Source organism: Paramisgurnus dabryanus, chromosome 18, assembly GCF_030506205.2.
Source record: "Paramisgurnus dabryanus chromosome 18, PD_genome_1.1, whole genome shotgun sequence".
Lineage (NCBI taxonomy): Eukaryota > Metazoa > Chordata > Actinopteri > Cypriniformes > Cobitidae > Paramisgurnus > Paramisgurnus dabryanus.
Window position 1 is genome coordinate 2,283,983 of NC_133354.1, and position 67,092 is coordinate 2,351,074.

The 67,092-nt window shown below is 35.5% G+C and overlaps 4 protein-coding genes across 4 annotated transcripts; 3 read left to right on the forward strand and 1 right to left on the reverse strand.

Annotated features, from left to right (window-relative positions):
* Nucleotides 1–7,779: 7,779 nt before the first annotated feature.
* Nucleotides 7,780–27,988, forward strand: LOC135721580 (olfactomedin-like protein 2A). Its single transcript, XM_065243928.2, has 8 exons — nt 7,780–7,877; nt 14,584–14,844; nt 16,067–16,174; nt 16,845–17,033; nt 17,815–18,073; nt 21,397–21,630; nt 22,238–22,423; nt 24,797–27,988. Exons 1-8 carry the CDS (start codon nt 7,809–7,811, stop codon nt 25,408–25,410), a joined length of 1,920 nt encoding a protein of 639 aa, XP_065100000.1. The 5' UTR covers nt 7,780–7,808; the 3' UTR covers nt 25,411–27,988.
* Nucleotides 27,989–49,963: 21,975 nt separating this feature from the next.
* On the forward strand, nt 49,964–56,004 carry LOC135721579 (proteinase-activated receptor 1-like). Its single transcript, XM_065243927.1, has 4 exons — nt 49,964–50,175; nt 50,733–50,801; nt 52,273–52,377; nt 53,887–56,004. Exons 1-4 carry the CDS (start codon nt 50,109–50,111, stop codon nt 55,068–55,070), a joined length of 1,425 nt encoding a protein of 474 aa, XP_065099999.1. The 5' UTR covers nt 49,964–50,108; the 3' UTR covers nt 55,071–56,004.
* Nucleotides 56,005–57,984: 1,980 nt separating this feature from the next.
* Nucleotides 57,985–59,228, reverse strand: LOC135721337 (proteinase-activated receptor 1-like; the record flags this gene model as incomplete). Its single annotated transcript, XM_065243524.2, has 1 exon — nt 57,985–59,228. A coding segment is annotated over one exon (1,098 nt), but the record flags the coding sequence as incomplete, so codon positions are not given.
* A 3,075-nt stretch (nt 59,229–62,303) lies between these two features.
* On the forward strand, nt 62,304–65,709 carry LOC135721577 (proteinase-activated receptor 1-like). The gene is made up of 4 exons (XM_065243926.2): nt 62,304–62,366; nt 62,692–62,739; nt 63,887–63,964; nt 64,418–65,709. The coding sequence occupies exons 1-4, from the start codon at nt 62,306–62,308 to the stop codon at nt 65,545–65,547; spliced, it is 1,317 nt and encodes a 438-aa protein (XP_065099998.1). The 5' UTR covers nt 62,304–62,305; the 3' UTR covers nt 65,548–65,709.
* Nucleotides 65,710–67,092: the final 1,383 nt, after the last annotated feature.

Consider the following 67,092-nt stretch of genomic DNA (forward strand, 5'->3'; position numbering starts at 1 on the left):
CGTACTTTATAAACACAGGCTCAAAAATTAACGTCCTACTACCATGAAAAACTCAAAGGAGTTTTAAAACAAAGCTTCTTCTCTTTCTTAAAACAACACTTTCTTTCTATCAATCTTTCTCTCAGATACACATGAACCCATCTGCCCAGTCATCTCACTTCTGTCCCTCAGGATACGACCCCAGCGACCTCCCCAAAATCCGCCACGTGTGTGTGTCCACGAGTGTGATCCCGTCGGCTCGCTGACAGCTGCCGATTTTTGATCTGGCACACGCAGGGCACCACACACACACACACCAGCAGTCTTTGGCATATGGCGCATCGGGAACACACACGCACTCCAGCCTCCTCAATGATAATTTAATATCTGTGATGGCTGTGGACCGTTGGTATTGAACTACAGTAGCAAATATTCACCGTCTGGCGACTGTGCCACACACACACACACAACTTCCCTAAAACGTTCTTCCATGAGCTGAATTCTGTATGTATTTCATTAAAACCCTAATAAATGTCTTGATGTTGTGAAATTGTCTTAAAATAAATAATGCAATCGTCAATGCAAATATTTTTAATGTTGAAATACTTTTGGCATCCCCTAAAAGTTTATGCAATATGCAGATTTAATAAAAATTAATCTTTAATCGGGCAAATCTATGCATGTTAATCTGAAGATTTCCTGGTCATTTGAATTTATAATGCTATTGGACTGAGTGTGTATGTGTGTTGAATGGTTATACACTCATGCACAAAAGCCCGCACACGGTAAGATATCCAATGCATGCATATGTGCAGGTACAGAGACATATGTATGCAAACACACACGCTGACTTCAACAGCCTGCCCTCCACCCGAGGATCACTGCCCAGATGTCTTGTGTTCCACTTGACTGATAGAAGAAAAGAGGTTTAGGGGGATTGGTGTACAGATGTAGTGATATGTAACCCGAATATCCTTTTTTTATTTTCCAGAACGTCATCATTCAGATCCAAGGACATCAGATCCCGAACGACCCCCCAACTACTCCCAAAACAGCCCCTCTCCTCTCATCGCAATATATCTGTGGTTTTCTACTTGCTATAAAAAGGCAAACTGAGTGATAATGGTTAATTTAATGGTCAATTATTAGGCTTACAACCAATTGTCCATGTACACACAAAAAATGTTCACGTTATTTAAACAATTAATTTTGATTTAACACAATTGCTGCAGTTTTTTTTATTTCAAACATAGTTGCATCGTTTTAAACTGAATTTAAATTGTAACTTTTTGGCTTAACTTTATGTTTTTATTTTGAAAGAACATGATTCAGTCAAGTATATTAAACATTGAAAATAAATTTTTTTGCTTCTCATCCAGTTTACTTATTTTAAACATGTTAATGGGGACATATCATGAAAATAACACCCAATAATTGGGTCCCCAGTGCTTGTATCAACCTAGAAAATATGAATAACTTAGTTTTGGTAAACCATTCTCTGCAAGCATGTGAAAAAAATAGGTAATTGAAAGTTGGCTCCCCTTGTGATGTCAGAAGGGGATTATCTGCACTATCCAACCATAGCACTGCCAATTAGTGCAGAGATCAGGTCATTTGCATTTTAACTCTTTCCCCGCCATTGACGAGATATCTCGTCAATCTGCTATACCGCTATTATCCAGCTGTATGTCCGTGTATGTTTTAAAGATCGCTCTGCATCTGATCTCAATCAAAAGTCCTTCCCAAAAATGGAATTATCTCAGCTTTTTGCTCAAGATTTGCTGTTTTTGATGAAACCTACACATATTTGAGAGGTGATAAAAACAGAACACATGAAGGTAGGATAAAACTGATTCTTTTGTTTGAAAGGAGAGGTTCTGTTCTTTTATTTTATATATTATATGTTTATATATTTAAAAAGGAGCATTTTCTGGAGGGCATTAAACTTTTGTGAAAATCATGAAAAATGCTAGCGGTGAAAGAGTTAAAGGACACACACAAAACGGCACATTTTTGCTCACACCTACAAAGTGGCAATTTTAACATGACATAATAAATGATCTATATGGTATTTTGAGCTAGAATTCGCATACGTACTCTGGGGAAACCAAAGTTTTATTTGACATGTTAAAAAAGTCCCTGTTAATTCAACATGATTTTTTCAAATTTTGGCAGAAGATTTCCTGTTCGTAGCATGCTTTGCATTTGAAATTAAATACTATGCATTTTTGATCAAAATCAAATAAGGAGAAGACATTAATGTTTAGTATTCTGTTGTGTTGGTATGTAAAAGAATTTGTCATGCTGGTGTTTTTTAGGAGGTAACCATTGTGCTGAAGAGTAGAGCATTTGCAAACGGACTTAAAACAGTTATAAAACAGACATATTAAAACAGTAAAATCGTGAATCGGATAATTGGTGCTCTTAAAATAAAGTGAACAGCATCAAAAAAAAAAAAAAACTATTTCGATTGATTCAAGAAACACTGATTGATAAAAGTTCAATTTGTGCCACCGTGTATGACTTATGACTTAAAGTCACCATGAAAAGAAAAAACTGTCATTTGTTTTGAAATATTGTGGTATTTTTTACAAATTACTTTTTTTTTAAAACGGGGAAAAATAAGGCAACCGCTACTTACATTTCCTAGCGACTTTAAGCATGGTGGATTATAGGTTTCATCGAAAAAAGTGCGCAGCCGCGGTTTTGCGCCTGGCCTGAAGTTAGCTTCCAGTATGTGCTTGTTTATCGGTCTGGGGTGCGTTTCACAAAAACATTGTTAGCCAACTACTGTCGTAAGTTACGTCGTTACTGACGAAGGTCAAGCATTTGGTGTTTCACGAAACCATAGTTCAAACGAACATTTGCAAGCTGCAACGCAAACTTGTGTGGTTTGAAGACTGGCAATATTTTTTGGCGACAATATGGAGACAAGATTAAATTAATAACTTATGCATTTTAAATTAATAATGTATTACTTAACAGTAATCAATGTTTTTTTTTTATAAAGGATTCAAGTGGTAAAGTTAAACAAAAAGGATTAAATCATTGTCACCCCACACAGTGTTTTGAGTGGAATACAATGAAATACATCACTTCCGGTGAGCGTAAAGTCATTTTTAACAGATCCAACAGTCAAAACGATCCGAAAATTAAGTATCCGATTGACTTCCGGTTTATCGGCTGTCATTGGTCGTGTGCAGTGGAAAGGCGGCTTTACACTTTTATTGAAGAGAAACTCAAGCTGCTGTATAGACTGGATTCAGATCATTACCATACTAACATGTTGCAAGCTAAACCTGGTATTTATATTAAAAGTATATTACATCACTTTTTTGTGTTTTTGCATTTATGCATTTGGCAGACACTTTTATCCAAAAGCGACTTACAGTGCTGTGGCTTAGTTGGTAGAGCAGTGTAAAAAGCCATGGGTTTAAGCACACATACTGATAAAAAATGTATACCCTGTAATGCACATTCAGTCACTTTGGATAAAAGCGTCTGCAAAATGCAGTCAGCCTATATTTTTTCATCAGTATTTGTCTTCCTTGGGATGAAACCAAAGGGCTTTTCGTAGCCAACAATCTCCTCTACAAGTTGCGCTATAGAAACACCAATATTCATTCAAAGGTTTTTCATATTTATACACACGCTTAGCATTGAATTTTTTTTTTTAAGACAACAACATTTATGGGATAGCCAAAATCTACCTGTTTGTCAGTCAAGATTTCTATGGCAACAACAGGGTCAAATCATGAGGTCACTGAACGGCCAGAGGCAGGGGGGGTTTATGATCCTTGTGTAGGTGGGTGGACAGGAAGTTTATCATCTGTGTGTTTATGACATGTGTTTGTGTGTTTGTTTATTTGTGGGGGATAGGCTTACAACCTGAAATACGCACACAAACAGACTTCATCAAATATCCACTTGATAATGCTGCATATGGAAATTCATATGACACAAACACATACACAGTGTAGTGTTGTGTCTCAGTTGGTAGAGCATTGTGTATGCATCGCAAAAGGTTATGGGTTTGAACCCAGGGAACACACATAATGCTAAAAATGTTTATATGTATCTTGGATAAAGATCTGCCAAAAGCATAATGTAAATGTCTGCTCCCCTGTGTGTTTGTTTGTTTGTTTCCACACTGACAATTAAAACTTTCAAGGTCTTAAACAAATCAGCACAAATTAAATTTCCACAAATAACAATGTTAAAATTTCTGTATATTAAAAAACGCACATGTTGGCATCTCCTTTCCGCTCTCTCTTTCCGCCCAGTAAGGTCAGTAAAAGGAGAAAGGTTACACAGAAGTGAAAGGTCAAGGCTGTTGACTACAGTTGTATTCTGGTATGCGCAGTGACCAATCCAGAGATAGGAAGCGTTACTATAGCAATGTATATCAGTCATTGTAAATGTAACTTTTGCATTGATGATCTCATCAAGGAAATGAAATTACATCATGTTCAGTTTACTGTACTTTACAGTATGAGATATCTGCAGTTGTGGTGTGTGCGCGTTTCAGCCAAACAGATGCTGTGTGCTGTAAAATCTGGGAAGTGCTGATAACCTTTGTGTGGTTAATGCTGGTTGTGTTTCCATCTAAAATGAGAATAAGTGTTTTATCCTTTATACACTCATCACAGTGATCCCATACCATTTTTGTTTCCCCAAAAAACTTTTTACTTAAAGATTTTTTTTAAGAAAACATTTCTTTCTTGCGAGGGAGAGAGACAACTTGATCCTTTTCACTACCACAAAGCACGTGTATTCTGACAGATTTTTTTAATTTTATTGAATTACAATATTAAAAAAACAAGTTAATTCAACTAAATACTAGTGTTGAGTTATGTATTATCTCCATTTCTGTCTGGAGGGCAACTGGACCAGCCATAGGCCATTTCCACTCTTCACACTTTGAATAAGCCATACATTGCAACAAAAGAAATGTGCTGCCAATAATTTTGCAAGCACATCCCAAATAACAAAAAATTTGCTGTGATGAGCATGTAAGACATGCAAGAATGCATAAATAATGTATTTTTCAGTACATGTCACACTACACTAAAAAAAAAACACTGTTTGCACATGATTGAATTAAGTTTTTTTTAAATAATAAAATAATTGATCTACGCAAATCAATTATTTAGTGCACACCAATTTAACATGATTGAATCAAGTTTTCTTAAAATGAAATTAATGTTAATTAATGTTCATTTAATTTTAAGAAAACTTAAATCATGTGCAACCATTGTCCACAATTTATTTTCACTTTATAGCTTAAATACATCAAGATAAATTTAGTATTATACAGATACAATAAAAAGGAAATTAATGACTAACATCACAACTGCAAATTCTTTCAAAGATAATCTGTTAAGTTTTAGTGTGGTTAACTTTTTCCTGATTAAAAATGTGTTTGATGTCATTGGCGTGTTTTTGTGGCGCTCGAGGCTGATTCGCTCAAGTTCAAAAGTTCATGTTTTACGATTCCTCGCGGACGCGCATATAAAAACATTCCTCAGTAGAGCTTTAAAAGCCTCACTGTCCCCAAACTCCAGCTCTGGACCCCCATTCATCACATGACACTAACATTTCACCCCATACGGGAGACAAACAAGCAAAAACACAGTATTAAGGCATTCATGCTCATTAACACTTGCGTTGTGAGCTCTAAAATATACTGTGCTCGTATAAACCTAGCAAGGTTATTAATAAACAAAAATGACAACACGCGACGTAAACATTTAGTTTGAATTGCGACGTATAATATTTAACTGTAAATTAAAATTCAGCAACTTGCCCCGTTTGGAGAATTCAAACCCGTTCGGTCGGTTCTCCACCTCCATCCTCCAGCAAGATGAGTTCAAGAGTGTCTCTCTCTGGTCCGCCTGTACTGACCTCTGCGAACCCTCTGCTCTCTCCGCGCGCTCGTGTCAAGAGATCCGCGTGAAAACACCTTGCCGAGGTCACGTGACGACACGCCTCCGAGTCGCCTTCTGGGAAATGTAGTTCAAAAAGTTGAACTACAGACATACAGACCGACAGATAGGTTGCGCTGCGGTTAAATACAATTTAATAACATTTATATAAAGTTATGACCGTGGTTTGTTTACTTACGCATGGCGACCAACCAGCAGTGAACGGCGTTCGCGTTCATCAGCTAGCTCAGATGTGCACGAATTTAATTTCACGTCGCTGATGAATACTGACAAACACTCGATATCTAACGTTACTATCGCAATGGAGATTCCAAACAGCCAGAGAGCTCCGATTTTTAAACGGTACTGCTGCAGTAGAGGTACACATATGGAGGTAACTTTTTTTTTTTACTTTTTTTTATTGCAATCAAAAAGAAAGATACAGCTTTAAGATAATTCTTTATTGAGGTAACTTACATTTGAGAGATTTTCAAACTGCTCCATACCCTACGGAAGCCGAGTACGTTCCACCAATACTCTTTGGTACCACCCACCCTCATAAAATTATTACCTGTGTACGGTAACAGTACACATCTCGTGCACACACAGAGCGTTCCCCTAACGTTAGTTTTTGGTTATCGTTTGGTTGTTTTTTGGGAACCAAATAATAACGTTCGCGGAACGTCCTTTTTAGGTTTTATTTTTGCAACCAAATAACTGTCCCATAATGTTGCAGGGTAGTTATTTTTAAAATAACCTTAAAAATAACTTATACAAAACGTTCTCTAATGGTAATTTTTTTTGGGTTTTTTGGAACCATAAAATAACTTTCCCACAACGTTGCAGGGTGGTCATTTTTAAAATAACTGGAAAATAACTTATACATAACGTTCTAATTGTTATTTTTTTGGAACATAAAAAATAACGTTCCCATAAAGTTGCAGGGTGGTTATTATTTAAAATAACCTAAAAATAACTTATACAAAACGTTCTCTAATGGTAATTTTTTTTGGGTTTTTTGGAACCATAAAATAACTTTCCCACAACGTTGCAGGGTGGTTATTATTTAAAATAACCTAAAAATAACTTATACATAACGTTCTCCAATGGTTATTTTTAGGAACCACAAAATAACGTCCCTTAACGTTTCAAGGTGGTTATTTTAAACTAACCAAAAAATAAAGTTATATTTCTGTAAAGAAAACTTTCCTGGCTAACCAAAAACATTTTGAGAACAAAAAAGACTAACGTTAGGGGAACGTTTTGGGAACCAATAATATTCATTAATATTGGTTTGTTTTAAGACTGCCTGCCCTTAAATTAGACAAACACACATTTTGATATCTCAGTTTTGATCTATTGATAATGGTTTTTATTACATACAATTGATTACCGAAAGGAGACTTGAAGCATCCCTTCGACCACTAATGAAGTTCGGAGCTTCTCATGCATTTATGGCCTTCTGTTGCCCCCATGTGTTTATTTATAGTACTGTATATACAGTACATATTCTGTATTGCCATGTAATATTTTAAAAGAGGCTCAGATTTTTAACTTAAGTCTATTGCAGATCACGGACAAGTTTTACATTAAAATCATGCATTTACGCCAAGCCTAAATCGTATTATTTTTTTCAATATACGAATATTAAATCTATGTTGTAGCTTTATATTAGGCTACATTTAATTTCATGGTTTTTCGGATTTACATCTACATTTAACCTAATTATATATGTCTATATCAAACAGCATAAGTGATTATTTATCATATTTGTATTGCTAATCCAGTGGATAGGGGCGGAGAGAGAGAGAGAGAGAGAGAGAGAGAGAGAGAGAGAGAGAGAGAGAGAGAGAGAGAGAGAGAGAGATGGATCAGTCACACCGAGGATCGTCATAAAGCGGCGAGATGTGGAGGATAGTGGAGCTCGTGGCTTGTTTGCTGATGATGTCCAGTCATGTATCATCTCAAAGCAAGGTAAGAAATGATACAAGTTTATGTTTTATTCATGCATATGAATAATATGGTGCACGTGTTAAAAAGCGCGCTATAACTTAATTTTTGTGCAGAACCATGAACTAATGTTATCTCATTTCAAGATGTTCAAGCTTATTTAGTCATTGAATTATCAAGCAACAATACTGTCATATTTATTCTAAATCAAGTTATTTTATTCAAAATTACATACTAGACACAGACTTTCATGTACTATGTATTTTCTAAATATAAGTTGTATTCAAAAGAAACGACATGCATGCAAAAGTAGGCTATATTTGTTATCAGTTATAAAGTTGTATCTCTGGATCGGGTTGGTTTTCAGGAATTTTTCACTCCAGATGAAAGCGGATATATTTGGTATTTGTCTTTCTTTGTTAGTTGAAATTATTATTCGCGCATTGAAAGCACTAGAGGAAAGTACGCACGAAACGCGCCACTGGCACGCATTCAAAGCGCTTCTGTTCGCACATGGAAACGTCAGTCTAAAAATCACAGGTGCACAGTCCTGTTTCTACCTTCAGGAAAGGGATGAACCGATGTAGAAATGTTAGGCCGAGTGATTTAACGAACTCTTTACTGTTAGGAGTGTATTAAATATAAATTATTAGATATAATATGCTACAATAAAAAATATTACTGCATTATTATACGCTTGGAATTTAAATAGTAAATAAAGTTGTATTTTTAAAAATGTGTTAATGCATAGCATCTAACAATGAACAAAATGTCTAATGCTATTCATAATCTCAGTTCATTTCAGCATTTACTAATACATTGTTAAAATCAAAAGTGGTAACTGTTAAAATTAATTATTGCACAATGAACTAACATAAACAATCATATATAAAAAAAAATGCTGAAAAACTAAATTTACCTACTTTTAAGTGTTTGAAGTTTCTCCTAAAGCTCAACAAATTACACCTTTTTTCTTCACACAAAAGCTCTTATAAAGTGAATATCTATAGTATAGTAGGCCTATAGATCATTTTGTTTTAGAAAAATGTGATAAGAAAGGTTTTGATATTTTTTGATTGCAGACAGACCTACCTGAGCATAGTTTGGCATTACTGAGAAATTTTCTTAAACTTGAGGGTAATTCTTAAGAGAAAATCTTAGTATCAGGTTGTTGTCTAGAACAAGACAAGACATTTTTCTTTCCTGAACATGCCTGTTATTTTCAGATATACAGTACCAAAATATTTTGAGTAGCTCACATGACAGGTGTTATTGATTAGAGTTGGAACTGAACTCTAAAGTAAGATTGATATCTACATCATAAATTTAAGTAAGAGATCACTGCTGTCCCAAATATTTCCAGTATGCTAGGCTTGACATTGGCTTTTTAATCCATCATTTAGATTTGTAGCATCCACCCATGATCACATCTAGTCCAAACTTAAAACAGACAAACACAGAATTTCAACATCATTTTTCACACTGCCTCCTATGAGAGTTGTTTCCCCTTCATAGCACGCTTTCACTGAGGCCTGCTGTGACGGACAGATAAAAGCTCCTTCGGGATGATGTGTGCACGGTCAAAGTCACTTCAGATAAAACGGTTGATTTGGCGAGAATAAAACCAGATGAGAAACCGACACCAAGCCCATCAGGACCTATCAGGACCCGCACTAATCACAGGTCACGGCTCATAGATGAAGCACATGGGGAGGAACGGGTCCCCAATCTGGGCCCCACTGTTCAATTCTCTTTTTGATAAATACGCAGAATAAAAGGTATAAAAGGTTTGTGGGGTCTAAATTCCACAAGTCTTGAGTTTAGTGTGACACTGATAAAATGATTTGCATGAGCTAACATTAATAAGTAGGCCAGTCCAAATAAAGAGCTCCACTCTAAGAAAATAGAGAGTAAGAGTAGGAAAGGGATGAGAAGGATTTGGAAAAAGATGGAGTTCATAGAAAACTTTACGTGCTTCTAGTTTTTAACAAGCTCTTGGAAGGAGATCAAACATTGATATGCAGCTATAGTGCTAATTATTTCAGATGAAAGTGAATGGACAAACAGCCAGTTCAATTCCTCACCAGGGATTACAGAGGATTTAACCTTTAAAAAATAGGATTACTTTCTCCTTCCCACTCTTCTTTGTATTGTTCTTTTCTGCTTTCCTTTCCACTCCTTTCAATTCCATTACTTTCCATTCCATATCATACCATTCCATACTTTTCCATTCCATACCTTTCCATTCCTTTCCATTTCATACATTTACATTCCATACCTTTCTATTCATTTCCATTCCATACCTTTGCATTCCATACCTTTCCATTCCATACCATACCTTTCCATTCCATACCTTTCCATTCAAAACCTTTCCATTTAATACCTTTCCATTCCATACCTTTCCATTCTTTTCAATTCCATATCTTTACATTCCTTTCCATACCATACCATTCCATACCTTTCCATTCCATTGCTTTCCACTCCTTTCAATTCCATTCTTTTTCATTTCATATCTTTCCATTTTATACCTTTCCATTTCATACTTTTCCATACCTTTCCATTCCTCTTCTCCTCTCTTCCATACCTTTCCTTTCCTTTCCATTCAATACCTTTCCATTTAATACCATACCATTCCATACCTTTCCATTCCATTGCTTTCCACTCCTTTCAATTCCATTCCTTTCCATTCCATACCTTTCCATTCAGTTCCATTTCATACCTTTACATTCCATACTTTTCCATTCCTTTCCATTCCATTCCATACCTTTCCATTCCTTTTCTTTCCATTCCATACCTTTTCATTCTTTTCCATTTCATACCTTTCCATTTCATACTTTTCCATACCTTTCCATTCTTCCTTCCTCTCGTCTCCTTTCCTCTCCTCTCCTCTCCTCTCCTCTCCTCTCCTCTCCTCTCCTCTCCTCTCCTCTCCTCTCTTGAAGAGTTAAAGTTCAGTAACACACATTTTGTCAGCTGCTCGGTGGGTTTATCTGTGCAAGTATGTGAGCCACAAAGGGTTTGAGATGCAGAACGCTTGACTCTGGCCAGTGTTGATTTTGATAATCCTGCACCTGTGCCTGGTGGTTAGTTGCTATGAAAACAGTAAGGGCGTATGTTCATGAGAGAAAATACCATGATGTTTAAGCCTTTACAGTAATGTCAGCAACAAAAGATATGGGAAGCATTTATTTTGCGGATCTATGCACATTTTAATAGATGCTGTCCATAAATAAAATGCTGTAATAAAACTTCAGCAATATTTAAATTTTTGCCTTTGGCAGATGCTTCTTTACAAGCGACCTTGTATGTATTTAAGCTATGGTGATTTATCAGTATGTTTGCTCCTTTGAATTCAAACCTTGACCTTTGAATGCACTGCTTTACTAGTTGAACTATAGGAACATTATAATATGCCTGTAATATTATCTGTAATGTAATTACTTGTGTTTATTAAGTAATGTATAAACATGTGCCTGCAGTGGAAATATCAGAATAGATATGCTTATTTTAGCACAACACAGCTGACACTTGCTCCCTGTTTGTTTGGCTTGGAGACCGAAGTTGCTATATTAAACATTCCAAATAAAATCTGGGAATTGGGAAAAGAAATGACTGGAGAGAGCACATCCTTGTGCCAGGCTGATTTATTTGGGCCACTTATGTGTCAGTGAACCTCAGAAAGATGGAAATGCACATAACCAAAAGTAATATGGGCAGTAGTGAAAGATAAAAGCATGCATGGATGTTGAGTTCACACTATGAAACTATATTGCTGCAATGTATCATTCCTTTATAATAAATGCACATAATTCACACCAACATAACACACACACACACACACACACACACACACACACACACACACACACACACACACACACACACACACACACACACACACACACACACACACACACAATCAGACATGCGGATCAAGATAAGAGATTGTTCTCACGATTTAAGTTAGGGTTGGCAGGGTGTGAAGTTCTGGGTGTGTTTCACTGGTCTTTTGAGAAGGATTACTGAAAAGGATGTAAGAAATCTAAGCTGTTGAACTTTCATGTACACATATTTTACACCTGCAAGATTTTTAAAGCATTCATAACACAAGCTGTTTCTGCGTATCTGATGTTAATCTGGAGTACCTATAATATTACATCCTTCATATCTCCGAAGAGTCTTTAGTTTTATCAGATTTACAAAAGACAGATAAGCTTTACCGATTCTTTCCGATAACTTAAGAAGGAGTTACGAACTGCGGGAGGAGCGAGTCATGCAACACTTTATACAACACTGACTGGATATCTAAAAATTCTTAAATTAAGATGCTTTTTCTTGGTGAGCAAAACGACCCAAGAAAATAAGTCTAGCTTTTAGACCAAAAATATCAAATGTGAGTGATTTTGTGCATAAAACAAACAAAAAAATCTGCCAATGGGAAAAGCTCGTATGGCGGTATGACGAGCATAAAGTGGTCCATGGAGGGAAGCTTACGGAGAACTTCGAAGTGAGAACCGGGGTTCGTCAGGGATGCCTGCTCTCGCCCTTTCTCTTCTTGCTAGCCATTGATTGGATAATGAAGACTACAACGGAACATACAAAAACAGGAATCCAGTGGACACCATTTACACAACTCGACGACCTGGATTTTGCGGATGATTTGGCCTTGCTATCCCACACCCGACAGCAGATGCAAGACAAGATAAATAGCATAGCTGCCACCTCCGCTCAAGTAGGTCTGAACATCAATAAACATAAGACAAAGATCCTCAAGGTAAATAACATCAAAAACGACCCAGTCCTGTTGGACGGAGAAGCGCTAGAAGAAGTAGAGGCCTTCACCTACCTGGGCAGTGTCATCGATAAGCAGGGTGGAACAGACGCCGACGTCAAGGCACGAATACGTAAAGCAAGAGCAGCCTTCCTACAGCTGAGGAACATCTGGAGCTCGAAGGAACTGGGCCTAAGGACAAAGGTCAGGCTGTTCAATACCAATGTCAAGACCGTCCTTCTCTATGGTGCAGAGACATGGAGGAAAACAGTGGCGACGACGAAGAAAGTTCAGACCTTTATCAATTCCTGTATGCGAAAAATCCTCCTGATCCGCTGGCCAAATACCATCAGCAACCATGACCTTTGGCAAAAAAACAATCAGCTTCCTGCAGAAGATGAGATCCTAAAACGACGCTGGAGATGGATTGGCCATACGCTCCGCAAGCCAGCTTCCAGTATCACCAGGCAAGCACTCAACTGGAACCCCCCAGGAAAGAGAAAAAGAGGAAGGCCGAGAAATACATGGCGCCAAGATTTGGTAGCTGATACCAAAGAATTTGGATATACCTGGAGTCAGCTGGAGAGAAAAGCCCAATGCCTGGAGAGCTCTTGTCGGCGGCCTATGCCCCAGGAGGGGTAGCAGGCATAAGTAAGTAAGTAATGGGGAAATTTGTCTTGAATTTATTTTGAATTTAGTGTTTAAGAAAAATGTTCATGAGTTTTTTGCTTACTCCATTGGCAGATTTTTTTGCTGGTTTTATGCACAAAAGCACTTAAATTTGATATTTTTGGTCTAAAAACTAAACTTATTTTCTTGGGTCGTTTTGCTCATCAAGAAAAAGGAAAAATAATTTTTTTGCAGTGTACTAGGACCTTTTTAAAGGGTACAGCCCCAGTGACAGCTTCGGACCATTATATGTAAATAAATTTGACAGTGTATATTGAATACACTTTAGGTTGCTTTGTCTTACAAATGTATATTATGTAATAGTAGTTGTCAAAATAAACTTTCTAAAGTTGTATTCGTTGTGGAAACTGGCAAATGTGTTTTATTCAGTCTGTGATGTGAATCAAAGTCTATTCGTTACACACGTCAATATAAGACAACTGGATTTTATGGACACGCCCTGTATGATGTATTTTCTCTTCTCAGGGGTCAAAGTTAACTGCATTTAAACCATCTGCTTGCTTTTCATTCAGTCCATTGAGAATAACAGCGTAGGGATTGATGAACTGTAACTCATAGCAGAAGCTCAACTGTGCAAGAAACAGATTTTTTTGTGACAGATTTACGCATGTGTACTTTATTTTGTTAGGTGTTTATTTAAACAGATTTGTTAGATTAGTTAAAATGTCAATTACACTTGATCTTATTTACAGTCTTAATAAACGTTCTTGGCACCAAATGTTTTCCTTTCTTTAAATCAAAATGTAATAACTACCAAATCTCACTTTTTTGGCTGCCTTTATCACAAATCTTGTTTTCAACATCCATTCTAACTCTTTACCCATAAATATGTCACATACTGAATTAAAATGTTTTGCGAAATTAAAGTTAAGAGGTACTATTTGTAATAAAGGTTTGCCTTTACATTATTACCATCAGAAGTAAATTGGCCACATGACATGACACTAATGAAATTATATTAATTGTGTAATGATGGACATGTGGTGTTGTGTGGGGGTAAAGGTCACAGGTCACTGGTCTTTAGTAGTAAGTAGTTTGTAGTCACTGCCCTCGTGACCTCTCGACCTTTAACTTTAATTTCATGGAATGTGAGGGCGACAACTCGGGTAAATAACGCTGATCAATAAACAGGTCGGAGGTTAACCCGAGACTATCCTTCATTAGAATAAAAGCATTTTGATATATGCATCCACAAAGCAATAGACAAAATTGTAATTAAATTAGGTTATACGGTCACAGAGTCATGACATCATGAAATTTCTTTTCCAGATCTTTGGGGAGGAGCAGGTCCGAATGACATCGGAGGGGTCCGACTGCCGCTGTAAGTGTATCATGCGACCTCTGACCCGGGATGCGTGTGCACGCTTGAAAACGGGAAGCGTGCGCGTGGAGGATTTCTACACGGTTGAAACAGTGAGTTCTGGAGCCGACTGTAAATGTTCCTGCACGGCTCCGCCCTCTTCGCTCAACCCCTGCGAGAACGAATGGAAGATGGAAAAACTCAAGAAACAGGCACCGCAACTGCTCAAGGTAAATCAAATTAACTGTTTACATGTTTACATTAACTATTTGATTTCATGCTGTAGTTGTTGCATAGCAACCATAGTTTAACGCTAGTGTATGTACACTGTAAGAAAATCGTCCCTAGCCATCACTGATATAGCACACATTTGCACACGAGGGAACATGAATAAAAAAAGCCTTACACGGATGAATTCTTATACACAGTGCAATATTCCATTAAAAAATAAGAATTGTCAGTTTTGATTTCATGGGGACTTTAACTTATCTGATGCATGCATGTGTGCACGTGCTCACAATTGCATTTCTTAGCATCCGTCCTGTTTTCTTTCCACCTTCTTCCTGTCTGCTTCAACTGCAGAGTGAAAGTATTATTATTGGCCAGAAGCCCTTTTAACAGTAGTTTAAAAGGATGTTTTAATATTAATACTGCAAACATTTGCCGACCTTCTGCTTAGCTCCAAACATGTGGCTTTGTTTTGAACCCGCTGCAGTCCTTCATCTCTGCTGACGGTACACGAGGTTGTAAATCAAGATGCTGTTCAGGCTGTTACACGATTGAAAAAACAACATGTGTCAACAATAAGTGTATGAGCAATTTATTCACAAACAGTCAAGGTGGAAATCTTATGCAATTTGACTTATTAATCTGAGCTGGTTTATGTCAAACACTTGAAAACCACCCCATTGCACCTTAGCATGGGCAACATTTTTAAAAGACAATTTTATATTTTATTTATATTAAAGGTGCATTTCGTAAATTTTAGCGGCATCTAGTGGTGAGGTTGCGAATTGCAACCAACGGCTTAGTCCACTGCTCACCCCTTGCTTTTGAAACGCATAGAGAAGCTACGGTAGCCGCCATCGGACAAACTTTTCATTGTTGGAGACAACAGAAAAAATTTGTCAGTTAAGGGCTTCTGTAGAAAAATGGTGGCACAAAATGGCTACTTCAATGTAAGGGGACCCCCGGTGTATGTAGATAAAAAGGTCTCGTTCTAAGGTAATAAACACATAACGGTTCATTATGAAAGGTCTTTATACACCCCTGATAATATAGTTATATATATTATTTAGCATTTCTGTCAAGAGATCCTTCTAAAAAGTACACACTGCACCTTTAAGTCAATTTCGTTGCTGTCAATCATCATTTCAGATTGAAAATGAAAGAAACACGTCTAGTTGCGTTAGGAAATTATGTATAAATGTGACTCTTTGTGTGTGTTCACAGCTGCAGTCCATGGTGGACCTTCTGGAGGGAACTCTCTTCAGTATGGACCTTCTAAAAGTTCACTCATATATCAACAAGGTGGTGTCTCAGATGAACAACCTGGAGGATGTAAGTGTGTGTGTGTGAGAAAGAGATTTACATTTACATGAAGGCAGACACTTTTATCCAAAGCCACTTACAGTGCATTCAAACCATGCATTTTATAGCAATTGTGTTCCCTGGGGATCGAACCCAAAACCTTTGCGCTGCAAACGTACAGTAATGCTGCCTAAGCGACAGGATTATAGTGTGATATGAGACGGAAATGCTGAGTGCGTGTGAGCGGGCTCATATGAGCAGTGGCTGGATTTAACTGGACTCATGACATTCTGTGGTTACCCACAATGGTTTGGCTCCAAGTATTGTCCATTATAGCTTAGCTTTGGCTTGTGGGATGGGAAAAATAATAAATGTTTGAGCATCTGTATGTGAATCGATGGAAATAGCCAACAGAAGAAAACCACAATCTTGTTATCGTCAAACTTATATCCACTTTGTTTTTATTTCCAATTAAGTTTTGTTGGTTATTGGGTAAAATTGGGCTGAAATTACTTTTTACTGCATGTGTTAACTGGGTCATTATGAAACGTAATATCTCATTAAAATGCTCTTATTTTTTATCAAATGTATTATGGTTTTAGTTTTATACTAAATAATAGTTTTCGCAATAACAATTTGAGTGATTTAGAAATTAAAATTAATTTGTTTAAAATGTTTAAAAGCTGCATATCTCATCCAGATGATCAAGACGAACCTCTCACGGGAAAATGACTTCGTAAGAGACAGCGTTGCAACTCTGACCAATCAGCTTCGCCAGTATGAGAACCACTCTGACATCATGATGAGCATAAAGAAGGAACTGTCCAATCTGGGCCATCAGCTTTCGCATAAAGACTCCGCCCCCTCAGGCCCAAAGAGCAAAGCACAGGTGAAGCATAAAACCTTTAGGTTTTGATCCAATGTTGCAATGAAACATTTTCACAACAGAGGAAGTTGTTTGTGCATTATATTAACTCATTCCCTGCCACCTTTTTTTTTTTTAAAGTTGCCCGCCAGCATTTTTTTTTCACAAAATGCCTTCCATGAAAATGGAAGAAGGGGGGGACGTTTCATCCTATCTATATTTTTTTCTTTGCTTATAAACTTTTATCACGCTGATGTAAATTTAAATGTTTGTTTTTAAAACAAGTTTGTTTTTAGTTCGTTATTTAATGATATAAAAACGGTGGTGTCATGTCATGATTGACAGCTGTGATATCGTGTGGCATTCTGCGAGAGCGAGGGCGGGGTCTTGATTTCGCGGCTTTACTTCCTGCTCACTACTCCGCATGACTGGTCCCGAAATTGCTACTGCGCAGACTCAAGACCCAAGATGTCAGCACCATTTCGGGACACTGGCGGCTTCACTTTTCACCAATGGAAGAGAGCGAACAGGCGTCGTCCATATTTTTTTACAGTCTATGATTAAAACATACACAGAGTTTAAAATTAGTAAATTTTTTTGCTTCAGTTTTTTATAAATTGGGTAAGTGCGCCATCTAGTAGTTAATTGCGGTATTACAGAAAACCTTAAAAACTCATCAGCAACATGTGTTTATGCAAATATTTTTCTTAATTAACTTGTTAATGGCGGGGAATGAGTTAATTATGGAGTGCGTACTTAGGACCTGCAATGTTAGTTGAGTTTGCTATGTGTTGTGTGTTTCCAGGACACAGTAGGGTTAAATATTAAAGATGTTTCAAAGTTTCCTGCCAAAAAGCCTGAGAAAGTGAAACCACCACCTAAACAAGCGAAGGAACAACCAGTTAGGCCAAAGAAAGAGACGAGTAAACCCATCAAATCCAGTAAAGGAGAGCAAACAGAACTGAGCAGTAAAGGCAAACCCTCACAAAACCAGCCGGGCGTCATCCGAGGCATCACATACTACAAAGCCAAAACCGATGAGGAGAGCAGCCAAAATGATAGAGGTAAGACACACACACACCTTAAAAATTAAGAGATTTAAAGTGGAAGTCATACTTGTGGAGACAATCTTTAATCTCTCATGAATGATATTAGGGTGACCATACGCCCCATTCTTTCCAGACACGTCCTGGCCAGGATTTCGGGTGTGTCTTCTGTATTTGTTGACTGCATACGTCATCGAAGTTTATTATTTTAGGTTCTATTACATTTTAATGGAAGAATGAAACTACGATTGTATGTCGTATGTCGTTTTAAACTGAAATGTGAGAACCTTGAAGATGTCTTCCAAAAGATGCACCCTGAAATCCTGGCCAGGACTTGTCTGGGAATAATGGCACAGATGGTTACCCTAATGATATGGACTAATAAATGTGTAATCCTCATGTGGAGGTGCTTTTCGTGACATTTACAAGTAATTTCCACGTTAAAATGGGAAATCTGTAGATTTTAAAAAGCAACCAGAACATCTGGAGACCAGAATGTTGTATCAAACCACTTCAGCAATGTACACATCTTAATAATAAAAAATAACCTTCCTCTTCTTATCCAAAAGTATGGACATTTTTATAAGTGAATAAAGACATCTTGTGTCGTTAAGAGACATTTTTCTTTGGAAAATAATTTTAAAACATTTGTCCACAACACACACAAACATTTTCCAAAGAAAAGCTGTTTCCCTTTCGTTTCCTTTAGAAGCACAGCTGCTTGCATTCATGCCAATTCAGACTCAAATATATTCGTACTCTTAGATTTGATTAGATTTGACAAGCACACATACACACTATCACGAGCAAGGTCACACGTGTTGTGTACACAAATATACACACATAAAGTCAAACTATTCCCTTTGTGTCTCAAAGAAAGTGAGAGTTGGTATGATACAGACTTCTTTAATTGGATACAGTAATACACCTGCTCTTTTATAATGAAGTGTGAGTAAAATGTTAAAATGTTTAAGAGCAAAATATAATGCATGAGTGAGAGTGAGTCACCTGTCTTACATTATTATTCACACTAACACACATATGTGATTCAGAATTTTTCTGCACATAAATCTGACAGCAGAAACAAACATATTACATGCAGATGTTTTTTCTGTCTTGGTGTGGACTTCTGTTTATTCTGTTGGTTGTATATTGAACATTTATTATTATTATCACGCAAACCTTAATGCCTTTTCACGTTTATTTGACATTTAGTATATTTACAAAGACACTTCCCTCATGGGACTCTACTTGCGATGTAATGTAAGCAACACGCAAACGTTTACTTGCCGTTGCTATTTGCTTTATTTATGACTCATTTTTCCAACTAAGGATGTTCCCAAATGTTCGCGAAGGGAGGTTTTGTTCAGATGTAGCTCACTTTTGGGGATCATTCTGTACAATAGCCAAGTATGTAAGACACACGCACAGACCAGTACAGACCCGGCATCTTACTTTAGCCAACACACATGCAGAAGTTCACAAACATTTATTTATAAGTATTTTTACACAGAAGTCTAAAGTTTAATCATATTGGCATTTTTTTGTGATGAGTATATCATTTAAAATTGTTTAACTTAAAGGAATAGTTCACCCGAAAATAAGTCCGTCATCATTTACTGTACTAACCTGCAAGTTGTTTCAAACCTGTATACACACTGAAAAAAAAGAAAAAAAAATCGGTTGCACATGATTAAATTAGGTTTTTAAAATGAAATTAACATGGTTAATAATTAAATGATTTTCATTTTACGAAAACTTAATTCAATCATGTTGCACTGGTGTACATAATTAAATTAATTAGATCCAACAATTTTTTTAAGAAAAATCATTTAAAGAAAACTTAATTCAATCATGTGCAACCAGAGATTTATTTCAGTGCATTTTTTTTTTGCTGAACACAAAGGAAAGTATTTGTTACCAAACCCGGAAACATGAGCACCATTAACTTCCATAGAAAGAAAAATACTATGGAAGTCAATATTCAATAACAATTGAATTACAAACATTGCTAAAATATCTTCCTTTGTGTCCCACAGAACAAAGAATTTCATGTGAGTAAATGATGACAAAATATTTATTTTTGGGCAAATTATCTCTTTAATTTGCTAAGTTTAAGCAATGTAAAAACGTATTGATATGACTTGCTTGGTTACCTTTTTTTCAGCAAAAATAAACACACAAACACATTTTTTTATGCACACAATGAGTGTCTTTGTCATAGAGATTTGATCTGGATCTTGGCTCTCTTATCCAGCACTCAGTCTAACAGGATACAAGTGTAAGACGCCAGCATACCGTCCAAACACCTTCAGCCAACACACACTCATTAGTTTTACTTTTTGAAAAATGTGACACTCATATCAGCCTGAGAGGATACACAAAATCCAGCCAAATGTCTAGATTCAACAGTGTTTCCTTTCATTTGGGTATTCGCACTCATTTCCTGATGAAGACAGTGTTTGATGTTTGTTAATGTCCCTCCGTTGACAGTCTGTGTAATAATTGCTTTATATCCCTACTGAAAAATCCAGCTAACACCAGCATAAGTTGGTAGCTGGTTTTAGCTGGTTTAAGGTCGCAGTTCCTCCCACTTAGCAGTGGCGGCTGGTGACGCCTCATCCGAGGGGCGCAAATTCAAAATATGTTTGGGGTGTCGTGTCACGTGTGTTGCTTGTGTTTTCAAAATATGTGTTTGTTGCGTCATGTGAACCATGTGCATGACGTGTTTTGTCAAAATAAGTGCCTGCTGCACACGCGTCAAAACCGTTTATGATAAAAGAGACGTTCACTTTCACAAAATACACGCAAGACATTCCCTTAACTTTAAACTCTGATTACGCATGAGATTATGCGAGTATCTGGCAAACGCGAGTGTCTCTTTTATTATAAACCCTTTTAGACGTGTCTGCAATAGGCACTTATTTTGACAAGACACGTGATGCACATAGGATCACTCGATGCGCAGAACACATATTTTGAAATTACGAACCACACACATGACGGTCTACTTACATGTTGTGACGAACTTTGCATCCTGACAACTCTTTCATTGAATAAAGTACACAATACTGTTTATTTGCTAAATGTTTAGTAAAAGAGACACTTAACCATAAAAAAATCTGCTGATTTGGAGTTGTTTGGGTTATGACATTTGATATTCATTTTTAAGAGGTTTGCAATTTACATATATTCAGACTTTATAGCAACCGTTCATCATCTAGGAACTCGCAAGCTAATGCACAGCAAAAAAGTATTCTGTATTTAATTATTTTGACATTTATTTCTAGGTTTGATTAAAATCCCAGATGCTCTATTTGTTTTCCCTGTATTTCTGTCAGGTAAAGAAAATCCTGATGAAACAGAAACTCTGCTAGAGGTAGATGAGAGCATCACACCACAAGTCAACTTAGCATCAGACATTATCATGACTTTACCCACGACAACGACCACCGTTTCCACGACAGCATCAACCCAGAGCACAACGACCAGCCGAACATTATACAGAGAGGAAAGACCGGCCCCAACCATTTCGCTTGTGCTGGACAACACCGGCAACAACACATACATTACAGGTACATGAAAACATCTACACGTAGACTTGCATTTATACAAGAAAATACTGCAGCAGTACCACAAAAAATCACTGTATTCACTGCAAATAGTAATATATAAAATAGTAATAGTTATACTTAATGTTTTAAGTTTGTGAAATATATTCAGTCTCTCAACCATCTGCATTGACCTAAAACTTTGACTATACTTTTTAAACTTATTGAATCCTTTATGCATATTGTAATGTGCACATTTACTGTATTTTGATATATCTTGAACTGCAGTAAGACAATGTTTAGACACAGTTTAAATCTTTTTAACTCTTTAAAACAGCAAAATGCAACACATCATGTGTATTCTTGAAACTGATAGAGCATAGCATTAGCAACACAAAGGTCAAAGGTTTGATTTCCCGGGAATACACATACTGATAAAAAGTAAAGCCTACCATAGAAGCACTATAAGATGCTTTAAATTAAGACATCTGAATTTAGTAATCCAATGCAGAAACGTATTATGCATGTCACAATATACCACATACAGTTTAAGACAAATCTACACATTATATTATCAGCTGTACTAGATGCATCATGGGGCATGTGGGCTAAAAATTGTTTTTATTGGCAGTTAAAGAGCCATATTGTGAAGGGACCCTGGCATCCATTGATCAGCCTGTCAAGCAGCACAGCTACGGAAGGAATGAAGGAGCTTGGATGAAGGATCCAGTCGCCAAGGACTCCAAAATCTACGTCACCAACTATTACTATGGCAACAACCTTGTGGAATTCCGGAACTTGGACAACTTTAAACAGGGTATGTGAGATAAATCTGCTCTGTAGAGACAAACAACCATATGAGCCCATAAACTCACATGACTTCCAGTTCAAAGCAAATGAATGTGCATTTATTGACTACAGCTGTTATACAGATGGACAGATAGACAGACAGATAGATAAACATATAGAAAGACAGACAGAGATATAGAACGATAGACATATAGAAAGACAGACAGACATATAGATATACAGACAGACAGATATACAGAAAGATAGACAGACATATAGACTGACATATAGATAGACATATAGACTGACAGACAGACAGACAAACTGACAGACAGACAGATAGACAGACATATAGACTGACATATAGACTGACATATACACTGACAGACAGACAGACAGAGAGACAGACAGACAGGCAGACAGACATATAGACTGACATATAGACGACATATAGACTGACATAGACAGACAGACAGACAGACAGATAGATAGATGAACTGGCAGACAGACATATAGACAGACAGATAGATGGATGGATGGATAGATAGACAGAGAGACAGACAGACAGATAGATGGATGGATGGATAGATATGCAGGCAGGTAGACAGACAGACAGATGGACAGGCAGACAGATGGACAGGCAGACAGACAGATAGATAGACAGACAGACATATAGACTGACATATAGACAGACATATAGACTGACAGACAGACAGAGAGAAAGACAGACAGATAGACAGACATATAGACAGACAAACAGATAGATAGATAGATAGATAGATAGATAGATAGATAGATAGATAGATAGATAGATAGATAGATAGATAGATAGATAGATGAACAGGCAGACAGACATATAGACAGACAGAGAGACAGACAGACAGATAGATGGATGGATGGATAGATGGATGGATAGAGAGACAGGCAGGTAGGCAGACAGATAGATAGACAGACATATAGACTGACATATAGACAGACATATAGACTGACTGACAGACAGACAGACAGACAGAGAGATAGACAGACAGATAGACAGACAGACAGGCAGACAGACATATAGACAGGCAGACAGACAGACAGACAGATAGATAAATGAACAGGCAGTCAGACATATAGACAGACAGACAGACAGATAGATGGATGGATGGATGGATGGATAGATAGATAGACAGGCAGGCAGGCAGACAGACAGACAGATAGATACATAGACAGACAGATAGATGGACAGGCAGACAAATAGACATACAGACAGACATATAGACAGACTGACAGATAGATATACAGACAGACATATAGACAGACAGACAGATAGATAGACAGAAAGATAGATGGACAGGCAGACAGACAGGAAGACATATAGACAGATATATAGATAGCTAGATAGACAGACAGACAGACAGACAGACAGATAGATAGATGGGTAGATAGACAGATATAGATTAACTGACACACAGACAGGTAGATGGGTAGATAGATAGACATGAATTGACAGATGGGTAGACAGACGGACGGGTAGGTCAATTTGTAGATAGACAGACATAGATTGGCTGACAGACAGACAGACAGATAGATAAATAGATAGATTCGACAGACATAAATTGATTGATAGACAGCTAGACAAATAGATAGACAGACAGACAAACAGATTGACGGGTACATAAACAAACATAAAGCATATGGGTAGATAGACAGACATGGATTGGTAAATGGGTAGATAGACGTAGATTGGCTGACAGACAGACATATAAATAGATAGACAGATAGACAGAAAGATAGATAGATAGATAAATTGATAGATAGATAGACAGAAAGACAGACAGACAGACAGACAGACAGACAGACAGATAGATAGATAGATAGATAGATAGATGGACAGACAGACAGACAGACAGACAGACGGACGGACAGATAGATAGAGACAGACATATAGACTGACATATAGACAGACATATAGAAAGACAGACAGACGGACGGACAGACAGACAGATAGATAGATAGATAGATGGGCAGACATATAGAAAGACAGACAGACAGATAGATAGTAGAGACAGACAGATAGATAGATAGATAGATAGATAGATAGATAGATAGATAGATAGATAGATAGATAGATAGATAGATAGATAGATAGATAGATAGATAGATAGATAGATAGATGGACAGACATATAGACAGACGGACAGACAGACAGATAGATAGATGGGCAGACATATAGAAAGACATATAGACAGACAGATAGATAGGAGAGACAGACAGATATATAAACAGACAGATAGATGGGCAGACAGATAGATGGGCAGGAAGATAGACAGACAGACATATAGACAGACAAATATTTGTGTTAATGTAGTAAAGAACAGTGCTGTGAAAATGTAATATTTTTGTCAAACTTTTCTTCTAGGTCGATGGAGTAATCTCTACAAGCTCCCTTATAACTGGATAGGAACGGGTCATGTTGTGTACAGAGGAGGTTTCTACTACAACCGCGCCTTCACGAAGAACATTATAAAATACGATCTCAAACAGCGCTACGTCGCAGCATGGTCTCAACTGCACGACGTCGTCTATGAAGACGCCACGCCGTGGAAGTGGAAAGGTCACTCCGATATTGACTTTGCGGTAGATGAGAGCGGACTCTGGGTCATCTACCCATCTGCCGACTACGATTACGCACAGGTGGAGGTCATCATCATCAGTAAGCTAGATCCCAACGACCTGTCGGTCAAAAAAGAGACCACGTGGAGGACGAGATTGAGGCGAAATTCTTTCGGCAACTGCTTTATAATATGTGGCGTCCTGTACGCCGTGGACATTTATAACCAGCGGGAAGGACAGGTTTCATATGCGTACGACACGCTTACCGGCGCTGATGCGTATCCACGGTTACCTTTTATAAATGAGTACGGGTTCACTACGCAGGTTGATTACAACCCTAAGGAGAAGGTTCTGTACGCTTGGGACAACGGGCATCAACTCACCTACAATGTCAACTTTGTTGAGCAAGAAAAGAAATGAACTCTGAAACGGCTCTGAAAGTGTTCTTCGCAGTTAAAGGTTCCATTTATTTTTTATCTTTATCCACTACGAAGAACCCTTGTGCGGATGTTAAAGAAACCATACAACAAAAAATGGTTATTCTATGGGGTGGGCATTCCTGGTCCTGGAGGGTCACTGTCCTGCAAAGTTTAGCTCCAACCCTTATCAAACACACCTAAATATTCTAATCTAAGGCTGCAGGATGATTTGGAAATTGCATTCAGGTGTTTGATTAGGGTTGGAGCTAAACTTTGCAGGACAGTGGGCCTCCAGGACCAGGAATGCCCACCCGTTTTATGCCAATGTGACGCACCTAAAAAGATTGGAATTAGGATCCAAATCTGCTAGCAATAATTCACATCCGTCTGTGTGTTTGATTATGATCGCCAGATTGGTTCTGGATAAAGATAGTTTTAGCATCTTATGTCCTCATGAACTTTAACTTATTCCGCGCAAGCCTTTTTTTTTTTAAAGTTGCCTGCCAGCATTTTTTGTGATTTTCACAAATGTTTCACAAAATGCCTTCTAGAAAAAATTTCTTGTAAAAACATATAAACATACAAATATATCAAATGAAAAAACAGACGCTCTGCTTTTAAACAAACAATAAACAACCAGACAAAACGGAAAAAAAAATTCATCCAATATTTCTATGCTTATAAACTCTTAAATATGGGTATCTTTCTTTAAAAAATAATTTTTTTTAACAAAAAGTTGAAATAATTTATATTATTATTATTTATGAAAAAATAATATTTTTTTTGAAGGAATTTTGTTAAAGATCAGATTAGGAATGATTATCAAAACATACACAGAGTGTACAATTAATAAATAATTTTGTTGCTTCAGTTTTTTATAAATTGGGTTAGTGGATCGCCATCTATTGGATAAGCGCGGTATTACAGATTAACATAAAAACTCATCAGGATAACTTTTTCCATGCAAATGTTTTCTCTTAATTGACGAGATAACTGGTCAATGGCGGAGAAAGAGTTAATAGACCTTTTGTGGAGATCATACAAGGACAAAGTTGATTACATAACATCACAGTAATTTGTTAAATGTGCAAGATTTGAGTGATTATGTGTTGTTAAGTGTTGTTTAACATTTCAACAGTTTTAAAGTTAATTCAGACTTGAAGCTAGGTGTAAAACACTATAAATGATGTGATCAATAAATCATGACAACATTGTTTTTACACTCCAATAAAATAAAATAAATAAATAAATAAAATAATGCTGGGTTTGGTTAAAAATGGATGAATTGAATCCATGCTAGGTTGTTTAAACTAGGGCTGTCAAAAGATTAATCGCGATTAATCACATCCAAAATAAAAGTTTGTGTTTACATAACATGTGTGTGTACTGTGTGTAAATATTATGTATATATAAATACACACACATTCATGTATATATTTAAGAAATATTTGCATTTATATACTGTATATACATTTATATTATATAAAAAATAAAAATATTTTATATATACATATAACCAATTTCTATATATACATGATTGTGTGTGTTTTTATATATAAATAATAATTATACACAGCACACACACACATGTTACGTAAACACCAACTTTTATTCTGGATGCAATTAATCACGATGAATCTTTTGATAGTCCTAGTTTTAACCCAAAATGCTTGGTTGTTTTAACCAATTTTTGGGGTAAAGACAAACATTTTCAGGGTTAATTTAACCCAACAACTGGGTTCGTTCATTTTTGACAACCTAGCATTTTCAGAGTGTATAATATTTTAACTTTTTTATAACGTATAGCATCTCATCATTTAAGTTTGTAAGCTGAAATACTTGTACAGCCTGTTTTATTACTTAATTTAAGGCAGCAATTTTTTTTGCAGTGTAGAAATTCGGTTGAGTTTGTTTTTAAAAAGTTTCCCTTACAACATTTTGACTTAAGAGCGAATCCCTCAATTTCTGTATAGTCACATTTTAAGTTAACAGTTTAAGAGCGTTGTGACGGTTTTCAGCTCATTTTTATTCAATCCTTCGCAATAACAAGTTCTGATGTTTTTATTTTATAAACATCACAAGCAATCAAGACACACCTGTAGGAATGTTTATGTCTATTCTCATCTTAAAAGCAGTCCAGAGAATGATTTACACGAGTTTTAAGCATGATATCATGAGAAAGGCGGTTGTGTGGTTATAAGGGAGCTGTGATGATGTTTGTCTCTAAATTATTATGTATGAAATGTTTATAACAAACAGGGTCATGCAGGGAAAGCCTCTGTAGTGCATGGATAGGGGTATGTATAAGTAATGCATTAACATTTTAACATTTTTATTGTTTCACATCCTTGTTCTTATTGTAAATAGCAGAATATTTTTTATTTGAAGTCGATTGAGTTTCAGAAACATCATCTTCTTAAAAGGAAGAGATTTTTGTACTCCGCTAATTCAGCATGTCTGATTTTAATAAAGTTTTAATTTGATTGTGTTAAATGTGCAATATTTCTAAATCCTCCGCTCCAAACATCCAGTGAGCTCCCTTTAGGCAGCTTTTTTAATAAATTCTCATTTGATTTTGATATATGTGCATTTCATATTGCATTATTTCTATAATATCATATGCATGAATAGTAAGCGTCCTCCGTAGGAAGCTTTTGAAACTCTCTGGTGTTTATGGCAGCTGTCACCTTCTGTAAATCATGCAGAATAATGCCTGTGGAGTACTGTTATTGAGATTAATTTGCAAAATCTGTAATCGGCAATTAATCAAACTTCAAATAAAGAGAATTAGGCATAGGATCAAACGTGCTTGAATGCATGGTTACAACTTCAGACTTTTTCAGATGTTACTCAGAACATAAATGAATAAACAGAGTTTGTTCTCATACTGTACACAGTTAACTTGGACACTCATTTGCATGCAGCTATACAAGCAAAATAACATCTACATTTATTTAAATATAACTTTAAATCTCAACACTTGTAACCCTAACCATTGGGATTATCCACTTTTTTGTTTACCTCGTGTTTAAAAGACACTTTGGATAAATGCAATAAATATATTTCTACTTGATCTATTCCTTACAGATAAATTGTGTTGGTGTAACATAATGGAAAAAGTTTCTATTCTTATATTTTTGTTTTGCTTAGAAACAACAATATTGTGTGTATTTGATAATACAATGTGCTCGCGTGGTTTATGGTTAAAAAACACATTATTTTCCACATACCGTACATTTTTGTAGCTCCAGATTTCACTCTCTTCTTGAAACGCATGGAACTGAAAAGCACTGTGTCCTGATTGGCCAGCTTATCTGTGCATTGTGATTGGCCTGAATACCTCTGACGTCAGCCGGAAATGTGACGCTTCTTACCATGTTTGAAAGATTTGATCACAATACAATGGTAACAGGAGTTAACTTACAGACGTCAGAAGCGTGAGGAATTATGATAATGTCGGTCTTGTCTACATCACCAATCCCAGGAAGTAAACTGTTGCCTACAATCCGTGTGTTTGTTGTAGTCCAAGAAAAGAGATTTACGTTGGAGACGATAACTCGCGTCATCATTTACTTTGGGTTTTGTACCTTTTGCATATCGTTAACATGTACTAATACACACTTACACGCCAAAGGAAATGTAAAAACATGAAACGGACAATAGGTGCTCTTTAAGATAATACCATGAAGCATGCAGTATATTCCTGAGATGCAAGATACATTGTCATGTGTTATTATTATTTAATGACCATCTCTTGTTTATCTTTTTCGTTCAACAGTGACAGTCCCTTCGGGTCCCCCATACGCAGTGGCGGCCAGTGACTTCTTTTTTCGAGGGTGCACGATGTGAAGTTCATCACAACATGTATGTAGCCCGTCATGTGTGTGGTTCGTAATTTCAAAATATGTGTTTGGCGCGTCAAGTGAACCTATGTTCGTCAAGTGAACCTATGTGCATCACGTGTCTTGTCTTGCGTGTATTTTGTGAACGTCTTTTTTATCATAAACGGTTTTGACGCGTGTGCAACAGGCACTTATTTTGATAAAACAAGTAATGCACATGGTTAACATGACGCAACAAGCACATATTTTGAAAACACGAGAAACACAAATTAAACTCCGACATATTTTGAATTTGCGCCCCTCGGAACAGCAGTCACTGCCCATACCCAAAATATACAAAAAAATTCAAATAATAAATGTATTGAAATATACTAGTTAACGTTTGAAGTGGATCAAACCTTTCATAAAATTTGAATAATACGCGTTCTTGTCTTGGGACAACTTTGATTAACTTTTTTGATCCACTTCAAATGTTGACTACTATTTTTAAATATGTTTAGAAAATTATATATATATATATATATATATATATATATATATATATATATATATATATATATATATATTAAAGCATTTATTTTCACTTGCATTGGAAGAATAACTTTGTATATTACAAACCTGTTAACATAACAGGTTAGAAAAGATTAAAAAAATTATAACATTTTCAACTGCAAAAATATATTTTTTGTACAATTTATACAAAATTAATATATATGAAGGTTAAAACTAAATATATTTTCAAATTCAAAAATATATCTACTATATAATATTTTTAAAAATGTATTTAGCATATTTTTAAAACATGTTTTTGGAGAAATATTTTTTTCCGTTCTTTGCCGTAAGGGCATCCAAGGGTGAAGGACGAGCTGGTGATAAAACAGGTGTTCTGCTTCAAGATCTTCAAGCTACAACCATAATATAAATTTTAACCCTGTTGTGAGGAAAAAACTTTGATTAAATGTGCACAATCCAAGCAAAACACACAGAAATGAGCAGACTCAAGGCCGGGATCACACTGATTCCTCAAATTTATTTCCTTAAATGGGAGAATCATCTAAATAAGTAAACATTAACAGAACATCTCTCTGTCCTTGGGGGAACTTAAAACTCTCCGTCTGTTTCTCTCTCAGTTTGTCTTTTGTCTCTGGAGCAGATTATAACTTTTACTTCTAAATTAAGAAACATAAGGAGACCATGCTTTTTGAATTGTGTGCAGGTTTGGCTTTACTTGTGAGCAGATAGTTACCCTATTCCCAGTGTTATTCCTATGCATATCCTGTGAATGTGGAGAGTCTTGTAAATGTCCTCAAATCCTCACAAAAGTATTAAAGTTTTGTTGACTTACACTTCACTATCAAAGCTGTTTGCCTGCTAGTAAAAGTTCTGTGATCTCTTTGTGTCGCACAAACACGTGTGTCATTACACTTATATATGTGGATTTGTTAAGAGCAAGTTCTTATTCGGTTTATTTTTCCTTTACCACAGAAAGCACCTGAACACATTCCAGCTCTTTTCCTCCCTTAAAGACTGAATCACTTTGCAAAATAAATAAAGATGCTTTCGCCTGCTTCCACCCAGATTCACAAAATTCTTGCTGATGTTTCACACATTATTGATTCATGCACAGCTGAGCTTAAAACTCAAGAGATCTCTGGATCAGTTGGTTGAATATTGCAAAAACGTAAGTTTAGTTGGGAGAAAAGGTCTAGCCCAGCATGATCTCACAGTTACGTATTTAATCAGTATGAAGAAAATCAAATAATAATGAAACCCCACCCCTAACCCCAATGTAAGGGGCGAATCAAAAACAAAAACATATGAATGTGGTTGTACGAATTAGCCACTTTATGATTTGCCATGAGACTTTGTTGTTTGTTGTGACATCATTCTGTCACCATTTTTAAAGTGTCCAAATAGTTTTTGCCCCCACGTGCTCAAAAAGAGAGCCTTTAACTCTTGTAATAGCCCATCCTCTTGGTCAATAAGAGGTAACCTTTTAGACCGCTATCTGGGATCTATTTAATATATGAATCTCTCACCCAATACTGACTGAGCCATAAAAACATTCAATTACGCTGTTATATTTAGACACCAATCAGTACAGTAGATGCATTATCTATATTACTTATCATTGAGCCACATACACCTTCAACCTGGACGTCCATTAGCTGATGAAAGAATCACTACAGTATGACAAATGTTATCTATTAAACCAGTGCCAGTATGTTATAGGTAGGTAGGTAGCTCATATTATGAAACACATCAGTTTGTTTATATTTAACAGCACTTGATGCAGTGCGGGATTCTGGACTTTATTGTAAAACATGTGTATTGAAGAATTAAATTTAAACCAAACTCTGTGGTAACCACAGGATGAGAAACAGACCGATGTTAAATCCGGCGGTCTAGCTCTAATTTAAACCAGCAATTTACAGTCAAACCTTAAATTGCATTGAAATGTAAGCATTTAATGTTATTTTTTTATATTATTTTGTGATAAAAAGCCTACTTTTACCATTCTTGATGTCATGAATACTTCATATACACACTGTAACTCTGTATTGCTATCAAAATTCAAGTCTCTTCTCTGTTTGGTGATCTGATATTCAGTGGCAGCTCGCGACTGCTCACCCGAAGGACGCCAATTCAAAATAAGTGTTTGGAGTGTCATGTGTGTTGCTTGCGTTTTCAAAATATGTGTTTGTTGTGTCATGTGAACCATGTGCATCATGTGTTTTGTCAAAATAAGTGCCTGCTGCACACGCGTCAAAACCGTTTGTGATAAAAGAGACGCCCAAATACACGCAAGACACTCCCTTAACACTAAACTCTGATTATGCATGAGATTATGCGAGTATCTGGCAAATGCGAGCGTCACATTTAACATAAACCCTTTAGACGCATCTGCAGCAGGCACTTACAGTATTTTGACAAGACACGTGATGCACATAGGTTAACTCGACGCGCAGAACACATATTTTGAAAAAAGGAACTACACACATGACAGGCTACATAGATGTTGGGATGAACTTCGCATCGAGTGCCCTCGAAAAAAGAAGTCACCAGATGCCACTGCTGATATTTCAATTTATGACTTATACTGAATGGTGTGATTTTGGGGCAGGGTTACCTGTTTGTTTAACAGGCAAGCACTTTACTTTTTCCCAAAAAAATGTTTGCAATTCAAATTCTTATAGATACAAAAGTATTTTATGAGATGCAAATTCCTATTAATTTATAAAATTACATTTGTACATTTCAGTACGATTGTGCTTTTGTCCCAGTGACGCTGGATTTAGGGGTGAGTGTTCATTCCTGCTTTTATGCAAACCTGTATGTGTACCAGTGACTTCTCTTCCAAGGGGTGCAAATTCAAAATATGTGTTCGGAGTGTTATGTGAACATGTGCATCATGCATCATGTAAAAATATGTGCCTGCTGCTACATGCATTGAAAAGATTTATTATAAAACCTGTGCCTTGGTGTAAGCAGATTTAATGGATTATGCTAATCTATGCTAAAAGTGGTAGCGCCAGATCGGCTGAATGGATTCCAAAATGGTAAAAATCAAACATTTAACTCTAGGGGAGCTGGAAAATGAGCATATTTTCAAAAAAAGTGGAGTGTCCCTTTCAAGAACATTTTAATGATCCACTTGAAACTACAAGCCAGACACAAATATTTTTAAGTCCTGACCTTGCCTTGAAGTCAATTTGAAGACAATGGTTTGATAACATGTATACAAAAAGAAAGACCCGGGAAACACAAATGCAGAATGCTCTTTTCATTATTTGTTTGTTATCTAATAATCATCTGTTTATTTAATGTTTACTTGAAGCTCTGGGCAACAGCTGCCGTCGCTTTTGTATCACTTTTTTGCATTTACACTTTCTCTTTATCTCCCTCGCATTCCTGTGTCCGTCAATTCCTCCTACACTCACTCGATATCTCGCTCATTCAATCTTCTCCAGGTCGCGGCGTGTTAAAGGCGATGTGATTAATTAGCTCGTGTCACGATCTGCTCTTTGTTAAAGGGAACAAAGAGCTCTTTACAGCTCAGATCAATGCAGACCTCCACACTTTCTCCTCTCTCCATCAGACTGAATGCAGACTTGGAAAACCAAACGCACAAACATGCAGATATAACTCAGTCTGAAAACACATACATTTTTCTAAATAAACAAAAAATTTATCTTATTTGATATAATTTTAAATCAGGAATCTATTTAAAGGTTGCTCGACTTAAGACTAATAAGATACTGTGTGTCTGGATGCTGGCCATATTCCCGCCTGTATGCCAGCTGTTGTCTCCACGTTTTGCCCTTTACACACAAAGTTATGCTTCCCAGATTGCACAGCTATCAAACCAGGGACTCAGATTTGGTTATGGTATTGGTAGAGATATTTTAAACCAGGCAAACTATACAGGGAGTCACACACTCCATGTGACATTTATGCATATATGCATGCATATCAGTGGCGGCCGGTGACTTCGAAGTTGGATGTAGCCCGTCGTGTGTGGTTCCTTATTTTAAAATATGTGTTCTGCGCGTTGACAGATCCTTTGTGCAAAATAAGTGCCTGCTGCAGACGCGTCTAAAGGGTTTATGATAAAAGAGACGCTGGCGTTTGCCAGATACTCGCATAATCTCATGCGTAATCAGAGTTTACTTTTAAGGGAGTGTCTTGTGTGTATTTTGTGAACGTCTCTTTTATCATAAACGGGTTTGACGCGCGTGGAGCAGGCACGTATTTTGACAAAACATGTGATGCACATGGTTCACATGATGCAACAAACACATATAAGGTGTGTTCGAGATCATCCGGCGCTGCGCAGACCGATCGGCGAGGTTTGCCGCTTGCAGTCGAGGGAGGAACTGAAGACGGAGCCGTCAAGCCGGACACCTGCTGCTTGCCGTAGTGACGTGTGCGCCGTGTTTCCTTGTTTTTAATCGCAAATGAAGTGAATTAAAAGCTGAATTTGATAAAAACAAACCTTTTAATAAAAAGCTGCAACCAGAAACATTTTATATCGAATATTTTAATTGCTGCTTATACTGTATACCCGAAAATAACGGGAAACAAGCCTATATTATTAAAATACCAATAGAGTTTGTTATTTTCATTTTTATTTTATTACAAAACACAATATAACATATTTAAGCATATTAAAGTGTTTTTTCCTGTTTTAAAACATGAATTTATAATGTTTATTAGTGGAACTAAAGGTTGGATTAAACTTGCAACGCACGTGATCGTTGTCATCAATGAGGTGACCAATCACGTAAAGCTATTACGTCATCACAACTCCGGGCAGCCGCTCTGGAGAAGCTGCACCGGCTGAGCTAGCCGGCTACTCTCGAAACGCTCTCGCGGTACTTAAAAACCATATGACACAGTCACGTGCCTGCAGCGCCAGCTGAAGTCGGACAAAAATACTAACCGGAATGCACTGCTTCAAGTCAGCCGCCGATCGGTCTGCGCAGCGCCGCATGAAGTCGAACACACCTATAATCTTCTCAGTAATGTGTATCACCTGTCACCAACCAGTTCAATCCAACCAATTAGCTGCCAATTAGGCTACAAATAGCACCAGCAGCAAAGATTCAAATTTTGGTTGGTCCTTTTACCCCAGCTGGGGCGAAATCGCAGATCAATACTGCTAAAAATATACATCTGAGCAGATATGAGAAACTGTAAAAAAATAGTATATGAGCCTACAGTAAAAAGTAGATTGTTGTCTAGCAACATCACTCGCTTTTTCCAACGAATGAATGAATATTCTGAGAAACAGGAGCGATTAAAGGATTGCATGAAGTGAGAGTGGATGAGAGTCAGACGTTATTTCCGCCGCACGTGATTCCAGTTATCACATTTCTGCCTGAAAACCATCTGCTATATCTAAGAGAGTCCAAAAAGATCTTTTCTCTTTTTTTATTACTTTCTGCTGTACAGGAAATGAACATCCTTGATTGACAACTTGATGGATCATTTCTGTAATTCATATAAAGGAATCATTTAAGATCCTGGAACAAAGGCTGAAACACAGACACACCAGTTGTGAAGCTGTTTGGCACGTGTTACATGAAGACAAGATTAATATCTATATTGCTGACCACCCTTAAGAAGTGCATTAATTACTCCCTAATCCACTGGTTTATTTTTGAGTCAGTCTGTTAGATGGAAGGGGCATTAACGTTGGTATTTAATTCAATTTTATTCGCTTTTCACAATTGTTAATTGTTCCAAAGCAACTTTACATTAATGAAAACGACAGAAAACTGAAAATCAACAAAAGTAGCAAAGATAATGAATACATTAGTGAGCATGCAAAGTAATAATGCAACGTATATCTAACTTAAAGTAATTCTAAGTTAAGCTAATGTCAGCTGACTCTCAAGAGGTTAAAGTGTTTGAATTATGTCAAAGATTATGGGGAGTCTTCTAGCCAAGCACCCCCCCGGTCAAGCCCCCCATCATTACAGTATCGCAGTGATTTTACAATTCTGGATCAACATTTTTTGTTGGTTTACTCAAAGAAACCCCAAATTACCCTTAACTCAAATCCTTAACATTTTTAACCAGGGGACCTCTCTAATTTTTATTTTTGTGCTTTATAGGGGGTCCCTCAATGCTTATAGGAGGTCCTTCCCCTGCCCCACCTCACTTCAAACACTTGTTGAAAAAAACTCCTAGGAGAAACACCTTGTGTGGAAAAGTCCTTGGGTGAAAAAAACCCTCGAAAGAGAGCCAGACATAGCTGGTAATATAAACTATATATTGTACTATAAAAATGTATGTTAATTAAAAGTTTAAAAAAAATTAAATAAAAGTTAAAGAAAGCTGTTTGGTGGATGAGCCGTTAAAACAATTATATCCTTTAAGATTTATTTAGGTATCAATTTTATGTTTTGCCAAAGTCTGAAATGGACCAAATGGGGGGAGAGAGAAAAATAAACACATTAAATGAATTAATTTTATTCGCCAGAGGATTTAAATCATGAAAATATACAAAATGATGTGTCAGATAATTTTATTCCAACACATTTAATTTCTTGCTATATTTCAGGGTAAACAACTGTGCACAATACAATCATAAAAGCATGCACTTGCTTTATTTCTACGCAATTAACTGTGTTCAAAGAAAACATTTGCACGCTTGAATAAAGCCAAGATTTACAAGGTTAACTTTAATATTAATAAATACACTCAAAAAAATGAAATGTTGGATTTACTTAAAAATATTTTGTCAACAGGTTCCACATAATTTGTTAAGTAAACTCAACGAACAATAGTTCAGTTCATTTAACAAAAGAAGATTAAGTAAACTTAACAAACAATAGTTGAGTTGATTGTTCATAAAAAAATTAATTAATGATGACAAAAATTTGAATAATGCCATTTTATAAACTCCACCCCTTTTATCTAATAACTCCATTACACTGAATCAATCAATCAATCAATCAATCATAGTGCAGAAGCTTAATACAACTAATCATATAAGCCTCTTAATTATAACTTATCAAGTACATCACAAATATATTTGAAATGAAATGTTACATTTCAAACCATTAATTTGTTTGTTTTTGTTCTAATAATATATCAGAACAAGTTAATTCACTCATAGTTGGCCACAGGTACCTATCTAATGGTGCTACACTTCTGCAAGAGGGTGCCAGAACAACAACAATTACCCATAATATACTGCAACATCATCAGCCAATGAGATGCCAGTCTGTATTGGTTTTATTAATATGTTAAGTTTACACAACACTGTTATGTTGGCTGAACAAATAATTTTTAAGTAAAGCTGACAAGACACACCTTTTCGTTGAATAAACTCAATTAAATTAAGTTCACGTTGTTAAATTAATTTTTTTAAGTAATCACAATATGAAAGGATTAAGTAAAACTGGCAAAGACGAAAGTTCATTTTTTTGAGTGTAGATGTTGACTTTCAAAAATAAATCAACCCCTGAAAAACATTTAACGCATGCACCAGTGCCTCCCTATAATTTTATTGTATTTAAATGAATTGTATTTTTGTGTTTATTTTAATTGTTATCTAAACACACATTGGCATCTGTCAGCATTGAGCACATTTTGAATTTAAACACTAAACTTATTGCATTTGCTTGTTAGATATCTCATAAAACAAAACTTAACTTTTATTTACAGTATAGTTATAAAGCCACTTTCTAAACATCAGGGACAATCTTGGCATTTGCTTCTGCCTTGGGTGTGAGTGTTTGGATAGCATTTGAGCATTAGGTATATGTTTGTACTGTAAGTCTAAACAGTGTTAGATCAATCTACTGTATCAATTAGCTAATCACTCGGAAAGAAAGGTTTCCATCAACAAACTAATTCATTAGCATTGAGCTGCACGGTTATCTGGGGATGGGCAGGGATCGTATATCACGTCATACTGAGTGCATTTGTCATTTTCCAGCACCAAATCAATTGTATGTGCAAGGCTTGGCCAAGACTCTTGTTTTTCGAAATGTGAGATACTTTATTGTACAGGGACAGAATATGGGGATTTCCTATTGCAGACAGCTGTAAAGTGCACAGGCGTATAAAAGGGGGATTTCCTTCTTAGCACATTACTCTTTTTTCAGTATGCACACTATAAGATTTGAGATGGATAAATCACTTTATTAATTTCACTGTGGATTGTGTACACACCCATACTATACGCAGGCTATGTTTGAAATATTATTATATTAATTTATATACTTCGCTTACTGTTGTTTCAGGATTGTGTTTAATGTATGCATGGAATACAAAACAACAAGATTGAATCGACAGCTTGCATGTACAAACTTGCGTTTTTGCCTTAGCGGTAAACAAAATAAGGGCTGAGGGACTGCTATTATAAACAAAAACTAAAACTGCAATAAATTAAATTACACTTATGAGAGAGAGAGAAAGAAAGAAAGAAAAAGAAAGAGAGAGAATCAGGTGATGATGATCATTAACTCATAAACCTGCTGATTCAGAGGTCACAGGTCATTCACCCGATGCCCTCCAGACAGACAGACAGAATGCATGGGAAAACATGGTCATCCGAATCAGCCAAACAAACCAAGCAAAAACATTAATCTGACATTCCCTTTATTCACACATATGGTTGGTTTTAGCTGGTAAATTAAACCGGTACGTCAAAACTGTGAGGGGTCTACATTTTCTGCTTTTCAACAAGGCCTTCAACTTTTACGTGAGATCAAAGTGTAAATAAGCATGCCTGTGTTTAGTGTATGTGTCCAAACCAAAAGACAGCAACACTTTGATCCCAAGTGATTTACAGTGTACTTACAGTATTGCCGGACCCCCGGTGTGACCCGGGGTTAAATGCTTTGTACTGGGCACTCTGTGCGGACCAGCAACCTTTCCGGTTACCTGCCCAGATCCTTAAAGGGATTGTTCACCCAAAAATAAAAAACCTGTCATCATTGTTTCAAACCCAGTCCAGATGTTTTTCAAAGATTTGGTGTAGAAATACCAGCAGGTGATAAAGCTTAACTCTACACATCCACTGTGTAAAGGACTCCATCTTTATATTAATATGCTTTTATGCATGCTTTCCTTTGATGTGAGAAAAAATGAGACAAACACATTCAGTGAAGATTTTTTTTAAGAAAATGTGATCGCTGCTTTTCTATGCAAAACCCACCACCATATTTGAGTGGTGACTGGTCCTGTAGCTCAAGAATTGCATTAGCAATATAAGTTATAGTAAATGCATAAATGAAAATGATTAATGTGTGGTTTATGTGTTTGCGATATAGGTATTAGATATATAACACTTGACTGACTGTCTTATCATAGGCTTAAAAAATGATCTAAACATTTTTGGGTGATTCTCACGAAATCCAGATTGAGAAGGTGTCCAGCATCAGAATTTTTAAAAAGCCCTTGAAGCCATTTTTTTTACACATATAAGATTTAATCTTATGAGTTTACTATTATCATTAGTTTTTAGAGGATTTAAAAAATATTTCCAATAGAATTATTAAATTTTTTTAGATTATCATTATCAAAAATTATCATTACCACAACATATTACTTTAAATATATGCATTTACAAACTCATGTTTCGGTAATGAGAACTAAAAAGTTGTCTAGGTACTATGACAAATAAAATTTCAACTTTTATCTGGAGAGAAAAAATAAGAAATGCTTACCTGGTAGCCATCTTGAGTGTCACAGTCAATGATGTCCCTTCCAACTATTTTTTTTTTTTGAAAATGTTAGTTCCTTTAGGGCTTAAACAATGATTGAAAATTGTTGCGGAGGATGAGAAAATTGGTCTTGGACACAATTATATTCCTTATTATTGTCTCTACATTTACCAATGATCACCAAATACCACATGTTTCTTTACTGTAAATGTTTATAGTATAACATGCACTGAAGCTTTTTATTTTTTAGATTTTTTAATTATAAATAATTCCATGCCAAAGAACCCAAATCCAGTCATGGACACTTTGCGGTAATGACAAACAAAATTGTTTTTTATGATGTCATTTGAAATCATGTGCAAAATAATACATAAAGAGATGTTTATAACTGTATGCTTCTTATTTTGCTAGCATTTACTTTTATTATCAAAATGTTTTATGACACCTCGCAAGTCTAATTTTCGCAAGAATCACCCTTTTGCTGGTGCACAATTTACGGTATCATTCATGTTCATAACACCAAAGATGCAGATTTACAAATGTCAGACATTCAGAAGGGGTTATAACGCCTTCTTTTCTGATTTTTCTTTGCCTCCCAGACCATGGATGGCCTTTATAAAGTTTATTACAATAATGCTGAAATAGCTGTTTTCGAAAAAAACATTGTATGGTCCATGGGACGCAACTGACATTTCACCCCCTCTATATTCCTCGCCTACTTATTTTTCCAGAGAATTCTCCTCAGATTTTCCAGTCTTCAAAGAAATAAAAGGTCACAGATATTGAGAGACAGAAAGAGACAAAGACAGAGAGAGAGCCATGCAGTCACATAAAACTATAAACTTGAGGCTTAACCCTTACACTGCTGGGAAATCTTGTTCATGCAGCGCATCCACACATTACATAATTGGCTTAGCAGGTTACGTTTGTGCTTGGGTGTGACAAATCCTGTGGTCTGTGCAGAAATACTTTAGACCAAAACAATTGCATGCAAGTGATACGCACATCATTGAATGGTTGCCATGGCATGAAACTGTAAATGCTTACTGTAAGTTCAGGCCCTGTTGGCAAGCTGTCATAGCGGTTACACCCACTAGGATGTGCTGTGGTTGAGAGATGTGTTTGGATGACAGACTGTTTCTGGAAGATGCAACATTTATTTTAATGTTGTAATCAAAATAATTTGAGGGATTTATGTTGAGGAAAGACTTTTAAGACCTAAGCTAGTAAAATAAATATGTGGATCAGCCAATTAGACATGTGTAAACAGAATCAAACTCTAAACTATTATGAGATTTGTGCTAAACCTCATAAAAGGAAAGGGAGCAATTTTTGTACCTCTATTGACAGCAAACACAGTTACAAAATGAAGGATTGTTTTCATAAAGATGAACAAAATACTTTTTGTTAACTTACTGAGACAAATGGGTAACCCAGCACTAAATTTATGCTATTGGTTTAGCCAAAAGTTAAAGGGAAAATTTTCTCCAAAAATTTAAATTCTGTCATCATTTACTCGCCCTCATGTTGTTACAAACACAAGAAAAGATATTTTGGGGAATGACCAAATGAGGAAAATGGAATACTATTGAAGTGAATGGTGCCCATGATCGGTTTGGTTACAAACATTCCTTAAAGGTGCACTATGTAACTTTTAGAAGAATCTCTTGACAGAAATGCAATATAACGTACATAACTATATTATCAGTGGTGTATAAAGACCTTACATAATGAACTGTATTTCTTAGAATAAGCCATTTTTATCTTTATACACCACGGGTCTCCTTACATGGAAGTCACCGTCATGTTTCTACATTAGCCCTTAATGTCCCTTAAACTGCTCTACAGAGCGCGCTTCATCCCTACGTTGTCTTAGACGATGACGCATTTGTCCTTTGGCGGCTACTACACTGAAAAAAATTATTCATTGAATTTAATCAATTTTTTTAAGGTAAGTGGTTGCAATCAATTTATTTAAGCTACATTTAAACAAAAGTTTTTGCATTTTATAATTGAAGGGTAAGATGTTGGTTGCAATTCGCAATCTCACCACTAGATGCTCCTAAAATTTACACACACCACCTTTAAAATATCTTCTCTTGTGTTCCTCAGAATAAAGAAATTTATACAGGTTGGTAACAACATGGGGGTGAGTAAATGATGAAATAATTTACTTTAACATGTGACCCAGTGTGCGACAAACAGAGCAATATTTTAAAAAGTGACACAGTATTTACACTTTTAGGAAAGTCAACCTATAAATTCCTTACAAACTAATGTCCCTGTATATTAAACTAGGATAAGAAAAGCATGTTCTCAATTATCTTTGCTTTACAAAATTACTGATCACATTCAAACTTGGATCTGCTGTGAGTACTTGGACCTGAATACAGTACAACCCGTATGTGGCAGTGACATGGATCACAGTGCCCCCTGATGTTTGCTTCAGTTTCTTCATTTTTACATTCTGACTTTCATCATTGGCAATGTTTCCAGTTGATTTTGCAACTGATTACTATGTCTTGTCCAAATAAGTGATTTTTTTTTTAGAAGTGGAGGTTTTTGCCAAAAGAGCTTGTATGCACTTAGAGGGTTTTGCAGCAAAAGACAGTCAAATTTATTAAAAACCAATAAAATGACTAAAGTGACATTTGTGAAAATAAGACATTTCATTTACTGGTTAATAACATTTCTTGCCATTAAAGTAACATTACTGAATCTAAGAAAACATAAGGCTCTTATGTTTAGCTCTTTTTTAAGAAAACATGTCAGGCGCATTTAGGGTTTTTTGCATCTGAACTCCCCCACTATTCTTGTTGGATCATAAACATGTTCTCTTCCAACAACAGGTTATTGGTTTTATTGAAAAGTTTAATTTTTAAGAGCATGAACTTAGGAGGCCAAAGTAGTACAGTACAGTGTCTCTGTTTTAATACAGAATAGTATGAATGTTGTGTTTCAAGATCTGTTTGGCTGAACTGAACAGAGGCTTTAATGGCAACACACATTCCTTACAGGCCAACTCTCATCTTTTCACATAACGCAACTCACTGTGTGATTTACTACACTACTTCTGTGCCAGCTATTCACAAGTCAAGACTTCCACAACACACACACACGCACACACACAAACACACGTGCAAAGCATTGAGTGACATGTGGCATTACTGCTATGCTGTCGTCTCTTAGTGGCTTAGTGATAAACGTAAAATGAAAACAATGTCTGTTATCATGTAACATTGTGTCCTAAGCAGGCATGATGTGGAATGTGATGTAGTTCTTACTGAGAGCAAAAACATTATTGTGAAATCACAGTTTAATATAAAGAGTGATGTTTTCCATAATATATTTTAAGTATAAGACACAACAAAAGCCATGAGACATTACACATACAGAAAACAACACAAGGACACATCACAAGTACAATAAACCAATTGTAAATGAATGCAATAAATTAACAAAAACACAACAAACATGGTTTATGTTGTTCAGTCATATTAATTGAGTAATATAGTCTGCTTTTAAATTGTTAAAGACAGCAATAATTTTAGCACAGCTTTGCCGCATCACAAACAGTCTCTGTTGCTCATCTTTCCTCAATTCAGCTCTCATTAAAAATAAATAAATTCTGGAAATGTGCTAAAAAGGAGTGTCTCTATAGGGAGTATCCCTGAAAATACCAGTTTATTTTTTTATAATGAGATTTTGATTTTTTTCTTGACAGTGTATCCACACATTTCCTTACATACAAACACAATAACTCTATGTAGTGTTGTGCAGTTCGGTATTTTATGGTATGGTGAACAATAAAGTTGCACAATGAACTGACATGAACTATTGCATCGACATTAACTAATATTAACAAAGATTAATAAATGCTAAAAAAATCAACTTAATATTGATCGTTGTTAATTCATGTTAGTAAATGAACATTTACTAATGTTAATGTTATAACAATTTCTTCATCAATCTTTCCCAATCTCTGTTTATCCATTTGCTTTGAAAGAAAGATCAAATGTGTTGTTGGTGTGTGTGAATTTGGCTGATAGTTGTGCAAATGTTTATTCAATGAGATCATTATAATTAAAACCAATAGCATGAACAGATTGCACCCCTATCTAAAAATGCAAATAGCTATCTATAAAATATAAAGCTGTATACTGATAGGTTTAAAATGGTTAAGTTTAATAAAGCTCAGGGTGAGTAACAATAAATAAATAAGCATAGCACATGAAAGATATGTAACACGCCATTAACCCAAAATCAAATAGAAATAGCTGAAATGAATCAGAAACTGATTTTAATTTGCTCCATGAGTATGGAGTCCTCCTGGGCAGCAGGTTGACAGATGATTGGAAGTGAATACTTGCTTGTTTTCTATTGGTTGGCTGATGAAATGTTCTCCCCAGGGCCAACATTACAGTTACAGGAAGGAAAATTCAGGGGATTTACTTGTCAAATAGCATTACCGTCAATTGCATGACACTACAGGAAGCAATTTAGAAAAGATTATTGTTGTGAGATTATAACTCATTAAAACAAAGTAAACAAACCAATGACCCTCAAAAGACCTGTTTATTGCCTACACAAACTTATCCGTTTTCTATAAAACCGTCAATCCAAAGCCATGATCACATTTAATGTCACATTTGGTTATGAAAATACACACAGACTATGAAGCACACTCTGTTTAAAGACAATGTCATATCTATGCATGTGTGTGTTATTGAAACATAACAGAAATCATTTTGGATTCCATCAGTTCTGTGAAGTCCATATGTTTGAGGAGTCTGAATGTCTGTGATGCATCAGATGTGTGTTTGTTTGAAACATCAGGATGCTTGGGTTTCCTGCACATATGCGTGTCACTTGTGATGGTGTTAGATGCTGATAATGAACACACTTGAAATGAAAAACATTGTGGTTAAGAGGTTTGAATAGGGTGAACAGTTTTAGACACTGTAGATTAAAGCATGCATTTGCATGAAACAAATAAAAGAAAACATTTAAATTCAAAATAATTTATATTGCAAATTAAGATTACGTTGATCATATTTCTGTGAAATCCAAACTCAAGTCTCATAATCTAATGATGAGATCAAGAGCATCAAAGTCAGATTTCGATTGCTGATTGATTTCAAACTTTAATATGACCTTACTCAGTCAATATTGCATATATTTAGGTTATATTTTCACAGACCGTTCTTTTATGTAGGATGATGTTATGTAAAAAAAACAGTAAATAACACATAGCTGGATTTCACCAGCAGGGATAGGCTACATTAAACTCTGGTGGATGTGAAATTACTCTAATGTTATGGTTTAGTTATGCAGTAAGGACACACTGCCCTCTTGTGGATATCTAAAGCAGTATCATAATATCATTTTATGAACATTTACAGTAATCTTTATATCCATCAAACCCATCCGGCCTCTCCATACTGTACATTGAGCTTATCCCAGCATCTCAGACTGCATGCCAGTCTGTACATTTAAACAATAAAAGATATATTTAATGTATTTATTTTAAGTTTTTATTTTATTTCCAAATTAGGATATGTTTCTGTATTTATTATTTAATAAGCACACTTCTTCCATAATAAATGGCAACTGTCCAGCACCCTGCCCAAGCCTGTTTCCTTCTTAAATGTGTTTTTTGAGATATGTGCTGTATTACTAATGTGCTATTGTAATTGTGCGTCCTGTTATTTTGAACCAAGAATTGGAGTTGTTATTCAAGCTATGCTGTTTTTTTCCAAACCAAAAGGGTGGGTTGATTTAACTTGTTGCAGGGGCGTCATGCACCAATTTTTTTTAAGGGGGCACAGTGTCAACAGCTCCCAGAAATTTGTGTATACACAGACATCAAACGAAATATTATAGAGCTTTCAGTCTTTTCCATGGCACTTACATTTCTAACAATCTGAAAACCCCTGCTTTCATGCAAAAACCTCCAAAATAAAAGTGATGACTAACTTTCATATCAAATACTATTCAATCGGAATAATGACACATTTGCATCATATTCACATCTGAAACGGCATGTTTTATTTAAGTCTTAATGGCTTGTTTAATTGTGTCATTAATGCATTTTGCACAACAACTACATTATCATATAAAGTTTATGTAATTTTAAATCCATAAAGTATATAAACAACGAAAATGACATCAGCTATAGCCACGTGATTGATTTTAATTTTCAATAATGATTTTAAAAAATATGTTTAGATACAATTATTAGAGGAACGGATTTTTGCATTAAATTTTACCTCATGTGAGCATGTGAGATTCCGCGCCCGCGTGAACTTTGGCGAACTTTGGCGTTGTGCCAAGAAGATGAATCTCTACTAATATAACGTTGAGACGGTCACATTTAAAACCATACATTTTCTACACAGAGAAGGTTAACTGCACATTACCGTACTGGGGTTTGGAAATGTTGTGAGCGTTTCTAACACGTTTTAATTCCTCAGATAGCCAAATGCAGCAGCAAGCCAGCAACAGCAGAGAGCTCGTGAGCGCGCCCAGACACTGATGACGTCTGCGGCTGCGCTCTGACTGCAGCGCCAGCTGCCGCCAGAATAAAAGTAATCTAACATGATCAAAACACGATCAAAACACGATCAAAACGGCGAAAATCTCCGAAAAGTGACAAGGATGCAGCACAGAATGTATAATATTGTGCATATTAACAGATTAAAAGTCAAATAACAGATTAATGGACGCTTATTTGATTTAGAGGTTGGATGCAAAATCCATTGGCTCAAAAAAACCAAGGGGGCAGGTGCCCCCTCAGTTTGAATGGGCATGACGCCTCTGACTTGTTGGGTCATATATAAACTTTTTTGGGGGTTAATTTAACCCAACAGCTGGGCTCGTCTTTTTTAACCCAATGCTGGGTTAAAAATAACAAAACATTTTTAGAGTGTGCATGGCTGTTCAAAGGAGATTAATCCCAAAACATGAATGGACACCAAAAAATTATTTTTCCTCCGTCTTTATTTTTTTTTTAAAGCATAGAATTAAAACAACTTGGTTTTGCAAGTCAATTCAACCTACTATTGTAAGTTTTGACTTAAAACTGTTTAACTTAAAGGAGTAGTCCACTTTATAGATGGGGTCCATTGACTTTTCATAGTAGGTCAAAAAAATACTATGGTAAGTTAAAATAACTTAAAATATATGTTGATTTGACAAAAATACTGCTTTTTGTAGAGTCCCCTATCCCATCAACTCAGCACATAGAACACTTCCGCCTTTACTTTCTTTTTGAAACAAATGTCCTTACAGAAATACAAATTCTGTATACTTTTCTGCAACACAGCAACAATACAGAATGATTTAATAGAATGTTACATTTCACCACACGTTCAAATAACCTCATCTGATGGTCTTTGAAAAGCACTGCAGATATAAACATCATTAATAAACATTACCAACCATAAATTCATTTCTGAAAGTTATTCAACATGTTTGAAACAAGATTGAAACCGATGCAACTGCAGTGTCTAAGCTGTTTATATAAACAATAAAGGAAGACAGAAAACAGATGTTAGCCTTACACACAAACTGAATGCAAAACAAAACTTATTGGCCTCATATATTTCTGACTTTGATTTTAATAAAACACAATCACAAAAAATCTAATCAAAATGATTAATTCTCAAAATATACAAAACATGATGTGTAAATACAGACTCTTGTGAAGGGAATGTGATTGTGTTTAACGTACAAATAAGAAAAGTAGCAATCTGGACAGGTGGCTGAACAAATGTGTTTACTTTTCGGATCAAGGTTGTGAGAGAATACATGATCTTACAAAAGCAGACGGAGGTCAGAAAATAATATAAATAAATGGTCCCAACCTGCCACTGGGGCAGTACCCTTTAAAAAAAGTCAATTTAGGTACAGATGTATACATTTGGTATTAATATGTCAACCAGGGGTACTCTTTGTTATAAATATGTACTTATTAGGTACTAATATAATTTTTTAGGAGTACTCTTTGTTATAAATATGTACTTATTAGGTACTAATATTATTTTTTTAGGCTACTCTTTGTTATAAATATGTACTTATAAGTTACTAATATACATTTTTTAGGGTAATCTTTGTTATAAATGTGTACTTATTAGGTACTAATATACATTTTTAAGGGTAATCTTTGTTTTAAATATGTACTTATTAGGTACTAATATTATTTTTTAGGGTTCTATTTGTTATAAATATGTACTTATTAGGTACTAATATAATTTTTTAGGATACTCTTTGTTATAAATATGTACTTATTAGGTACTAATATTATTTTTTAGGGTACTCTTTGTTATAAATGTGTACTTATTAGGTACTAATATAATTTTTTAGGGTACTCTTTGTTATAAATATGTACTTATTAGGTACTAATATAAATGTTTAGGGTACTCTTTGTTATAAATATGTACTTATTAGGTACTAATATTATTCTTTAGGCTACTCTTTGTTATAAATGTGTACTTATTAGGTACTAATATAATTTTTTAGGGTACTCTTTGTTATAAATATGTACTTATTAGGTACTAATATAAATGTTTAGGGTACTCTTTGTTATAAATATGTACTTATTAGGTACTAATATTATTTTTTTAGGGTAACCTGTTATAAATATGTACTTTTTAGGTACTAATATAAATGTTTAGGGTACTCATTGTTATAAATATGTACTTATTAGTGTACTAGTTTTATTTTTTAGGGTACTCTTTGTTATAAATATGTACTTATTAGGTACTAATATTATTTTTTTAGGGAACTCTTTGTCATAATATGTACTTATTAGTATACTAATATTATTTTTAGGGTACTCTTTTATATAAATATGTACTTATTAGTATACTAATATAATTTTTTTAGGGTACTCTTTGTTATAAATATGTACTTATTAGGTATTAATATTTTTAAGGGTACTCTTTGTTATAAATATGTACTTATTAGGTACTAATATTATTTTTTAAGGTCTTAGTTATAAATATGTACTTATTAGTATACTAGTTTTATTTTTTAGGGTACTCTTTGTTATAAATATGTACTTATTAGTACACTAATATTATTTTTTAGGGTACTCTTTATATAAATATGTACTTATTAGTATACTAATATTATTTTTTAGGGTACTCTTTATATAAATATGTACTTATTAGTATACTAATATATTTTTTTTAGGGTACTATTTTTTATAAATATGTACTTATCAGTATACTAATATAATTTTTTAGGGTACTCTTTGTTATAAATATGTACTTATTAGGTATTAATATTTTTTTAAGGGTACTCTTTGTTATAAATATGTACTTATTAGGTACTAATATTATTTTTTTGGGTCTTTGCTATAAATTTGTACTTATTAGGTAATAATATAATTTTTTTTAGGTGCAGATCTCTACTTTTTCATAGGGTGCTACTCCATCAGTGACACTAAGGGACAAATGTTTTGACCATATTTTCAGATGGTGTTATATATAGACTGATAGTAAATTTGCCCTGTAAATGCTATTATTTCTTTACATCAAAAACATACTTTCTTCATACCAAAAAAGAAAAATGTAAGGTCATTTACATGGTCATTATGACGCTGTGAATCCACTAAAGTACAGTACAGTATATTTCTCTCAGCATTAGCCCTATAGCCTAGTTATCATAATGACATTATTTAGTCAACTTGTTAACAAAACACACTGAGAAATGAAGCACTGCAGATCCAGAAAGTTCCAGAAAGAAAAACAAGTTTGCTCTTGGACTATTTTTAGGATTAGAAATTAGTGTACTTGAACTACATGCAATTTTATTTCATGTAAACACATATATCAGCATCTTTCTTTATGTAATCTGTTTACCCTTCACCGTTCTTCATAAGAATGTGCCCGCACAGATTTCCTCATGAAACAGGAAACAGCAGCAAAGATTTGTTATCAAAAGCAGTAAGAGGTCAAGGTCTCACAGAGACATGGGCGTGCAAATATGCAGTCTTGTTTTTCTTGGAGTCGCAGTGTTCTGGTGCTGAATACATGAACAGCCACAATAATGGATTATAAAGCCATTTAGTAACATAAGTGTCAATTAAGACTGAATTAGACTGAGACAAAAAACAAAAATGCATGCATCTAGTTAGATCAGAGGGATGCACAGGCATCAGTGTAATGCAATAAAGATGGGTCAAACTATGCAACCAAACATCACATTTTCATCATTTATCAAATGATAATTAACACTGTAAAAAATAAACGTTACATCAACTTAAAAATTACCTGGTAACACCTAATGTAAGTTTTTTTTAACTTAAATGTTTCACTTAAATAGTTTTTCACTTAAACATATAAGTTGAAAATAACTTTTTTAGGTTGATCCAACTTTTCACATTTTACAGTAAAGCTACACTTTAAAAAGAATTGTGTTCATCTATCTATTTATCTGTTTATACAGTGGGAAGTGTGGGAAATCAGACACAGTGTCTGTTTTATAATCGCTCCCATATGGGAATTGATGTCTGTGACGTCATCGCACTGTAACGCGCATCAGTGCGCAGAGGGCGCGCGTCAGTGTCGAGACTCCGGGTGAAGAATAACGGGACAATATAAAGACATACTCAAGTTTTGACGTCGTTATTGAATTTATTTCTTAGCGGCTGGGTTTAATCTGTCCTTATGGAGGTGAAAACTATCTTACTTCTGACTTTAGCTGCACATACATGCGTTGCAGCCATCTTTAACGGTGAGTCAACCACGCGTTAAATACGCGTCTGTTTTAAATTAAAATAGCTAAGTTAACTTAAAATAACATACATAACTAAATAAAACATTTTCGTGTTTCAAAATAAACATTAGGAAACTGTGGCTAACTTTTTATTCTACATAAATATTTTTTATCCACGTTTGTGCTATACAGTAGGCTACTTTTATATCAATGCATAGCAAACGCATAAGGATTTTGTAATGTAAATCAAGAACCTTTTTCCACTACAAAAAGATTTTCTAACAGCAGCAAGTTGTGTGGATGTTAAAAGCTGTTTATGAAACCTTACATCCTGAACATTTTAGGAACCTTATATCTTCAAGGTAAATTAAGAAAAACTTTTTAAAGGCTTCCAGGCACAAAGGAAACAATCACATATACTTTCACATTTGAATAGGCCTATTAGGCGGATCCCAGCATTCCTTACACTGTAAAGGAAATAACCCTGTGTTTGTGTTCTGCTTGGGAATATTTGCTTTTATCTTTAAAGCTTCAGAAGTTTTTATGTCTTTGATGTGTTTTATGTTTGGTTACAGATGGCTCAGAAGACAGTTTAACTAATATAACAGCTAGTAATGGGTCATCTCCCTCTGAACCTCTACCAGGTTTGTGGTATCAATTAATGTTACTACATGTACATTATAGCTTACAATTGTGACCCTGCCTGTGAAATCCCATTTAAGTCACACTGTTTTCTACATAAAATCATCCAACATAATGTAAAAAACATTGTCTGAGTAAGGTCATGTGAAAGATTGAATCAATGTGATTGAAATCAAACTTTGATGCTAATCTCATGATTAGATAATGAGACTTTAGCCTGCACACAGGGTTACAAATGACTATTGTAAACATTAGTGGTTGAATGTGTTCTCACCAAAAAGCGTACAAATGACATGCAGTGTGATTATCGTGCAATAGATACGCCAAATTACGATTTTGCGTGCATATGATACGCCAGTCCTTCCCATTCACTTATATGGCGAATCGTTTCGTGACGTTTTATTTATTGTTTTCTCATTTGTTTTCTGTTTTTTTACCATTTTCGCTTGGGTTTAGGGTTAGAACAACTTTTTGTTATATAAAAATGACATCCTAACCCAAACCCCAACTCTAACCCCAACTCCAAGCGACCATGGCTTAAATATAGACAAAAACTTAGAGAAACCTGTATATTAAATAACCTGCTTAAACAAATGTGAAATCTTACCCTAAACCCAAGCGAAAATGGTTTAAAAAACAGAAAACAAATGAGAAAACAATAAATAAAACGTCACGAAACGATTCGCCATATAAGTGAATGGGAAGGACTGGCGTATCATATGCACGCAAAATCGGAATTTGACGTATCTATTGCACGATAATCACACTGCGTGTCATTTGTACGCATCTTGAGAACGGGTAGGAATGTTAAAGGGACACTCCACTTTTTTTTGAAAATATGCTCATTTTCTAGCTCCCCAGAGTTAAACATTTGATTTTTACTGTTTTGGAATCCATTCAGCTGATCTCTGGGTCCGGCGGTACCACTTTTAGCATAGCTTAGCACAATCCATTGAATCTGATTAGACCATTAGCATCACGCTAAAAATAACCAAAGGGTTTCGATATAAAACTTGAAGGAGGCACAATGATATTACGCAGCAGCCGAAAATAGTCCCCTTGGTAACTTTCAATGGCAGTGGACTATTTTGGGCACTGCGTAATATCATTGCGCCTCCTGCAGCCATGTTACGGCAACAAAGTCCTTGATTATTACGCCAGAATAAGAGTATAGTTCCTAGCCATATCTGCCTTGAAAATCACAACTTTTAATATTCCGTCGGTCTTAGTACACGATGTAACTACAGAAGAGTCAAGTTTTAAATAGGAAAAATATCCAAACTCTTTGGTTATTTTTTAGCATGATGCTAATGGTCTAATCAGATTCAATGGATTATGCTAAGCTATGCTAAAAGTGGTACCGCCAGACCCGAAGATTGGCTAAATGGATTCCAAAAGGGTAAAAATCCTGTTTGCCTCTATTATTTCAATAAGTGGTATGAGACCTTTGACCGTTGTTATGTATGGTTACAGGGCCCAATGGACGCGGCTTCTCTGTTAAAATTGTCTATGGCACCCAGACCGATGAGCCAATAGACTACAATGATTCTTTAGAACTTCCTACAAAGCCCCGACAAGGTATAGTATCCAGGATGTTACATTAAGGTGACCAGATGTCCTGTTTTTTGGTGTCCTGTCCCCGACTGGAGCTGTCCCCGGAAATGTCCCCGTTTTACAGCACGTCCAAAACAACCAGCAAATACCCTGAAAAATCCCCGTCAACATGTAGCCTTTGTAGTACCAGACCGGTGCAATAATGTAATGATTATTTTCACCAGCAGAGGGGGCCGCGAGATACTGATTACTTGGTTGCGCCTGCGCGTCAAGGCTTTAGCGAAGAAGAATTTACTACATGAGAAAGCGACAAGCGGCATCATCATAAATCAAGTTATCATAATATATGAAAACAGTTTAAGTTATTGGGGGTTAAGGTATTAACTACTTATGTTACATTAAATTAATAAACCAATGAATTGAACTGATCAGAACATGGTACTGAGCATTTGTTTCGTGTAGGCTAAATGTGTTTACATTTTGCATTATTCCTTCTGTTCTTCACGTTAACAATGCTATGAAATCAGCTGAAATAGTACCCTAGAACGGCCATTCCCAAACTGTGGTCCGCGGACCACTAGTGGTCCGTGAGGGTACTGCAGGTGGTCCGTGTAAAGGCAAAATAAAATATAAAAAAATATATATATTTTTCTTAATAAAATATATTCTAAGCATAGGTTTTAAAAATCTGTTGTACTGATGTGATGACCAGTTATAGTTTTAGTGCTAGTAAGCCTATTTAGAAGTGCAGATAAATTTAGGACTTTGTGTAGACATATTTTATTATGAGTATTATGAGGTGGTCCGCGAAAATTCTTGATTACAAATAGTAGTCCACACACACAAAAAGTTTGAAAACCCCTGTCCTAGAAGTCATTTTTGATGAGGTATGTCTCTCATATAAAAAAGGAAAAAATAGTATTTAGGCTACAGAAATTGTTCAATTAATTGAATTAGAAACACTGCAAAAAATGACTCTCTTATTTAGTTTTTTTGGTCTTGTTTTCAGTACAAATAGCAAAAAATTCTTAAGTCAAGATGCATTTTCTTTATGTGCAAAATGACCAAATAAGTCATGAAGAAAATAAGTCACATTTTTAGACCAAAATATCAATTTTGTGCTTAAAACAAGAAAAAAACTGCCACTTCTTAATTATAGAAAAAAAATTAAGATTTTTTTTGCATGTTTTAAGCACAAATTCACTTCAATTATTTTTTGTCTTAAAGCTAGATTTTTCTTAGGGGAATTTGCTTATCAAAAAAAATGCATCTTGATGTAAGAATTTTTAGATATTTGTACTGAAAACAAGACAAAAAAACTATTAACTAAGAAGTAAGTAATTTTTTGCAGTGAATCCACAACAATAAAAATTTTTTTTTTACAACAAATGAGATTTTAATGATAATTTAACCATTTAACTAGGAAATGTCCCGGTTTTCATTTAAAAAATCTGGTCACCTTATGTTACATGTAATAACTTATACTGTTTCTCAAGGTCTTAATATAAAATCTTTTTGTATGCGCGTTCACAGGAAGACGCCATTCAGTCAAGGCTGTTACAGAAGTGCCTAAAGAAAATTATGTTAGACTTTCGTGCAACAGCACTGATCCAGGTGAAGTGAAATGTAACCGGACTAAACCACTCGTTAAGAAATATATTATCTCACACGAAGCTGTGCTTTTCCTCAAAAGCCTGCTGGTCACACGTCTCATGCCCTCTTTCTACATCCTCCTCTTCCTCATTAGTTTGCCTCTAAACGCATTGGCCCTGGTGACGTTCACCTGTAAGATTAAAGAAAAGAAACCGCCTGTGATCTACATGTCAAACCTGGCGTGTGTGGATCTGCTCTTCACCCTGCTGCTTCCTCTGAAGATCCACTATCATCTGAACGGATCTGATTGGGTGTTTGGTGAGGTGGCGTGTCGCGTGCTAAGCGCTGCTTTCTACTGCTACATGTACTGCTCCATACTGCTGATGATGTGCATGAGTGTGGACCGACTGCTGGCTGTGGTTCTCCCTTTTGCCTCTCTGACCTGGAGAAACTCGAGAAATTGTGCTTACATTTGTGCGCTGGTCTGGTTGATGGCAATTGCTGGCACAGTGCCCATTCTCTCTATAAGGCAAACATTCAAGATCGAAAATGTGGGCATCACCTGTCATGAAGCATTGCTCCATGAAGACCACGTAGAGCAGACATACATGAACCTGTTCTCCATTCTGTCCTGCGTGTACTTCTTTCTGCCGCTGGTCATCACTTTGGCGTGTTATTCTAGTATTATATATGTGCTTAGAGTCAAATCTGGTCAATTAGCAACATCATCATCATCCTCAGATAAACTAAAGAAAGCCGTGATTATGACTATTGCCACAATGACAGAATTTGTGTTTTGCTTTGCACCAGCCAATGCAATCCTGTTGTATCACTGTGTTGTTTTGGCCACAGGTGGGATCACCGGAGAGGGAAACGCATCATATATGGCTTACATGTTAGCTGTGTGTGCAGGAAGCTCAAGTGTTTTTCTGGATCCTCTGCTGTATTACTATGGGTCGTCTCAGTGCAAAAAGAAAATCAAATCTGTATTTTGGTGGAAGAAAGCAAAAGCCACATTATCAAACTCAGACAGTCTGACAAAATGCTCTCACATGAGCTGCGAGTACAGTCAAGCTCGCATTACAGTGTTTGGAAATAAAGCTAATGACATGCTGGGAAAATAATTTACTTAAAAAAAAAAAAAAAACTACAACCTTTTATTTGTACTGGCATACATTGTGCAATGAGAAAAAACTACTGTAGATGAATGGGTTTAATTTTTAAATTTGAACTTAATTTGAATTGATCCAGTAGGATGCAATGTAGAATTAATGTCAACTCATGCATTAGATTATTTTGGTATTTTTTATTTTATATTTTATTTATTACATTATTTACATGAACCATTATGGAGAAATACACAATTTCCACACAGAATACACAGAATTCTGTAATTTATGAAGTGCTGAAAAATATAACGCAAAATAACTAAATCTTTCCCCGTGTTATTTCATCAATTAAGAGAAAACATTTGCATAAAAAAGTGTTCCTGATAAAGGTTTTATGTTAATCTGTAATACTGATATTATCCAGTAGATGGCGCACTTACCCAATGTTTAAAAAACTGAAGCAAAAAATATTTACTCATTTTAAACTGTCTATGTTTTGATAATTGTTCTGTTCTGAAAATTCAGTCACAAAAATGCAATTATTTCAGCCTTTTTGCAAAAATATTTTATATATTTTGTAAGAAAAAATTGTGATATTTAAGAGTTTATAAGCAGAGACAAAAATGTGTTTTTGTTTGCTTGAAAGCAAAGGGTCTTTTCTTTTATTTCATATATTTGTATGTTTATATATTTTTAGAATATTTTTTTCCTTGAAGGGATTTTGTGAAACTTAAAAAAAAAATAACAAAAAATGCTGGAGGGCTCTTTAAAAAAGGCTGGCGGGGAATAACAGAAACATTTGAGATTTTCATTGCATGTTTTTGCATGTTGAGAAATGCTTTATATATATACTGTACATATTTATGTTATGAGCTAATAAGCAACTGTATCTAACTTTTAAATATGTTCTCATGGTTATTAAATAATAAATAAATGTGAGTAAATATGAGTAGATATTGGAAGAAGTATTTGTAAATCGGGTATGGAGCTATCTAAGAGGAAAACTACAGTAAATCATTGAATATTATATATCTTTCTTTATAACAATTCATTTATTACATTTATTTATCTGAAAAGGATATATATATATATATATATATATATATATATATATATATATATATATATATATATATATATATATATATAATGTTGGTTAAGCTGTCTTGCACTAAACTGTAATTTTCCATGTCTATTTTCCAACCTTTTTCTGAACCTAATAAAAACAGGTTGTTTTTGGTAATGCATCTTTTAGACAGGTGATTGATGAAAATATGTGAATGATTTACGTTATGACTAACCTCTTTATAGCCACAGATCTTATAAGCAGTGTCCTGCAGTTTAAATTAAAATAAAAACACACCAATATATAAAGTTAAAACATTTATAAAGTACTAATAATGGGACAGCAACTTCTTCGTATAAAAAGCGATTCAAAGGGAACAAATCATGAAAATCAGATTTGTTTTAAGATACCTCAAGGCCATTTGATGATTGAAATGTAGTTGTGACAGCCATTTCGCGAAACGTCAGTCACCCCGTAATTATTATATATTCATAATTGTAATATACTATTATAAATCTTTTAAAAATCTTGACAACCTATATATCATTGGAAAACTCTAAGAATGTAGATTTCATATTTAAAATCCTTTTTCATTCATAATGATGCTGTAAAAGTAATTTATTAATTTGTGATTTGCGAGTATGCAACAAACCATTGACACCTAGTGGCCTTTGTTGGTAAAACCACAAAAAGTGTGAAAAACTAATTGTTTGTGATTTTAACTTGAAATTTGGACAAGACCTAGTTTAGACTCAAGGCTTTATTTTTGTAGCATTTTGGGATGAGAACATTTTAATTTTTATATACATTTAATTAGAAAGTATTTACATTTTTTTATAAACTTAAACTGCTGTAACTTTTTTATTTAATATTAAGGCTACTACCCCAGACACTTCAGTGAAAAACTTAAGTGTCTTGCTTCTAGACCAAAGAATGGAAATTAATTTAAATGTGCACATCACCTTTTCACCCCCCACTAAAAAGAAGAGGGGGGGCAGATAAGGGGTTAATTGCTATAATTTGGTCCCCAGTGCTTCTATCAACCTAGCAAATGTGAAAAAGATCAACACAGTAATTTATTTTTGGTAAACGATTTTCTGCAAGCATGTGAAAAAAAGGTCTTTAAAATTTGGCTTGACATAACAAGCTAAGCAAAGCTTTTAGGCTAAAAAAAACAATTTAATTAAAGGCACCATAATACAAGAAAATGGCATATACTCCAGTAAATGCTTTGGACCCACCCAAATTTTTTTTGCTTCTAATGTGCAGAGAAAATGCCACAACAATCTTGTAGGTGTCATTGTAAAGCCTACAGCAATGTTAAATGCTTTACCTTTAAAAAAAAGTAATTCATATGTACTTGGTACTTGACCTCTTGTCCGATTCGTTGGTTTCACACAGACTGCTTACTAATATCAGATTCCCAGTAAAATACTCAAAGGCCCAAAGTTTGTATATCTGCACATCACAATCGATGGCCTAACTGAAAAAGCACACACAGATTCTTCCTGGTGTTTCTAAATAAGGGAACAAAACTGAATTCAAAATGTTATATTGTACAGGGGAACTAATCTCATGCATCACTATATGGGAATTCCAGTGTTTTTGACTGCAAAACAAATGTAAGACTCATCCATAGCAGAGGTTTTTAAAATGATGTTAACTAAGTACACCAAAAACAACCATAAAATATTCATATTTATTACTAATAATAATAACTGCACCATTGCATGTAATATTCTAAATAAATGTTTTCAGTCACCTGCTGTGGTTATTTTCAATGTACACTGTTTTTATTCCTACAGTGTGTATTGTTAATAGTCAACCCATTCTGATGAAGAGATAAACCTAATGACATTTTACTTTTGCAGCACTTAATTTATTGGGGCTCATATTGTGGTTTTAGGCTATTTTTCAACCAACAGCACAATAAAATCTCAAATAATTACAACAGCTCTTTAACTAAACATTTCACACTTAAAGTTAAGCTTGGCTGTACTCAGTGCTTTTCAATAGGTTTGTGTGTTTGATGATGTGCTTTCTGTTTTTGTCCACCAAAACACAGAGCTGATTTTCTCTCTGCACTGTGATGATCCATAGTAGTACAGCAGAGGATCCAGAAAAACACTTGAGCTTCCTGCACACACAGCCAGCATATAATATTTCCCCTCTTCGGTGTGACCTCCTGTGGCCAGACGAACACAATGATACAACAGGATTGCATTTGATGCTGCAAAGCAAACCACAAACTCTGTCAGCACGGCGATCGCCATAATCACAGCTCTCTTTCGATTATCTGAGGTTGATGATGATGATGTTGCTAAGTGACCAGATTTGACCCTGAGGGCATATATAATACTAGAGTAACACACCAAAGTGATGACCAGCGGCAGGAAGAAGTAAAGGCAGGACAGAATAGAGAACAGGTAGTAATACAACTTTATGTGGTACAGCACATCGTGGCAGGTGACGCCCAAATCCTTAATGTTGAACGTTTGCGTTATAGAGAGAAGTGGGGCTGTGCCAGCAATTGACAGTAACCAGACCAACACACAAACGTAAGCAGAATTCCTCGTTGTCCTCCAAGTCAGAGAGGCGATGGGGAAAACCACAGCCAGCAGTCTGTCCACACTCATACACATCATCAGCAGTATGGAGCAGTACATGTAGCAGTAGAAAGCAGCGCTTAGCACACGACACGCCACCTCACCAAACACCCAATCAGATCCGTTCAGATGATAGTGGATCTTCAGAGGAAGCAGCAGGGTGAAGAGCAGATCCACACACGCCAGGTTTGACATGTAGATCACAGCCGGTTTCTTTTCTTTAATCTTACAAGTGAACGTCACCAGAGCCAATGCGTTTAGGGGCAAACTAATGAGGAAGAGGAGGATGTAGAAAGAGGGCATGACATGTGTGACCAGCAGGCCTTTGAGGAAACGCACATCATCGGCTGAGATAGGGATTGTCTGTGAAGTTTGGTTGCATTTTACTGCATTTGTTGCATTTGTGCTGTTAAATGGACGTGCAGACCATGGTTCCTCTGGGATGACGGCAATCACTGTTAAATCAAACAAAAACACAGTGGCATAATTGAAAGCTATAAAGGGTTAAATGAAGTAAATTTACAAGATTTAACAGATTAATCTATCTAAATAAGAGAACCAGTTCTTCCATCATCAGAAGAAAAGGTATAACAAGTTCCTATGTTAGGTACAAAAGTGTCTTTGTCTTCATTACCTTTAAATCATCTCAAAGTTGGTAAAATATTAGCAGAGACTTAAAATAATGCATAAGAACACAAATGTTAACATTAATATTTGGCTTATGATGGTGGGTAGTAATGATAATATAATAATGATTTTAAGGATTAGTCATGTCATCAGATCACACATATGACAAACTCAGATCATACAGTGCCTCAAGAAGTTGGATACTGTACCGGTGCTGAAATTGTTTCCAGAATAGTCTTCATCATAAAGCTCATAGGTTTCACTTGAAACAGTGATATTGTGCTCTGTAATCGAACAAAAACTAATTTTATATAAAGACTATTAAAAGACATTTACTGTGAAGCTTTGAATATGTTGAAAAAATATGACAAAATGTATTCTTTTTAAACAGCACACACAGAGTCCAGAACAGTGAATGATAAACCTGACACTCAATATATGATCCAGTCAAAAGGTTTCAAGTCAAAGCATTAAATTCATGAGATTTACTTACCTCTATATGCACTGCATAGATGCATGAGTAGAATCGAATGCAAGATAGTTTTAACACCCATGAGTGACAAACAGATGTTGCACAATAACTTGAACAGAAGATTGACAGACAGCTCAACTTCAGTCCTGTCTCTTTGTCGATGACAGGATGTGTGTTATAATACATCGATGTCACTATTTAGCCTGAAGCGCGAGAGAGAGAGAGAGAGAGAGAGCTGACTGCTTTGGGTGTGTCTCCTTTAATTAATGATACAGTATATATGCATGAATTTCAATTTGTTAAATTACTGACAGTCAAATAGCCATTAATTGCAATTTACATGATTAACAATGCATTTAAATGGCTTTCAAACTTAATTTTGTTGAAAACCATTAGCTGTTACTCGTCACTGGATGTTGCATCTCCAGGAAAAACATTTGGGTATGATTAATCTATGGAGTTGTGATAGTTCAAATTTCGTAATTGTAAAATAATCAGCTGTGATAATTATGTCATTTGCATATCACAGATATGTAAAACTAATAAATAAAACAGAAGTGAGGATTATTGGCTACTGGGTTGGAAAAGGTTATCTGATAATGGATATCTAGGAATATGCAGATGAATTGTCTTACTCTTTATTGTTTAAGGGTAGAATCCATGTTATATCAAACTTTTAGAAAAGTCACATTCTTTCTGTTGATGGGGCAAATCCCCTAATACAGCATCTTGTTTGTTATGGGTTAATAGCAAATGGATACTAAGGGTCCAGTGACGTTACCACACTTTAAATCACATCCTGCATCTCCTCACAACAGTTGCGCTCAGTGAAGGAGTCAAGGAGCTTTGCACTTCTGTCTATAATCAGTTGTGAGTTCAAAACTTAAACTTAACTTGCTTACATGCACGTGCGCTCAAACCTTTAACGGTAAGTACATATGAATTATGCATGAATTTAACTATTTAACTTTGTCTCGCTGGTGCGTTTTAAGTAGAGTTCAGATTCGTGTTTGAAAGCAATGCTTACTTGCTGGTAAGAATGATGGTATAAACAGCCACACATTTTCTCAGTTGTATATCTTGATGACTTGAACATTTGCTATTGTAGCAGCACAATGCAACAGCTGTTGTATAAGAAAGTAATAGACAAACACTGTTAGAAAAAAATGAAAAAAAATGTATACCCTAGCTGTCACTGACACTTTTTAAAGATATTATGTACCAAGATTTAAACAATTGGTACCAATATATACATTTGAAGTACTACTATGAACTATTTGGGGCAAAGGTGTACTTTTTGAAAGTGGTATTGTTGTATTTAGCAAAGCACATAAGGCAATGAGCTGCTGTCCTGCTCACTGATTGGTTACATTGATCTCTGTTTACTTACATTCGACTCAATAAACTGGATCGCCAGATCTAACCTTAACTATTTGTGTGCATACTCAAATCATTGTAAATTACAGAATTTTTTTGAAAAAATAAAAAAATAAGACATTTAATCACTTATAACTTTTCAAACTATTACGAAAAATCCAGTTCCTAAATTTCACAATACAATGTCTTTCTTTTGGAAAAAAAGGGCATTTATGACCAACGTTAGGTAAATAATACATCATATAATTCAGTTTAAATGTTTTAAATGAATAAATTAAACACAGAATAAAATATTTGATGGATTACAGTACTGACAGAGTTGATAGGGAAGCAACAGAGGTTGCAATAATAATTTTTTCAAACAACTGGTTATCAAAACAGTAAATTAAGATGCTAAACAAATTTATGAGGTAATATTTATTTTAATTCAACATATTTTCTCACTGCAGCAAATGTAAATATGTTATATATATAAATCAAACAAATCAGGCCAAATATACATGTAGACATGGATGTGACATGCAGTCAAAACGTATAATTTCTCAGAGAATGCATTTATTACCAATAAAAAGTGAAAAAGTAAGTATTTGCCATTGTATAGTAACTCATATTTGCAATCTGCCGGTCGTGAGACTCGAACCAGCAACTCTCACGTTACAAGCCCAAGTCTCTAAACCACTAGACGACTGCCTATATAGCAGATATTTGTGTAACCATTTTTAAATACAATGATATGCAATGGATAATTGATTATTTAAACATATTTATCTCTATAGCGGACCAACAGGTTATCCCTTGGGTTAAATATTATGGCATACACACCCCTTTACTCAGCAAAGATTTTAAGAACATAAAGAATTGTTGCTTAAGGCTTGAGGTCCTAACATGTTGTACTATGTCTGTTAGCCCTATATTTGTATTACAGGAAATCTTAGATTTTTTTTTATAGCAAATTATGTCCTTGTGATCTACTTTTAATTTAGTGAAAAGCTACAAAGAAGACATTATTTAAAAGAAAGCAGATTTTTTTAATTGAAGGTGTGTCTGTCTGAAGATTCTGTATTTGAAGTTGTTTTTGTTAAATACTCTCTCTAGGTCAATCATGGGGTGGAAAACAATCTTGTTTTTAATAATAGTTGTTCATACATGCACTGGAGAGAGTGGTAAGTACATCTTAAGATTTTAAGAGCTGTGAATTGAATTGTTTTCAGATTTATGCTGCATGAGCAAGGATTGTTTATATATTGTTTAAGGATTGACTTAACAAAGCCTCAGATGTGTTCTGTTCCCTTTCGCGGGAACTTCAATGCTGCGTCAGAGCTGACACTATGGGGAACGCCTACAGGGTGACGGCTTCAACTCTGACGCAGCGTCTCGTTCCCTTTCTCGGGTAACAAGGGTTACATACGTAACCCAAGACGTTTTTCTTCTATGTTCAGTAGGGAGAGCATTCACTAATATGGTTGTGTTTTTTATGTTTGGTTACAGGCACAGGTACGAATCCTCCATATCAGGATGGGCTAACTGAACACATTGGTAAAAAACAACATTTTAATTTTTTTATTTGAAAGCAATAATAGACAGTGCATTTGTGTTTTTACATATTTTTTTAATCGATTCATGTTCATTTCCAGTTAACCAATAGACCACTATGGGTGAGAGCAAAAGTAAATAGTAAATCTCAGTGACATTTCAAATATGTAAGTTTCCTGAGTATAGAGGAGATAGGGACACATAGACCCTTTTACTGTTTGTACACAATGATGACGTGGCAACGTATGCGTGCGCATATTGGCAACGGAAGTACGGAAAGAATCAGCAGTGAAGCAACACAGAGAAAGTTATTTTAAAAAGTTAACTTTATCAACTTTTTCAACACTGCTACCACATCCGTCTACTATAGGGGAGCGGATAGAAGACGTTAGCAGATGGCCAAATATAAAGTCGCCAGATACATACAGTATATACGTATATTAGTATATTATATTAGTGCAATCAAACGCAACAACCAGATGTTTTGATGCTGGGAAACCATTTTGATAAACTTTCTGAGTTGCTATAATGTTAGAACCAGTGAGTAACAACTTTGCCAAAAAGTGCGCGCAGGCTATTTGATCAAGTGGGCTGTAAAAGGGTCTATAGGATTTGCATATCCTTCAACCAATAAATGTGTTTGTAATATTATTATTAATAAACCATATATTTTCTAAAATCTAAAAAGTTTGCACAGAGATGGTAGTAAAAAGCAATGCTAAAGTCAAGCCCATTGCACTGAACGAGCAAAGCTCAAGCCGACTCAAGATATAAAAAACGCAAAGCTGTAATGTAAAGTCACCTGTCACCGAGACAGCAAGTAGACTTTGAATCTGAAATAATACGTGCATTAATAATGAATTGGCATCTACATGTATTAGACATAGGTCTGAAAATCCATTGATAGTATTTCTTGACTCTTGTTACAGACCTCAGCAGTTTAAATGTTTGATAGTGTCATGAGATTGTTATCCATATATAACTAAACTCTTATATGTTTTGTTCTTTGCTTTAAAATACCATTATTTGAAGTAATGCATTAATAGATTTATTCTGCAAAGACCTCTAGGAACATGATGGAAAATTGATGATCAACATCCAAAAAGATTGTACTTCTACTAATGCATGCAAAAACCTTGTGTTTAAGCAGTTTTTTGCAGTTTTAATGTTCATATGGAAATATCGAGGAAGGAGTCAACAGACAAGACGTCACCCGACTGTTCCTCAGGTAACTAAACTCATACAAAAACATACCTGCATTTTTTCTATACAAAATATACCAATAAACCATCATTTTTAAAGTCATTTCTGAATCTGTCCATACACAAATAGTAAGCATTAATTATCAAACTTCACACTGATGAAAATATCAATACAGAAATAACATAAAAGTATAGTTCATTTGATTCCTTACTGAAGAATATGTTAAAATAAAATGAAAAGCTGTGTGTGTGCGACATAACTTAATTCATATTCACTTGTCTATTATAAAAGTTTATATGCATGTATTTTTATATTATCATATCATTTTATCTGCAGATATCTTTAGTTAAAGCAGCTTAAAATTAAATATACCATAATGTGATTCCTAAGGAGGCAGTAACATAAATGTTGAAATAGAAAATTCAAGTACCATTCAGAGGTAAATATGATATTATGTTGTACTGCTGTCTATTTACAGGTCAAAAAAATCTTAAAAATGAAAAGCCAAGCTCATTTTCTCATGAAATGGAAAAGATCAACACTACACATCCGTATAACAGCACTGATCTGGGTGCAGTGAATTTAATAAAAACTACACAGACTGTGATAACATTTTCAATCTCAGATGATGTTGTGCATTTCCTCAAAGGCCTGTTGGTCACACGTGTCATGCCCTCTTTCTACATCCTCCTCTTCCTCATTAGTTTGCCTTTAAATGCATTGGCTCTGGTGACGTTCACTTGTAAGATTAAAGAAAAGAAACCGGCTGTGATCTACATGTCAAACCTGGCGTGTGTGGATCTGCTCTTCACCCTGCTGCTTCCTCTGAAGATCCACTATCATCTGAACGGATCTGATTGGGTGTTTGGTGAGGTGGCGTGTCGCGTGCTAAGCGCTGCTTTCTACTGCTACATGTACTGCTCCATACTGCTGATGATGTGCATGAGTGTGGACAGACTGCTGGCTGTGGTTTTCCCCATCGTCTCTCTGACCTGGAGGACAACGAGGAATTCTGCTTACGTTTGTGCGCTGGTCTGGTTGCTGGCACTTGCTGGCACGGTCCCACTTCTCTCTATAATGCAAACATTTGACATTAAGCATGTGGGCATCACCTGCCACGATGCATTGCGTCACGAAGACCCAGCAGATCAGACGTACATGAACCTGTTCTCCATTCTGTCCTGTCTTTACTTCTTCCTGCCGCTGGTCATCACGTTGGCGTGTTACTCTACTATTATATATGCACTCAGTGTCAAATCTGGTCGCTTAGCAACATCATCATCAACCTCAGATAAACGAGGAAGAGCCGTGATTATGACTATTGCCACAATGATAGAGTTTGTGGTTTGTTTTGCAGCAACCAATGCAATTTTGTTGTACCACTGTGTTGTTTTGGCCACAGGAGGCATCAGCGGGGAGGGAAACGCATCATATATGGCTTACATGTTAGCTGTGTGTGCAGGGAGCTCAAGTGTTTTTCTGGATCCTCTGCTGTATTACTATGGGTCGTCTCAGTGCAGACAGAAAATCAGATCTGTGTTTTGGTGGAAGAAAACACAAAGATCTACAAAGTTATCAAACACTGCTGAGCTGTGCATACAAACATAATTGTGTTAATGTGTAAAGTGCTGATTAATCACATATAGTTTGCATTGTAATGAATGCTTTTTGGCTTCATGCTAACACAAGCATCTAACAGTTAAGCAGTTAAACAACACAGCAATTGTTATTATATTGTGTGTGTACCTTGTAAAACAAAGTCTATACATATAAAGCATGTTCAGTTATTATGCAGAATGTCAGAAACGTTTAAATTGTGTAAACCAAATAATATTTAAAGTTTTATTTAAAAAAAATTGTGTGAGATTGAAGGATTGTGTCCAAAAAAAGAGGGCATGGTATCCTCAGGGTGAAGAGGGGCAGGGCGAAGTGACTTTTATAGTTTTGTTTTTATTGAAATTATGTAAGATTCTTCAGAACCCAAACCAACATTTATCAGTCTCTCAATATAAGCTGTTCTTTTTGTGGATTATTCCCTTTTTCCCGTGGGGTCTTCATTTGCATGTTGGTCTGTATTAAAATTCTGAATGTGGGCTTTGTTGGCATTATAATAGACAATTTATCTCAATGATAACTCAATTGACGGTAATGTCAACATTTTAAGCCACATGAGAGATAGAGCACTCAGAGAGAATCAATTACAAACTCTCCGAGAAACTGGTGAAAAACATAAAAGTCCTGTGAGAGCGATTAGAAAACACCTGGAGCAGTCTCCTCTCGCGATACTTTGATATTGGCCATGAGGCAGCAAAGCAAGCCCAAATCATGATGTTCCCTCCACCATACTACACTGTTGGGATGATGTTTTGATGTTGGTAAGCTGTGCCCATTTTGCGGCATACATTTTTTCCCAAAAAAATCAACTTTTGTTTATTCAATCCATAAAATATTTTCCCAGTAGCACTGGGGTTTGCCAAGGTGCTCTTTTGCAAACTTCAGGCTCACAGCAATGTTTTTCGGGAGAGCAGCAGCTTCCTCCGTCATGTACTGTCATAGACACCGTGCCTGTCCAAAGACTTGCGTATGGTAGACTCAGTGATGTCTTCAAGCATTTAGCTGTTACTCGTGGGTTCTTCTTTACTTCATTGAGTATTCTGCATGGTGTCTTAGGAGTCATCTTGACTGTGCGCCCACTTCTAGGAAGGGTATCTACAGTATCAAACTGTCTCCATTTATAGACAATTTGTCTAAGTGTAGACTGATGGAGGTCTAAACATTTTGAGATTGTTTTGTATCCCTTTTCAGCCTTATGGAGTGCAACATCTCTTGATCAGATATCTTTATAAGAGCATGGTTCAGAAGAGCTGATGCTTCTTTAGGACAGTATTCTTAAAATGTGTGAGTGTCTTAATATCAATCAAAGTTGCACTAAACACATTTAAACTCATTTTATTAATTGGACTCCAGTTTGCCAGTTTCTGACAAAAAGCTTTCAATAAAGTAATTAGTCCAAGGGCTCACTTACATTTTCCTCCAGCACTGTGAATGTTTAATGGGTGTTTCCAAAAAAGACACAAGAAACTGGAATTATTTAAGTCTTGTGAGCTTATGCACATTGTGTTTGTCTATTGTTGTGACCTAGATGAGGATCAG

Bases quoted from the DNA above. Each gene is read 5' to 3' on its own strand.
- LOC135721579 (XM_065243927.1), top strand. From the start codon at position 50,109: ATGGAGGTGAAAACTATCTTACTTCTGACTTTAGCTGCACATACATGC. The intron at 50,802-52,272 runs GTTTGTGGTATC...GTATGGTTACAG, and splicing joins TCCCTCTGAACCTCTACCAG to GGCCCAATGGACGCGGCTTC. The intron at 52,378-53,886 runs GTATAGTATCCA...GCGCGTTCACAG, and splicing joins TCCTACAAAGCCCCGACAAG to GAAGACGCCATTCAGTCAAG.
- LOC135721580 (XM_065243928.2), top strand. From the start codon at position 7,809: ATGTGGAGGATAGTGGAGCTCGTGGCTTGTTTGCTGATGATGTCCAGT. The intron at 7,878-14,583 runs GTAAGAAATGAT...TTTCTTTTCCAG, and splicing joins ATGTATCATCTCAAAGCAAG to ATCTTTGGGGAGGAGCAGGT. The intron at 14,845-16,066 runs GTAAATCAAATT...GTGTGTTCACAG, and splicing joins AGGCACCGCAACTGCTCAAG to CTGCAGTCCATGGTGGACCT.
- LOC135721577 (XM_065243926.2), top strand. From the start codon at position 62,306: ATGGGGTGGAAAACAATCTTGTTTTTAATAATAGTTGTTCATACATGC. The intron at 62,367-62,691 runs GTAAGTACATCT...GTTTGGTTACAG, and splicing joins TACATGCACTGGAGAGAGTG to GCACAGGTACGAATCCTCCA. The intron at 63,965-64,417 runs GTAACTAAACTC...GTCTATTTACAG, and splicing joins GTCACCCGACTGTTCCTCAG to GTCAAAAAAATCTTAAAAAT.